Source organism: Rhipicephalus microplus, chromosome 2 (genome assembly GCF_043290135.1).
Source record: "Rhipicephalus microplus isolate Deutch F79 chromosome 2, USDA_Rmic, whole genome shotgun sequence".
NCBI classification, from domain to species: domain Eukaryota; kingdom Metazoa; phylum Arthropoda; class Arachnida; order Ixodida; family Ixodidae; genus Rhipicephalus; species Rhipicephalus microplus.
The window spans coordinates 192,062,730-192,134,818 of NC_134701.1; the positions used below are offsets into that span (position 1 = coordinate 192,062,730).

At 46.2% G+C, this 72,089-nt stretch overlaps 1 protein-coding gene across 1 annotated transcript; it reads left to right on the top strand.

The window, feature by feature from the left end:
* Positions 1-5,164: 5,164 nt before the first annotated feature.
* LOC142761738 (Na(+)/citrate cotransporter-like) lies at positions 5,165-50,619 on the top strand. Its single transcript, XM_075885741.1, has 11 exons — positions 5,165-5,251; positions 8,271-8,420; positions 9,277-9,392; positions 11,901-12,035; positions 19,083-19,199; positions 23,136-23,216; positions 34,843-34,950; positions 36,901-37,081; positions 43,352-43,513; positions 44,213-44,350; positions 50,473-50,619. The coding sequence occupies exons 1-11, from the start codon at positions 5,165-5,167 to the stop codon at positions 50,617-50,619; spliced, it is 1,422 nt and encodes a 473-aa protein (XP_075741856.1).
* The last annotated feature ends 21,470 nt before the right edge of the window (positions 50,620-72,089 follow it).

A 72,089-nucleotide genomic window follows, 5' to 3' on the forward strand; every position in this document is an offset into this window, starting at 1 on the left:
TGGGAATTCTCGCGTTTGCCACCTGCCAGCCCGTCCCTGCTGCCAGCGGGATGACAGTCTTGACGCTGACCGATCGATTGTCAACAGAGGAAACACGCGTATCGCTGACAGCCATCTGATTATCGCCTCTATGCCGGTCGGCAGTCTAGGCCCTGGAGGCGATGTAGTTGCGGACGTCTTCGGCGTTCCGCTTCAGCTTGGCGTAGTTAGTGAACAAGTACGTCAGCACAACCCCGCAGCCCAGAAGGGAGACAGCGAGTACGGAGATGGTGACGTAGAGACCCCTGCGGTTGATGAGCACAACTGGAAGGTTGACGCTCATCTGAGGCTCGGCAATCACGGTTGACTTCGATGACGTCGAGGGGGAGCCGAGAAAAAGATTTACACGCTGCCACTGGGTGAAATTTCGAGTGGTCGTTGTTGTTATTTTTCTTGCTTGCTTCTTGTTCGTATATGCTTTGGCTCGTACGCACTATGGAGGATTGGCCATTAAACCGGTGGTTATTGTAATGGTTAAAATGAATTGTTTTAATTTGAACAAAACAAAATTATTGCGTCATCTAGGTAACATAAAAGAGGATAATCATAAGGTGACTTACGAATAAAGTAGGTAAATAACTAATAATGGAACGGAATAAATGGATAGTAATTTCAAAGAACTTTGAACGACCACTTGAAGATGCGTGTATCGTTACCTTCTTGCACTACCCCTAGTTTGTTACAATGCACCCATGTTAAAATATAGGAGGAGTAAAATCCAGATTCTTTCCATTGTTGAGAAACCAACTCTCATCACTCGGTTCCCGAGACGCACCACCCGAGGTGGTATACCAAAGTGGGAAACGAAACGTGCTGCCGCTATTCCAAAAGCGGTGATTGATTCAAGCTGGTCGCTTGAAGATGAAGAAGAAACGCTGGAGAAGCTCACGCAAGCTGAATGGAATGGAATGAAAAAAACTTTCTTTCAGTCCTGCAGGACGCGCATAGCACGTAGCGGGCGTCGCCACGTAGAGACCGACAGGAAGTACCTGGCGGCCGCTTCGTGGGCCTGCTGCACGGCCCATTGCTGGTCGGCGAGAAGTGAGCTCCTGAGGGACCTCTCCCACTTGCTTGAAGTAGAGTCGAGAGGAGTTGTTCTACACTCCCCGAGCATGTGTGCGAGAGTCGCTGTGTGTCTACATGATGGGCATGTGTCGCTGGGGTATGCATCGGGATAATAAACGTGAAGCGTGGCAAGGTTTAGGTACGTGTGTCTGTAATAGGCGTAGGGTTATTGCCTGCGGTCGGTTAAGTTTCGGATGTGGGGGTGGAAAAATGCGGTGTTCTAGGTAAAAGTGCTTTGTAATTTCATTGTACGTAATTGGTGCATCCCGATTGGTATCTAACTCAGCAAGATGAGGTTGCCCTGTGGCAGTGCGGTCGGTAAGTGCGCGCGCTGCATCATGGGCGATCTCGTTGAGGTTGGACAGGGCACCCGGCACCTGGCCGAGATGGCCTGGGAACCAGATGACAGTGTGGTGCTTCAGGGCACTCGGGTCCGCATTGCGCAGGATACGTAACGCCTGGTCGGAGATGACTCCGCGTTCGAAGGCTTTGATGGCCGGCCTGGAGTCGCTGTAGATGAATTCCCGTTTGCTGTCGAGCATAGCTAGAGCTATAGCTACTTGCTTCGCTACTTCAGGGTTTCGGGTGAGGATTGTGGCTGAGTTAAGAGTCTGCTGCGCGGATGATATCTCGACCGCGGCGAAGGCTTGGTTGTTGCGATAGGCAGCGACGTCCACGAACGAGACGTTGTCCGCTTCCATGTCTATGCGCTTGAGAATGGCAGTCGCCCGCGCAAGGCGCCTGCCTCTGTTGTATTCGGGGTATGGGTATATTTTGTGGTATGGGATGGATCGTGATAAGGTCGTGGATTTCACGGGGAATCAGAGTCAACTCGGGGGGGTCCCTGACCCTCGAGGAGAAGAAGCCGAGCTCGCGCAGAGTATGGCGGCCCGCCTTGATGGTAGTGAGTCGGGTCAATTGCAAACGTTCCTGAGCTTCGGCGATCTCTTCTAGCGTGTTATGTACGCCAAGCTCGAGGAGTTTGTACTTTGGAGTAATGATAGGGAGGCCAAGGGCTCGTTTGACCACCTTGCGAATAAGGGCATTGAGTTGATCGCACTCAGCACGTAGCCATTTGTGTATAGCGGCAACGTAGGTAAAATGGCACAAAACAAACGCGTGCACGAGACGCAGCAGGTTGTCTTCTTTGAGGCCATGGTGCCTGTTGGCTACTCTACGTACGAGTCGTACGGCATTCTCAGTCTTAGTCCTGAGCTTGTGTACTGTATGAGAGTTGGTTCCGCGGGACTCGATGATCATGCCGAGGACCTTGATGGTGTCTACCCTGGGTACAGGACGACCATCTCTGGTGTGGAGGGTGATATTGCGTTCCGCCGGAGGTTTCCAGCCTTTGGGCTCGGCACCCCGGCGTTTTGGCAAATATATCAACAGCTCCGACTTCGCAGGTGAGCACCTGAGACCGGTGTGGTCGAGGTAAGACTCGGCGGTGTCGATAGCCTCTTGCAGGGCGGACTCAATGAAGCCATCTGACCCTGTGGAGCACCATATGGTTACATCATCCGCATAGATAGTATGATTTAGCCCGTCGATTTTTTTGAAAGTCGTTCGGAAAGCCCGATCATCACGAGGTTGAAGAGCGTTGGCGAGAGGATGGATCCCTGAGGAGTGCCCCGCTCTCCGAGCTCCACTTCTTCCGGCACTATAGTGCCGGAAGAAGTGGAGCTCGGAGAGCGGTCTCCTACGCGGAGGACGGCTCTGCGTCGAGTGAGAAAAGAGCGGATAAAGTAGTAAAATCGATGACCTAGGCCGAGGGCTGCGATCGCTTTCAAGATTGACGAGTGCGTTATTGTATCGCAGGCCTTTTCTAAATCGAGACCGAGTATTGCACGAGTGTCCCGAGTGTTTCCGCCATATAGAATTTGATGCTTTAGGAGTAACATGGCGTCTTGAGTGGATAACCCTGGTCGGAAGCCAAACATGTGGTGCGGGATGCCGTCGTTATCTTCGAGGTATCGACCAACCCTCTTGAGGACGACGTGCTCAGCCACTTTGCCCACGCACGACGTGGGATATATGGGGCGTAGGTTATCTAGGCTCGGCGCCTTTCCCGGTTTGGGTATGAGAACCGTGTGAGCTAGTTTCCAAGCATCGGGTATCTCACCCTTTTTCCATATCTCGTTAATAGTGTCGGTGAGGTAAGTGACGAAGGAATCGTCCAGATTGCGTAGGAGCTTGTTGGTGATGCCATAGGGGCCAGGAGCTGAGCGGCCATTGAGCTCATGGAGAGCTCAGCGCACATCTTCAATAGAGAAGTCGGCGTCTAAGTTAGTGTTGTCGCTGCCAGAGTAAGCAGGGTGAGAGGTCACAGGGCCCGTGGGAAGCGGGAGATATTTTCCTACGAGGTTCTTGAAAACATCTTCCAGTGACACTGTCCGTTTAGCCTGCAGTATCTTCACGATCGAATGACGCTGAGAAAGCTTGTATTTACAGACTGTACAAAAGTTACATAAGTACGGACATCAACGCTACAAGAAAAAAACACTTTGGAAATGAGCCGTCTTCTGTAGGGTGACCCTACGGGATTCGACAGAGCCGATAGTGCCTAACACCACAAGCCTGGCTCAGAACACTTGGCACCACTTCAGGGCTTCTTCTTATTCCCTCGATGCTCCGCCCTTACACAACTCTCGGCGAATCGTCGCCTGCTTGTCCTCTGTTAGGACAGTACTTGGTCGATCAAAAACCCCGCCACGAGGACGCCACCATCGGGCACATGCGGGTTCATGCCCCCTCCCCAAATAACACAACTAAACTGTAAATAAAACACAACTAGCAAATGTCATAGAGACAAAGGCCAGCTCAGCGGCGCACAATCATCAAGACAGCGCTACACGTACTGGTGTTTCTGGCCATAGGACCGCTTCTCTGTAACACGTTAACTTGTTGACGACGGGGCAACAAAGCGCCTGTCCCATGTGCGCTGTCAGAGGAACCGCTAGCTGACCACACGTGGTTATACTTACGAGCTAATTTGTCAGGATAAACGTGGAAGCAGTCGAAGACATGCCGATTCAACAATAGGCACCCCAGGCGCCGACCTGTCGCGAGCCCGCCCGCTTCCGATGGCTACCTCACCGGACCGGAACGAAAGGTTCACGGCAATTCCTGTGATATCGCAATGAGCGCCACCAATTTTGCAGGCGCACAAACAGTACACGGTCCATTACCCGAACCGACGATTGGACTCGCCACGGTGAACTGGGCCTCGGAAGAGGCCCATTGATGCGGCGGCTGCCAGCGCCGCGAGGCAATAAGAGAGCCGTCACAATGACGTTGATAATCCTACCCTTTTGTTACCCACGTGGTGGTTGGTTTCATTTTTCTGAGTTAACAGTAACTAGAAACGCTCGACCGTCTCTGGCGCTGCCGAACTACGTGGCGAACCATGCTGGCACCCTACTGTCTGCGTGGTCACGGCAAATCCTGTTGGACATTCTCTGACTGAGTACCATTAAAGCAATGCTGCCTGCCAATGGCTGACCTGCTTCCGCAAGCTGACGGCACAAACAAAAAGCTAACTGCCGCGCAACGAATTCTAACCACAATCCGACAGGAGCAAAGGTCATGAATTTCATCCCCCGAATATTAAACATCAATACTAAACATCTACGTTTCTTCTGGTTAAACAACATTTTAAATTAGTGGTACATAACGACATTTCCATAATGCGACCATTTTGTGTGTAGGAATGAAAGTATTTCAGCGAGGGCGTTGGTAGGAGTGGTGGTGACAATTAGAAATGTAGCGGTCGTAACCTCGGAATATAGCGCAGTGGTATATATGTATCTACAGTGGCTCCACAAAATATTATTCTTAACAATGGAAGCATGAAATGATGTCAAACAAAAAGTCTTCCGGTCACATCAATGTTGGGGTTTAGGAAGTATTCCGAACAAATAGAGTACAGTGGACAGTCCCAGATGAGTTGTGTCAGGTACGCTCTACTCTATTAGTTTGCAATAGTTCCTAAACTTTTATATTGACGTGTTTGGGTTGGCTCTGCAACCAGGTAACGGGCCATTGCCACAATCCCACTAGAATGGCTCCCGACTTCAATCCAGGCATGGGCGCAGCCCGGCTGCAACGCCGGGACGACCGCCAAGGAGCTATGGTGGTCGCTGCTCGGGTAACTGAACTATCTCAAGGCTCCAGTCATAGGCACCCTATTCCGTCTTAGATTCGACAGCCATAATGTTAACTCACCGGACGCTCTTCAGGACAGCAGTTTTTGTGCCCACCTTTTCCTTTCATTTTAGTTTTTTTCTTTTATTTAATTACACCTCTCCCCATACATTTGACGCAGCCCCCCTAGGGCATCAAATATGAATAAGACGTACGAACAACGACCATCCGTACGGCAGTGCATAAAAACCACGAGCGCATCATGGGCGTAGCATGTAATGTTGTTACATGACACGCATCTGATGTTCATCATATTTGCACCAGTAGCATACCTTCGTCATCCATTCACGTCCCGTAATACCAAATGTGGTATAAGTGAAGTTAGCGAAACTGCCACCAGAGCATCATGAGCGTGCCATGTAGTCTTGTGAAAAAACACGCATCTCATGATTATCATAATTGCACCAGTCACATACCATCGCCATCTCTTCACGTACCGTAATAAAAAATTCGGTATATGTGACACTAGCGAAACGCCCGCGAGCGCATCATGAGCTTGGCATGTAGTCATTTTGTTACATGACACGCATGCCATGATTTTCATGTTAGAGTCTGTCGCTTATGTTCACCATGCAATAATGTCATACCATACCAGTTTCGCAACATGCCATGTGAATGCAACCACTGCAGGAGCTTAAGGTTGGTTGGTTGGTTGGTTGGTTCCTCAACACCTTGGCGCAACCAACCTAGGGGGATAGGCCATGAATGGGATCGTGCCTTGCTTTTTAAATAATTCACTTCTTGAAAGAGAGGGTTGGAATAATTAGGTAATATAGGTAATAATAAAAAGGTGTTAAATTGAAAAAAAAAGAACCTTGAAAAGAAAACATATAAACATACAAAAAAGAGGAAAAAAATATACATAAATCAACTGAAGTTACCTCTTTTTAGAATTCCATTCTTTTAGATTCTCGAAATGTATATTATGACAACCATGACATCCATGTCATGATTTTCATGTTATGACTAGTCAAATACGTTTTTCCTACAGTCATGTCATGCCATACAAAACTTGGTATCGATGCCATTATCGAAACGGCCAGGAGAGCTAAAAGTCGTAGGTGGCTATATAGATAGATAGATAGATAGATAGATAGATAGATAGATAGATAGATAGATAGATAGATAGATAGATAGATAGATAGATAGATAGATAGATAGATAGATAGATAGATAGATAGATAGATAGATAGATAGATAGATAGATACGCGCAAAGTCGCCGAAGTTCGCTAAAAATGCTTCGCATTTAAAAAGCCCTGGCTTATCATAATTATCTCATATGCGTCAGTGATCTGCGTCACTGTTGCCCTCTGTAATTATTAATGTTCACCGGCGAAGAAGACAATGTGGCAGGCTCCCACGCGCACGCGCAAGCGCGCAAGGCTCGCAACGCATCACCTCACGCAGATTCTTCTGTGATTTTGCCGCATTCCTTCAATGGGTACCTGAAGGAGTTCCCTATACGTTCATCCCCCGTCCCCCTCGCTCACCTTTATCGGAAAACTCCGCATATAGAGGTAAGACCAGCCTCTCTTTTTGTTTACCAGGGAATCTCCAAGAAAACGCTAGGAACGATGTGATTATCTATAGCGCCTGATTTCGTATGTTGCCTCATCTAGCAACAGTCGCACTAGCGGCATGGCATATTAAATGACATGCAGGCCGTTACGCATTGAACAGATAATACGTGCCTAACCATGATGACATATCGTCACGAACATTGATAAAACAATCATGAGCTCCCTGTGGAAACGTTAAGATTTACGAAACTTCACAAGCATTCAAATGCGTCTCAAAGTCAATAAATCACTTTGTACAACCTAAACCGATTGAGCAGTCTCTTTTGCCAACCATACCATGCTTATCAACCGCTCTTGCAAAGCACGTTAACCAGCGATATTTTTTTGTTTGGAAACGCTTTCTTGAGTGAATGGAAGAGATGGAGCATGCTATATACTGGTTCAGAACATTTGGAGCCGACAGTCAGGACTATTCCGGATTCCCTGGCCTGCTGAAGCTTTAGCATGCTTAATGACTAATAGCTAGTGTGTATATCGCGATGGTTATTCTTAGTGTGTTGGTTGGTGTTAGATACAATTGAAGTCTGGAAACCTCGCCAAAGTGTGCCAAAAAAGCACGAATTTCAACCCAGGTTGACATTCTGCTACATTCTAAAGACTGGCCATGAGTGATTCCAGTCTCGTAGGGACACTCCTCCGCTCGTGGCAGCTTATGTACGTGGTAGCCGTGCCATTGCTGCTGCTACCTCTGCCGTTTTACATGCAGAATAAGGTAAGCCTGACACTACTCGCGAGTACTTTTTATGTTACTAGAGCCTGATCGTAGCATGTACGAGGGTATTTTGCGTGCTATGGCGTTCTTATTGTTTGGCTCGTGTATCTACTCTATAAAATCATGATCACGAAAATAGAAGTTGAAATGTGGAACCACAAACGAAGCCTTCCAGAAACTGTTATTGATCACTGTAGAACTAAACATCTGTAAAGGTACCTTAGCACAAACTTAACAATACGGAGTGTGATAACGTTTATGTATAGCGCACCAGTGAATTGATACAACGGTGAATTGATAAAACGTTTATTTGTCACATGGGTTTACACATAATATGAAGCGTTACAGGCAGAAGTGATTTAGCATGTGGATTCTTTTATTGAATAATGGTCTGTAGTGTGTTCGTTAAGCTGTATCGTGGGACAACACCCATAAGGCACGCGTGCGCCTGATGTGACGCAAGTATCCTGTTCGATCATGTATCCGGCGAGATGACTTTCCTGAAACCAAAAGAACCTGTATATGAAGCACTCTGAACATAAAACATTTTGGCCATGTTGTAACATAATGTATAAAGATATTCATAACGGGTTCGAAGCACAGTTTTCTGTTCAGTGCAGGTACGAGGCAGTCATTGTGCGTGTTCACATCCAATCGCTGTCCTTCACAGGCCGGCCTAAGTGCGTATGCGATGCTCTGGATGGCCTTCCACTGGACGGCGGAACCCATTCCGCTTCCGGTGACGGCGCTCATGCCTCTCGTGCTATTCCCACTCTTCGGTGTGCTCACCACTGCCGAAACTACGAAGATGTATTTTAATGTAAGTGAAGGGGTTGCGCTTGCAGTCAGTTCTTATGTAACACTGTGTCAGAGATGGTTGTGTAAAATACCCTTGCATGCTTCTGTTATGGAGCGCACTCCGGGCCCTTAAAGGTCAGCAAATGAAGCTAAAAGAAACGAAGACCCGAGTCAATGTGCTAAGATAAATTTATATCGGCCATCGGTATCCACAGATAAGCATCATACGCCAAATGTACCATTGATGCATTACCACCTAACCCAACTCTAGTTCAACACCGGCATTGTGATGAGAAACACGATGATGTGATTTTAGCTCCGAAAATCATGTCTGCATTTTGAGTAAAACCCACATTTTAACGTGTCGAAACTTCTAGGGTACACATTTTAATTCATTCAGTACTACTTTGCTTAGTTTAGTAAATGGAAAATTAGCGCCCGAGCATTCTGCTTCCTCCTACTTTTTCTTGATCTGTATTTTTCTACTTTGCACTATTATGTACCCGATTTACTAAATTTAGTATTCGTTCTGTATGAATTAACTTACTAGGTTAAGATGCATTAGTTGATTGATTGATTGATTGATTGATATGTGGGATTTAACGTCCCAAAACCACTATATGAATATGAGAGACGCCGTAGTGGAGGGCTCCGGAAATTTCGACCGCCTGGGGTTCTTTAGCATGCACCCAAATCTGAGTACACGGAACTACAACATTTCCGCCTCCATCGGAAATGTAGCCGTCGCAGCCGGCATTTGATTCCGTGACCTGTAAGATTTATTAGTTACCAACAATAAGCCGACATGCGTAAATGCAAAGGCTTTACAACGCCATCTTCAATTTTCCGCTTCTCTGGCACCCATTATGTGGTTTCAGAACATAGGCTTCGTCATGTTTGGATCGCTGGTGGTGGCAGCTGCTGTGGAAGTGAGCAACTTGCATCGGCGCTTGGCAATCGGGACACTTCTGACCGTCGGCACCAGCAACCACAGGTAGGCAGGGGCAACCGTCAATTTTTTTAAACAACAGACCATTGTTAGTTTCGTTGCTTAACATTGAATAAAATCTGTTCATTTTTTCATCTACATTCAAATTATAACGAATGTTTGTCACAAACATTGAACGTCTTTCCCAGGCTCCTATTTTGTTTCATGCTGGTCGCGATGTTCTTGTCAATGTGGATCCCGAACACAGCGTCTGCCTCCATTATGGTTCCCATTGTCGTGGCTATATTAGATCAGGTACAGGCCCTGACCAAAGAGGCCGAAGGTAACTGATTCTCAATCATATATTTCAATGTTTTCTCTCATGGCATCAGGGAAATGAACGATAATGTTGAGCGACCTGATATACATGACTGCAAACATTCGTTGCTAGTATGTGTGCATGTGATTGCACACATGCTTGATTAGTAGGAAACCTCATGACCTCGTAGGACATAGATAATGTTAACTTTATCGATTTCCTGGCGAGCATGGCGAGAGCGAACGCAGTTTTTTTTCTCTTGATTAGTGATCGGACAAAGGGACTACACAGCAAGCCTTCAGCAATGTATCTCTCGTGACTTAAATGGCAGCTTTAAATCAGAGGAATGTGCTAATTCAGGTTGAGCTCTTCTTCAAATTATAACCCACTTCTTTACTTATTTTTACGACGATGCTAAGCTGCATAAAAGGGAAGCTTCTTTGATACTAAACTACGTTCTGGTTGCATGAACAAAGCTACAGTTAGAACGCAAACAGTTCTTTGTGACTCTATATCATAAAAAAGGATAATTTTGTCCTGCTTTTTATAGAGGATACAATGCTAAATATTACTGAAAAATCTCTTCAGATACCTAACAGCCATAAAATTACTATATTAACTCTAGAAACGCCTGGCAAAGTTTTTTAAAAGAGAACTTCTGTCAAAATCTGTTGTCCATATACTCTTCCATGTACACGTAAAATACTTTGCGTTTGGTGCAACATAGTCTAGATTTTTTTTGCGTGAAGAAAACCGACACAACTACTCGTTTGTCAGTGAGACGTGTGCTAATATTGTGACCTTGTTCCCTTGTGCCTTTTTAGTTTGGTTAGATTATTAAAATTAACATCATTGCTTGGCTACAACTCACCTATGACAATTTTCAAGATATACCTAATTTCAGGCTGTAATGCAAAAAAAATATTGATATCCAAAGTTTCTACACGACCAGTCATTTTCTCGAAACAGTTTTACATGTGTATAGTTTATCTTGTTTGCCATCTTCAGATTCTCATAACTCGACAACGTCGTTAGGATGTCAAATCTTTGTTCTTCAGCCTATATATTTGTCAACTACAGAAAAATTAGTTTGATAGCCCGCTTCAAATGCTCCAGCAGCTAATTTTACCAAACTTTGTCGCCTGTGTACGTCAAGAAAAAGAGTTCATTCTCGCACTACCCTGCACATTAAAATGTAGGTAACTTCCGGCAAAAGTTGAGTGCTTTCCCTGCAGCACAATGAGGTGCCTGAATAACTCTATGTATAACTACGCCGTCATAGGAATCATCGCTAACTACGCCAGAAAAATGTGCTTTGCTGGTCGGCCCTTTTGCGCTCAAGTGCACTGCGTCACCGTTTGATTATTATCGACACTATTTATCAACATTTTGAGTTTATATCCGTGCCTTTCTCCTTCTTTCGTTACACTCAGTAACAGTTGTTTGTCCCGTGAAGTCTCCAGGCCAGCCGGCTTCTGTTCCCGTTGTGGAGGAGGCACTTCAGTAAGCATCCGATTTTGTTCTCACCAAACTGTTTAGTACGCGTATAACTGCAACATCACTGTAAAAAATAAATTCACTCAGAATTTGCTATATTTCTCGAAGTTAGCGGTAGCCTAAACACCTGTCCCAGAAGCCTTGAGCGAAAAATCATGGCATCAACTTAAGTAATGTCTTTTGGCCAAAGCAATAGAGTGACCTAGAGCAGGAAGGTGTGTACAACAAAAATACTGCGCACTCGCAAACACCTAGCTTCGGCTTGACACAGCGATAGAGCTGAAGTTTGGACAAGTGAGAGTTGTGAAGAACATACTTCTCATCGAAACGCTGGTTCAAGTAGCATCTCCTTATTGCACGACGTCGTACTCAGGCTAGAGCTCAACGTGAGAAAGCTACACCAGGTATCTTCCTTAAATCTCATTTCTCTTTATTTGTTGACGGTTCCTTAAGAGTGACAGTTCTTTCTGCATAGAAAGGCGGATGGTTTTCAAACTCGTGGTGTTACTGCACACAACGTCTGCTTGTCATTCATATCTTCATTTCACGTGTGCCTTGACTACAGCATTTAATGATGACCTCGGGATCTCTTATATACCAAGAGACATGGACAAAAAACATTTCACCCCCGTTCCCGCCATCACTGGTGCTGAAACGCCCTTCTCCTTTATGTTTGCTACGTTCTATACCTCCACTTTCTTCCTTTCCAATAAAGTTACGTCTTTCTCTCGAACTTTAATCGGTATTTTCTGTTACAGAGCCGAGAATGAGTTGCACGTGGTCCAGATGCGCAAAGTGATGCTTCTGTCAGTCGCCTATGCCGCGAACATTGGTGGCACGGGATCGGTAATTGGCACTCCACCCAATCTGATTCTACAGGCACTGTACATCAAGTGAGTGAGCTACAAGCCACGCAGCGATAGAATGAACATTAGACAGCTAACAAAAGATTCATGTTATATTTGATATTCTGACACCAACTGATACTCTATTAGATGCGTAGAACAGCCTATACCACGGCAGCTAGAAACCATTCGTTGGAGCCATTCACGATTGACCAGAATATATTGGGCCACAAATGAAGCACATTTCATTAATTTTAAGGTAACGGAGCTAATGTAAATAGCATGTAAGGGGTGGTAGATGAGAACCGTCACTCTGTATCACTACTTCAATGTGCGGTGTAATGATAATTTACCCCAAACGTGATTTTTTTAAGAAAATGCACGAAAGCACCCAAGCTCACAAACGATGTCTGTGCTTTGATGCTTTGGTGACCACTCTGTATCAGTTGTCAAACACAGCCAGAGTTATTCTGGTGTTACATGTAGCTTTGAGCATTCAATGTGATTACACACTGGCACTCATAAGAATATCCGCAGGAGTCTCCTCATCTTCTTGAAGACTGCTCTGCGCAGTCGCAGAAGGTTTACTGCCAAAACAAATTTAATTATTAGTTCAAATAAATCGCTAAATTTAACAAATAGAATCCCCAGGTAGACATCTCGGAAACAATCTGATTAATTTTTTTGATATCACGTTGTCTTCTCACACAAGAGTTTTAAAATGCGAACATTTGCGCAATAGTTACCTTTTCTGTTCACAAAAATTGTGTACTGCAGCGATCGTATAAAAAGCGTGAAATTTATGTAGTCAGAACTGAGTTCTTAGTAAACATAGTGGCAAGTTTATTTTCAGAACTTGCCCAGCCATTTTAGCGGTGAAGCTCCTTATGGCGTGGCTTGTGCTTCCCGTTGTCGTATTACGTAACCTGTAGCAGATACCCGCATAACCGTGGCACCTACCCGCACTAGGGCACATGTACCACGTGTCCACATGTTACAAAACACGTATCACGGCGTTGTTGTTACGCTCTCGTTGTTAACAAAGCGCTGACAGCATAAATGTTGTACACACTCTCGTTGGAATACTTTTTAAGGTGGGGGCGTTTAAAGATTTTTAGATATGTTGATGATTGTTTAATTCTTTTAGACGAAAGGGTGCCCTATAGAGCCCCCCCCCCCCAGTCACTTTATAGGCTTTCAAGAAGATGCTTGTACTTCAATGAGTGTGTGTGCCAAAGAGGTCTCATACAAAGTTGATCGTTCTAATTGGGAGGATGTGCTTAGTGTTTTTAAAGATTATGTACGCGGACTTAGGTTCACTATTGAGGCACCCACAGAGACTTGTCTACAGTTTTTAGACCTCAAGTTACTGTGGGATAGCGAACACTTTTGTTGGTATTACCATCCTCGAATGAAAAAGGGGCTGTTGCCGTATGGTTCCGCGCAGTCTAAAATAGTTAAAAAAGGAATTTCTTCACTTTGCGTGGAATCCTCGTTGAATAAGTCGTGCCCACACCACATGCGTGTTAGTTTTTATGATCAGATAAGCCGACTGACGGCGGCGGGATTCCCTTTGTCGTTCATAAACACAGTCACCGGGTCAGTACTACAGAAGATGAAACGTAGTCCTTGGATTGTCTGCTGGAGGGTGGTACTTGTATATGATGAATATATTGATACGCAACAGCCGGCACAGCCTGTCTGGAAGAAAGAGAAAGACGACGTTGGTGGCTGGTTGTTTATGAACTGTCGCCATCTTGTTCGCCGAGCACAGTGCCTCGTATTTATTTTTTAAATAAGTTACCCGTAACATTATTGGTGGAGGTGGACGACTCCCGTACCTCGATGGAGACGCGCAGCGGTCGCAACACCGGGGACTCTTCGGCTACTTCAACTGCCAGTGCCTCATCCCCACCCGTCTCTCGATCCGAGTCGACAACCTACGTCACCCTGCCACCCCTGCGGGATCCTGGAACTTTCTCCGCTGACGGCACCATCGACGTTGACTCCTGGCTGCACCGGTACGAGCGAGTCAGTGCTACCCACCGCTGGGATCCCACGCTCATGCTCGCCAATGTTGTGTTCTACCTCGACGGCACGCCGCGGACATGGTTAGAAACCAACGAAGCCGAAATAACAAGCTGCGATCTTTTCAAATCGAAGATCCGTGATCTTTTCGGCGATTCATCTGGTCGTCAGCTCGCTGCCAAGAAGACTCTCGCCACTCGCGCCCAGACGTCTACTGAATCGTACGTCTCATACATTCTTGACGTCTTGGCGCTTTGTAGCAAGGTCGACCAGCGCATGTCAGAAGAAGAAAAAGTTAACCATGTCCTCAAAGGGATTGCTGACGATCCCTTCAACCTGCTGGTTTTTAATAATGTCACGAGAATCGACACGATCCTGACAGAGTGCCGCCGTCTAGAACAGGCTAAAGCCCGCCGCGTCACCCACGGCATCACGCGCCTGCCGAACACAGCTGCTACTTCCTCTTGTGATGACTCTGTCCGCCCAGTTCCCCGATGTGACAACCTCACCCGCATCATTCGTCGTGAGGTCGAGGCAGCCCAACCAGTAGCTACTCCATTTCCAACGCCTGATCCTTCACCGACCACGATCTCACTGATACAAGCCGTCGTTCGTCAAGAATTATCGAACGTCGGCCTACACCCCATTCAACCAGTCTACTCTGCCGAGACTTTTTATCGTCGTCCATCCGCTCCTCGATTTGGGTCCAACTACTCTCTACAGCGCAATTTCTCCGAATGGCGTACACCGGACGACAAGCCCATCTGCTTCAACTGCCGACGTGTCGGTCATATTGCTCGCCACTGCCGCAATCACTGGGCTCCGCCGGCACGCTATGGGCCTCCTACCCAAGCCACTTCTGACCACCAGTCGTCCTCAACATTTGATTTTTGTTCCCCTATGCCGACCACATCTTCTGATTCTGCCGCACCTCTGACGAGACCTCGCTACGCCCGCTCACCATCCCCTGCTCGCCGTCAATCTCGTTCGCCCCCACAACGCCGTTTTGCATCTCCGACCTATTCGCAGCACCCCCGACCGGAAAACTAGGCAGTGCAGCTTCTGGAGGTGAAGCTGCATTGACGACGACCTCTGCAAGAAATCCTCGTGTAACATTACCGACGACCCGGAATCTGTTGAACGTTACATTAGACAATGTACCTGTGCGCGCATTGATCGATACCGGCGCGCATGTGTCCATAATGAGTGCTGCTCTTCGTCGCCGCCTAAAGAAAGTTGTCACACCCGCATTGAACCGAGCCGTTCGAGTCGCCGACGGGGGAACTGCCGCGATTATTGGCATGTGCTCTGCCCGTGTGACTATCGCCGACAGAAGCACTGCTGTTCTTTTCACCGTTATAGAAAATTGCCCTCATGAAGTAATTCTAGGCATGGATTTTCTAATCGCTCACTCGGCCCGTATAGATTGTTCAGCCGGCTGTCTTGACCTTGAAATGCCTCTACTTGCTGATCTGACCAACCCACCCCAAAGTCGCTTTTGCTGCATTGATTTCGCACGCCTTCCGCCTAACTGTGTCAAACATATCGACCTCTTCTCTACACCACCTGTACCTGACGGCGATTACATGGTGGCACCAATTCATGCCGTGATGCTTACGCATGGCGTCGCTGTTCCGCACACCATTTTGACAATCGTTGGAAACCGCACATGCCTTCCTATTGTCAATTTTGCCCTCACTGCCCAAATTCTTCCACAAGGTATCTCCCTGGCCGAAATTACTGCTCTACAAGACCATACGGTTGAACCCTTCAGAGTGGATGATTGCTGCACCTCAGACAATGAACCAACTCTAACACGTTCATCGGGCGTCGACGTTGACCACATGGTACCATCAGACCTCGCTCCTGATCAAGCCGAAGCCCTTCGTCACGTCCTGGAGTCCTATAGTGACATTTTCGACTTCGCCAGCACGGCTTTAAGCCGAACGAGTGTTGTTACTCATCGCATCAATACCGGTGACGCGAGTCCCATTCACCGACGTCCATACCGTGTTTCCACGTCCGAGCGCACTGTCATACAACAGGAAGTCGAAAAGATGCTTGCAAAGGACATAATCGAACCCTCTTGTAGCCCATGGGCTTCTCCTGTCGTCCTGATTAGAAAGAAGGATGGAACATGGCGCTTTTGTGTAGATTATAGGCATCTCAACAAAATTACGAAGAAAGATGTTTATCCGTTGCCTAGAATTGACGATGCCTTAGACTGCCTTTACGGTGCTAAGTATTTTTCCACTATCGACCTTCGATCTGGCTATTGGCAGATCGCTGTGGATGAGATGGACCGTGAGAAGACCGCCTTCGTCACTCCTGACAGGCTTTATCACTTCAAAGTTATGCCCTTTGGTCTCTGTAATGCGCCGGCCACATTCGAAAGAATGATGGACTCGTTGCTCCAAGGGTTTAAATGGTCAACCTGCTTATGTTATTTAGACGACGTTATCGTTTTCTCGCCCACATACGACTCCCATCTCAAGCGTTTATCGGCGATTCTTGAAGTTTTTCGTCGAGCCGGACTTCAACTGAACTCGTCGAAATGCCACTTTGCTCGTCGTCAAATAACCGTACTTGGCCACATCGTCGATGCCGCAGGAGTCCGCCCGGATCCCGAGAAAATTCGCGCCGTCACGGACTTTCCTGTTCCGAAGTCAACAAAGGACGTTCGCAGTTTTGTGGGCTTGTGCTCCTACTTTAGACGGTTTGTTAAGGACTTCGCCATAATTGCACGCCCACTCACAAACCTCCTGAAGAAGGACACCCCGTTTTTCTGGGGCGCTGATCAAACCTCATCTTTTTCCCAGCTCAGGACGCTTCTTACAACACCGCCGATTTTAGCCCATTTTGATCCATCAGCTCCAACCGAGGTTCGCACTGACGCTAGTGGGCATGGCATCGGGGCAATACTAATGCAACATAAACGCGGACATGACCGTGTTATAGCATATGCAAGCCGCCTACTATCTACAGCCGAGCGCAACTATTCAATCACGGAACGTGAGTGTCTCGCTCTCGTGTGGGCAGTCGCCAAGTTTCGCCCATACTTATACGGGCGTCCATTCCGGGTAGTCACCGACCATCACGCACTCTGCTGGCTGGCCTCACTCAAGGATCCCACAGGACGCCTCGCTCGTTGGTCCCTACGATTACAAGAATACACGTTCACCGTAACGTACAAAACAGGGCGGTCACACCAAGATGCTGATTGTTTATCACGCTACCCCGTGGAAGAGGCTGCCCATACTGACACCTTTCCAGACCTTCTGTCTGTGACGCAGCTACTCAACCTTGGGCCCGAACAACGCCTGGATGCTTCCTTGCGAACCATCATTGACAAACTTAAGTCAAGGCCTCGCGACGCATCTCTACAAATGTTCCTGGTAAAAGACGGCATCCTGTATCGCCGTAACCTCGATCCATATGGCCATGACTTGCTCCCCGTCATACCAGCACATCTTCGTGCGACTATTCTCAACCAACTTCATGACGCTCCTTTGGCGGGCCACTTGGGCGTCTCTCGCACATACGACCGTGTACGTCGTCGTTTCGTTTGGCCTGGTCTTGCCCGCTCTCTTCGACGCTACGTCGCCGCTTGTGAACCCTGCCAGCGCCGCAAAAAGCCATCTTCCCTACCAGCTGGATTCCTTCAGCCAATCGACATTCCCATCGAACCTTTTTTTCGAGTTGGCCTCGACCTGCTTGGCCCATTCCCGATCTCCAGCTCAGGCAACAAATGGATCGCTGTCGCCACTGACTATGCGACACGGTACGCTATCGCACGAGCCTTTCCGACGAGTTGCGCAACCGATGTGGCGGACTTTCTGGTATATGATATTATTTTAGTACACGGAGCTCCACGCCAACTTCTCACTGACCGGGGCCGCACCTTCCTATCAGCTGTCGTTGATGAAATCCTGCGCTCTTGCTCTGCCAAGCACAAGTTTGCCACTTCGTACCATCCACAAACGAACGGTCTTACGGAGCGCCTCAACCGCACCATAACCGACATGCTTTCTAAATACGTAGCGGCCGCCCACCGGGACTGGGACGTTCATTTGCCATTTGTGACGTTCGCATATAATTCGTCACGTCACGACACTGCCGGCTATTCACCATTCCATCTTCTATACGGCCGAGAACCCGCCCTACCAGTTGACACCTTGCTGCCCTCGGTCACTGAGTATGTCGGCGAAGCCATCGCGCGAGCCGACCACGCACGCCAACTCGCCCGCAGCCGCCTGCAGGCTTCACAGGAGCGCCAAAGACAGCTCTATGATTCCCATCATCGAAACGTGCACTTTTCACCGGGTTCCCTTGTCCTCCTCTGGTCCCCCACTCGGCGTGTAGGGCTTTCTGAGAAACTGCTGTCACGCTACACTGGACCATACCGCGTCGTTCGCCAGGTGACTGACGTTACATACGAGATCGTTCCAGCCGATTCAACGTCATCATTGTCACCTTCGAGTGACATCGTGCACATAGCTCGACTCAAGCCCTATCACCCTCCTTCTACCGCATCCGAGTCGCTCAAGCACCGAGACGGTGCTTCTACCACCGGGGGGTTATGATACGCAACAGCCGGCACAGCCTGTCTGGAAGAAAGAGAAAGACGACGTTGGTGGCTGGTTGTTTACGAACTGTCGCCATCTTGTTCGCCGAGCACAGTGCCTCGTATTTAATTTATTAAATAAGTTACCCGTAACAATATGATAAAAAGAAGCAATATGGCGGTAATTGAAGTGTTCACTAGATTAACAGACGCACGCACGGACGGACGCATGAACGGACAGACAGGCTGACGGACTGAAGGACGCATGAATGGGTGCACATTTGGATGGACGGACGCACAGATGCACGGACGGATGGACGCACGAACGCGCGCACGTATGGACGCATAGACGCAAGGTTGGAAGCACGGTCGGATTGATGAATGCTCCGCTCCACTCATTATCATTCAATCCGTGGATATGCTGCAATTTTTGTTAGCTATCGTTTTTCTAAAACTGATTAATAACTGCGATGCTTAGCACAACAGCATGTTCACGCTCGCAGGCAGTTCAGTCAAGACGACCTCACCTTCCTCGCGTGGATGCTGTACAACGTGCCACCGATGCTGGTCTGCACTTCTCTGGCGTGGCTCTACACACAGTGGATCGTGGCCAAGCTGACGTAAGCAAACATTGCCGAGTTCTTATATCGTGAAATGGGGACTCACTTCAATGAATACGTCCGCCTGTAAAAATCTCGATGAAATATTTCATCACGACTTCTTCATTGAGAAGCGAAGCTCTATATTGCTGCCTGACAGCGCTATTACTGCCTCATTTCTACGGAATAATTTTCAGTACGTATTTTTCGCAAGAATAGGCCAAGTGAGCGAAACGGCCGCGATCACGCTTTGATAGTGGTATATTGTCATGTTCTTAAATGACACGCACGTCACGATCATTATGTTTGCACAAGTCATATATCTCGTCATCGATTGACGTCATGTAAAACCAAATTTGGTTAACGTAGAGCAAGCCAAACGGCTGCGAGCGCATCATGAAGGGCCCAATATACTCCGATGTAGCGTTGACGCGCACGCGCGCTAGGCACAGCGACGCTACGTTAGCAAAACGCGAGCACTCAATATTCTGACACCAGACGCTACCAGCGTCCGTTGGCGTGGCCCGACGGCAACTGGCGCAAAATGCGACATGCTGCATTTCGCGCCGATGCGTTACCCAGACAACACTGCGTCTCCCCCTTTCATGACAGAGGAACGCTGGACGCGCTGAAATGCGCATGCGTCAAGGGAACGCAGCGCGGCGCGCGCCTGCGAGTATGTAGAAGAACCGGCGTGACGCGACGAAATGAACGCTAGCGAGCACGCGCACTGCGTCACGTCGAAATGTATTGGCGCCTTAGCTGTGACATGTAGTCAAGACACATGACATGCATTTCAGGATTATCATGTTTGCACCAGTCGCATACCTTCGTCATCGATTGGCGTCACGTACTACCAAATATCGCATATGGGAAGCCAGTGAAACGGCCACGAGAGCATCATCAGTGTGGCATGTAGTCATGTTGTTACATGACACACATGTCGTGATTATCATGTTTAGATCTGTCATTTACCTATGTCGTCTGTTCGCGTCACGTAATACCCAGCTTGGTACATGTGAAGGTAGGGAAACGGCAGCGAGCGCATCATGAGCGTAGCATGTAGTCATGCTGTTATTTGACACGCATCTCATGATTACCATGTTTGCACCAGTCACATACCTTTGTTATCCATTCACGTCCCGTAATACCAAATTTGTTATAAGTGAAGCTAGAAACGGCCGCGAGCTCATCATGAGCGTGGCATGTAATCATTATGTTACATGACGCGCATATCAAGATTTTCATGTTAGGGTCTGTCGCTTGTGTTCACCATGCAATCATGCCCATACTATACCAGTTTTGCTACATATCATGTGAACGAAACAACAGCAAGAGCTGCAGGACCATGAAATGTAAATCATGACAATCATGACGTGAATGTCACGATTTTGATGTTATGACTAGTCAAGTATGTTTTTCATACAGTCATGTTGTGTCGTGCCAAGTTTGGTATTGCTACCATTATGGAAACAAGCAGGAGAGCTAAAAGTCGTAGGCGGCGAGATAGATAGATAGATAGATAGATAGATAGATAGATAGATAGATAGATAGATAGATAGATAGATAGATAGATAGATAGATAGATAGATAGATACGCTAAAAGTCGCCGAAGTTCTCCAAGAAATGCTTCGCATTTTAAAAAGGCAAGCGGGTGTGGAAAGACAGAAAGTTAGGTGGGCTGATCAATCGGGAAGTTTGCGGGTATGAAGAGGCAGCAGCAAGCGCAGGACCCGAGTTGACTGGCGGAACATGGGAGTAGACGTAATCAGGCTGCTGCTGCTGCTGCTGCTGCTGCTGCTGCTGCTGCTGCTGCTGCTGATGATGATGATGATGATGATGATGATTATGATGACGACGACGACGACGATGACGACGAACTAGCTGTGCGGAGTGCTTAGGCGAAAATATTTTTCACTGAGTGATAATACTTCAAAACAACGTGTACGAAAATACTCACGAAAAAATTAACCTGAGCTAAGCGTTTTTCAGGGATGTTGTTTATGCTTTCCGAAAAAAATTCGTTAAATGTTTTCGTCTCATATATCACACGTCCAAATACACGCAGTTCATGTTGATTGCTGCTCCGTTGTCGTGGGATGCCTAAATATGCAGTACTCAATCGTTCAATGTAACAAACAGTTCACACTATTGCGTGCTGTATTTGTCGCTCTCTAAGAATACCCTATCTTTTTCTCTACTGACGCTCTTTAGCGCATACGTGATGTGCCTGGTCGACGATTTCGGCCTAGAAACTTGAAAAAGTATTGGCACGAAAGTTTTCAGTTTTTCTGCGTCAAATGAAAAGTTGAGCTTTCAAGGGTCTAAGAAGTCTGCTGCTAGCTTTGAGTGTATCCTAATAGGGTAAATAAGATATGTTTTTAAAGGCTAGTTGTTGTTGTTGCTGTACTATGATGTCGCAACAAGGCAGGAGCTTGACGTCGCGTGGTCACGCAAGATGGCGTGGCATTTTCACAGCAGTTTTGTAGCAGGTTTGTGATGTAGAAGCAGCCATTTTAAATATTTCGCTGACGCCCAAGCAGCCATCGTGGATGTTTTGGCACCTGGGGTCCTCAGAAGTGAGCAGCATGCTGCGTGAAGTCACCATTTTAAATACTGTCGCGAAACGTCAAGCTAGTGCCAATGTCGCTGGATGCACCACAGCAAAAATGGCCTAATATCATAATAAGGCATGTTATCAACCTTATTTTCAGGTTTATACTTACTCAGAGCCATATTCACTTACAGTATAATTCTATGGCACAGTAAACTCACCTCCGAAAAATGGTGTGTGCCCCCCTTAACCTTAAGGCTTTTTGGTGCACCCCAATTGAAGGGACGTAGTCACTACGTTATCAATATATTGTGATGGGGACTGAGTACTTACAAATTTTCCTCCTTGTAATATTAACCAATTACACATATGAGTGCTAATGTTAGGGGGGGGGGGGGTATATGTGATATGGAACATAACACGTGCTGTTGCCTAGTGATATCGTCAAAAAGGCAGAAAAAGGCATGCAAAAATTTTTCTTTCATCATTACATGCGGCTCGCTCTAACTGGTAACAGTGAGCTAAAATTGTATGAATACGCGCTAATGTTTCAAATAGTAGTTGGTTAATATTTATTCTAAAAGACGGGGCTTGCGCATGCAGTTAAGTTTTCGTGACTACTTTCTTTTTCGCCGTTGTGGACCCATGTTGTTGTTAGTGACCATTTGTGCTGTCTTGAATTCTCTTTCGCGTCAGCGTCTGCGCTTTCAGTCTTTTAGAATGATGACGCACAACTCCATGGAAGTAGGCGTTAACGTCGTTACTTTGACGACTCTCAAGTGATAATATTGTGATAAGAACACGCTGTACGCAACTGTTTGAAATTCGATACCATATACGAAAATACGTATGACACCATGATTTGCCTGCCTCGAAATTAGCGGCGCATGGCTCAACCTGGCCATTGAAAATATCAGATACAGCTGTGGAACTCTGGCATTGTTGCCTCGAGCGTAGGCCAACAGATCATTTGCGCAATGTCGCTCAAGTCGAAAGATTTTGTTATTCTAATGCTGTACTGTAGTAAACATTGATCGAAATTCCTCCATCGAATGTACACCACCGGAACTTTAAAGTAAACAACGCAGTGCCAATGAACGATATGTCGAAACAACCTGCACGCGTACAAAGTGATAGTGCGGGCCATAAGACACGTACGACAAGTTATGCAGGCAGCCATTTGCTTGCTCTTACCGGGCACTTGACCTTAGTATATGTCAAGAAATAACAATTGACTGCACTTTGAAGTGTTTCTACATCCGTGCTTGTATTCTGCTCGCAATGCAATATTGATTCATTAGGTCTACAAGGTAAAGTCGTATTGAGCTTCCGTAATGTCACATTTGGTTGTACACTAAGTAAGCTTTCTATTTCGTGTGCTCTTCTCATTTACTTCAATCCAGACCAAAAGGCACGGAAAGGGAAAGTCGCGAGAAGATCAAGCTGGAACTCGAACGCCGCTACAGCAGCCTTGGACCAATGAAGTGAGCTGAAGAATATTTGTATTTCGTTGTTCTGGAGAAGAGACACATTTTCCAAACAACGCCTGCATTGCGCGAAAACCGACCCCTGCGTGGTGTATTCATGTGACCGACACGATCTCGTGCGCATTCGCGGGGCCGTCGCGGCATCGTAGAAGTAAATTGGATATATTGATTGATTGATTGATTGAACGATCGACCAATTACTCAGTTAGAACATTACTCAGGTTCAGTAAGAGTGGTCTAATCCTGCCCATGCATGTTTGTAACTTACACAGAAAAAACATCGAACATGAACACAAAACGTGATACCCTTGCTTATATTGCTAGTGGCAAGTTTACTTGTTAGCGAAAAGGCTTCTGTGCTATTTGCGCAATTTATAAGGAGTTAAATATGAAATACGTGAATAATGGGTGGAAATCTGATATATTCGTTAGTGTGTATGGCTCCTCCAGACAGTATTTAATGAGTTAAGAGCCGCAATTTGAAATAAAAGGAATTATTCGGGAAATAAAAAAATGGGTTTGTAAAGGTGATCACTTTCAAACTTGCTTCCTTTGCTAGACAACGTTAAAATGATGTTTCACACTTGTACATATTGTACAGACTACGGTTGAAAATGAGGAATAAACATTTGCTCTGAGTTATTCTATTATAAAACTTAATTTATAGAAGTGAGTTGGTGTTATTGGTATCGTGCTCGCAAATGCATTTAGCCGAAATTCAAGCAAAAAGGGTAAGATGGTGGTGGAAAAAGTGTTTAACGAATCTGGATACTTTGTGCTCTACTATGAGCACCGTGACTATAGGAGAGCAGGAGCAATTCTAGCGTATAATTGGGGGGAGGGTAGAAAAAGTGGGTAAGGATTTATAGTACTTGGTACTCTACCATGGGAGAGCTTAAAGCCGTCCCGTGGGGCTCAATGCAACACTCCCGGACTTAATGGTGATTAGACGAACCAAGGCGAAATCATCGATGGTGACCGATACATTGCACGCCAAGGGACTCGGTGCAGCGGATTTGTACAGCTGGCCATCGAAGGTGCTCAGGTTGCATGCGCATTTGTAACATCCCGTTTTTCCTTATTTTACGCTTTTTGGTCATGGGTTTGTGGTGTTCTGCCATTGGTGATTTGGTAATGTGATACTACATTGAGGTAATTTGTCATTTCACCTTGCCACCTCCAATGGAGGCCTGGATATGAATGCACGACCGCTGTTGTTGACTGTAGGAGCAGAAGCGTTGCACCGCTAAGCTCGTGGGCGAATGTCTGATACCCGGCCTAGAGAAAGCATTGTGCCATGCGCATGATAGAAGGAAACATAGAGAAAGAAAGAAAGAAAATGAAGGAAGGAAAGAAAGGAAGAAATAGACAGAGAAAGAAAGAAAGGAAGAAAGAAAGAAAGAAAGGAAGAAAGAAGGAAGGAAGGAAGGAAGGAAGGAAGGAAGGAAGGAAGGAAGGAAGGAAGGAAGGAAGAAAGGAAGAAAGGAAGAAAGGAAGGAAGGAAGGAAGGAAGGAAGGAAAGAAAGAAAGAAACAAATAAACAAAAGAAAGACATGCCAAGCTTAGGCCCTAACATCGAAAATTCACCGGCACTGGGTATAGGACGCCAAAGCATACGCATAAGCAGGACGAACTCACAGTAATGATTTATTGAAGACACACGACCTTGCCTCCTTGCAAAACGCTTGCGCGAAATAGGTCATGGCAGCATGACGATAGCGAACCACCCATCAAGGCCCTTTATATCTACTCAAAAAATGTCGAGACCTTTATTAAAGAGACATACGCATGATTCCCTGACGTGTCTATATGGACCACGTCAAGCTATCCTTGAGCAACGCTTGATTTCACGTGCACTTTGCACCTTCACTCGCCCTGACACTGTCATCCCGGCAAAAATCGGCTTGCCGTTCTTGGCACATGTCCTCAAATAAATTGGTGTTTCGGACTGTCCAGGGCAACCAATTACCTAGTGGGAGAATGGCTTATATTGTTAATTTATAATGGCTCAAACAAATAGCGCATTTTCTCTTGATGTAGCATAACCATGGTGATGTTCAGAACTTCTTGGCTACGGTGGAAAATTCGGCTCTTGAGCTCAGTGTAGTTCGTAATGCAGATTTGCTATATACTAAATATTTATAGATAGTTTATGCATAGTTATTCGTATTTGAACTGTAGTAATTGCTGCCTCCATCACAAAATAAAACTAGGTAGTTTTAATTAAGATTCTTAGAACAACAAATATTGAACTTCATTCATGAATTGCAGACATATACTGTAGCACGGTTCTCAAAGACACGGAACGCACGCCTCTCGCTCGAGCCCCGTGGCCTTGTCATCGCCTCATATTTTTATTCATTTTTAGGGGCGAAGCTCCTTATAGCGACACTCGTTTGTCCCTCGTAGTCGTAGTAGTAGTAGTGTGTAACAAGTCTTACATTTTCACCTCCAAGGTGGTGCAGGTGAGAGATTTTTTCTGTGCGTTGTTGAACAATAAAACGTCGCAGCGTGCGCGTTAACTAAAAGCCGAATTCTCCTGTCTTTCATTGCCCCTTAGCAGCCATTGGCAACTACATTGAGCACTATCTGACAAGAAAGGGTTGCTACGTTGTACTCGCTGGGCATAACCTCCTTGGTTTTAGAAAGGTTTAGTGAGTGTTGGGCCGCAGTGCCATGAATACAGTGAACTAGTATGTACTATGAACTCGAGGTGGTTAAAGGTGGAAAGTAGACGCGAAGCGCAAGCCGTAAGAAAGTGTGCGTGTGCCACCTCTCGTTTAGTCCTTGGAATGTCCGCGGGTGCTTCTATATGAAGAATATATGATGAAAAGAAGCGGAGATGGTGGTACTTGAAGTGTTGAATAGATGGACGAACGGACACGCAGACAGATGCATGGAGGGACTCACAGATGGCTCCACCAATGGATGAACGCGTGGACGGACGCAGGGGCGGATACATGGACGAACGCACGGACGGGCGGACAGATGCACGTGTGGACGCACGAATTGACGCACGCACGGACGGTCACACAGACGAACGAATGGACAGGCGGAAGCAAGAACGAATGGACGGATGGATGCTTCGCCCCACTCTCCATCATTCACTTCGTGGATATGCTGCCATTTTTTATAAAAGTATACTCGCGAGCTACGAAGATGTGATTGCTCTGAAGCATTGCTTTAGTGTGTTAGCCCTCAAACAACCGTGAAACAAAAACTCCACACTTTTAAAAAAAGGTTACTAAGTTCGGTTTACTAGCTGCTTGTCACATAGGTTACTGACTGGTTAGTAAATGAGGTTAGTAACTGTTACTACCTCCAACTTTACTACACAGTTGGTAATGGTTACTAACGTAAGTAGCCATGGTTGCTAACAAAAAATGTACTCGACGTGATCCTTTTGCCTCAGGAATCACCGGTTCTATAGCGGTCTTATTCGCGAGCATCAACATTTCGATGTATCGCTGAGTATTTGCGCATATAATGTAATAAAGGAGAACAGCACACATAGACAAGTCCGCACGAGAAGTACAGTGTCTAAGCAGTTCCAGGAGTACTTATAATGTGGGAGTTCAGTATACCAATCCTCTTCATCTGTACATTATCATCATTATCATATGTTGCTCATGTACCCTCATCGTTATCGCGTAGGATCATCATCTTGGTTCATTCATCGTAGCTGTCGGGTGCCGGTTCCTCGGGCCTAATAAAGGTCTTCCAAACAAAGACTTCATTAGTGGAAGAGAGTGCTGTTCGATTTCCCGTCGTCATCTTGACTGCTTTACCCCCTGGAGCTACGTTCAGGTTGCCGCTTGGGCCAGGTGTCCGGAAATATGTCTCAGCAAGATCAGGTTAATGCTGCAGCCGTTCCCACTCCACTCCCGCGTGCCATGTCTTCTCACGTCATTAACAGCGTCAAGCATGAGCCCCATTCCTTCGCTGGTATGCGCGGGAAAGATGTGGAGGAATAGCTGGACGATTTCGAACGTCTCGGCGCTGATAACCGGTGGGATAACACCTACAAACTCTCTCACGTCTCGTTCTACCTCACGGGTGTCGCGAAGATTCAACCACCTCATCAACATCCCCGACTGGCCAGCCTGCAAAGATCAGCTTCGCCATGCCTTTGGCACAGCGACTGTTTATACGGGTCTCGCAAAGAAAGCTCTCACAACTCAGAAACAGCACATCGGGGAGTCGTATACATCCTACATGGAAGATGTTCTTTCACTTTGCCGCCGGCTGGATACATTGATGACAGAGTCAGACAAGGTACTCCAGCTTCTTAAGGGGAGTTCACCTGTCGCATTCAATGCCCTTGCAATCCAGAATCTGGCTAACATTGGTGACGTTGCGACAACCTGTCAGCACCTCGACAAACTTGAGTCTATGCGCCTACAACCAGACAGTGACGCAGCCCATATTACCGCGGATCCGAACCCACGAGACATGATAAGGGTGATTATACGTGAAGAAATACAATCAATGGGATTATAACTACCTTCAATGTGTCCCATTAAGTATTCTTCAGCGTCATTGCGGGATGTCATCAGACAGGAGCTCACGTCCATGACCCACATGGCCCACCTGCTGCCCACTCCCACTCGCACTCTCCCATCATTCTCGCATGGCGCCACCACGCCATCAGGCACCGTCCGCTCTACGTCGCTGCCACGAACCTACGCGTCGGTTGCTGCCGCACCTCCCACGAGCTCTCCCACGAGCTTTCCATCACCACCACCTGAGCTCTCATCTGTCCATCTCATTGCTCTCTCTTCCGGTGTGTTAACGCAAGCTACTACGCTCCCTGGCAATCGACTCGCCCTACGTGCTATTATTGCGGCTATCGCGGCCACATTTCACGCTTTTGCCGCAAGCGCCAGCAAGAAGAGCGTCGAGGGTACAACATACGCGAACAGGACTATACCTGAAGAGCCTTGCACCAGGACTGCCATAATTCGTCAACGCTGCGTCGGTCTCTATCTTCGCCAGCATCAGGTGAACTGCACAGTAGTCATCGATCAACCCGACGCCGTTAACTGTCGCCCTACCGTCGCTCGTCTTCTCCGTTTCAGCCTGCCTCCCTCGCTTCAGAACGCCGTCCGGAAAACTAAGCGATGCAGTTTTTGGAGAACAAACTGCATTCCAACACAGGACCGAATACCGGGACTACCACCGCCGTTTTCCTCCGCCATGCAAAGTACTCAGGATGGCAGACGAGAGAATTCTTCTCCGGCTATTTATCAATACTTTACAGTTCCCGGCAGTGCTTAAACACTTTGACTCTTACTTTTCCGGCCTCTGCCAGTACTGTGCGGAAGTGGCTGACACCTACCACATGGTATGGTCATGCCAGCTCAATACGTCTTTACTCGCGAACCCAAATCTGACAAGAGAGAACTGGGAGGCGGCCCTGCTGGGTTGCCAAGACCTTGCGGCCCAACGAGCCATGGTCCAGCGTGCCAGACGGGCGGCCACGACCGATGGGGTCTCTGACTGAAGACTCCACCTAGTACTGCAGGGAGGCTGAGCCACTAGAGGCTTGTCTCCCTGGCAATATCTGTTTTTTTAATGCTTACTACTACTACTACTCCAGCACGACCTTACAATATGATTTCAGTCACAGTTGAGGAAGCGGACATTGATGCTTTGGTGGACACACGGTCTACGTTTTCTGTCATTCGTGCTTATTTGTGTACTCGTCTTTGAAACGTCACGATGCCTTATGATGTATCAACACTGGTTACAGCCCACGAAACAACGATTCACCCTTCCGCTCTCTGCACTGCCTGTGTGCTGATGAACGACATTCTTCACCATATAGAATTTGCTGTGATATCCCCGTGCTCCCGCCAACTGATTTTAGGCTGGGACGTTCTTCTGCTTCCACGGCTATTTGTTGTGCAGAACGTGTCGTTCATTTCAGTGACACAGACCACTTGCTCAGCGACGAAACCTACAGGCCACTTTGACTGATCGCTACTGAGACATCGAGCTAGTACAACACGAACAGCAATTAGCCTCCGTTTTGTTCAGAGCCCTCGACACTTGTGACATTTTGGTCACCCCGTCGCCCCGTTGCCTTAATAAAGGCATCAGGTGTGGCTCACTTCATCAATGAATCAGCTGTCCTCGCTGCTACAAACACCACACCAGAAAAAGTTTGCTGCCGCAAGGCACTACTCTCGCCTGCGATGCCGATTTGGAGCCTGTGTGCGTCGTGTCTCTTACCCCTGTCTCCTCTAAAGGCCATTCTGCTGATCATGCTGCTTCCTCGGCCTTTACAGCACCCATCAGCAGAATCTCGAAAGGCTCATATAAGCAGCGTCTGCTTGATTAGTTGGAAAAGCATGCAAACTCTTTTGACGTCTATTCATCCATCGCTACACCACGTCATATTCAGACCGACGGAACATTCATTGTGCACCACCGTCCATACCGCGCCTCTTTAGCCTAACAAAAATTACAGAGGAAAACATAGACGATATGCTGAAACGGGAGGTAACCCAACCTTTAACCAGTCCTTCGTCATCTCTCATCGTTCTGGTGCGTAAAAAAGACGGTTCAGTACGATTCTGCGTCAATTACCGGGCACTCAATAAGATCACTGTTACGAAGCGCACCTCCGACAACGTTACGAAGGGCGCTGCGAATCTCACCGCTGCAACCACTGTTTACGAAGCGCGCCTCCGACGACGTTACGAAGGGCGCCATGAAATCTCACCGCTGCAACCACTGTTTTGAAAGACGGCGACGCCAACACGGTCCCGAAGGCGCCACTGCTCGGATCTCCGCCGACACGGTCACCAGATGTTTGGTAGCATAGGTTTCTCAGCTCGCGACTGCTTCTGCGCAGAGCTGATAGACGAGCGGACGAGACGACGGTGAGTTAAACAAGGTTTATGTACAGCATATATACAGAGGCGTTACAAATTCGGCACGGGGCCGACAGCTTAGAGACCCGAAGAACCGAGCTCTCCTCTTTAACACATAGGTCTGCTCTCAAATGGGTCTGCTAACACATAGCTTAACTCCCTGACACACAGCTCAACTGCGACACACATGTTTGCTCTCACGTAGGACTGCTGCTAACACACAGCTCAACTGCGACACACATGTCGGCTCTCACATAGGACTGCTAACACATAGCTCAACTGCGGCACACATGTCTGCTCTCACATAGGACTGCTAACACATAGCTCAAGTGTGACAGACAGCTCAACTCTCTATCACATAGCTCTCTTCTCTGACACATATGTCTGCTAACACATAGCTCAACTGCGACACATATGTAGGCTCTCACATAGGACTGCTAACACATAGCTCAACTGCGACACATATGTCTGCTCTCACATAGGAGTGCTAACACATAGCTCAACTCTGACACACAGCTCAACTGCCACACACATGTCTGCTCTCACATAGGACTGCTGCTCGCGACGCGCCACAGGGCTTCTTTTATACGCAGCGGGTGGATTCTTTGAATAACAAAATATCCAACCAGAAGCGCCGCTGGTCATGAGGTCAGACTCCTCCAACGGGGTCGCCGCTGGGTCGCGTCATTTTTTATCATCGAATCTGGAGAGGCTGCACTGCAGGTGGCTGCACCCAAGGATGAGTGACGAGTAACGTCGCCAGGCATTGCGTCAGACCCGCCAGACCGGAAGGCGCCGGTTGTTTACTCGATGGGCTCGCGGGCTGAGGTGACTCACTGCACGTGCGCGCCAGAAAGGCGCCGTCGCGTGATGACGCCGTTGAGTTGTTGATCGCGTCAGGCAGGCTCGCATGCTGGCCTTGACACAGATTCCCTTTTTCCGAGGCATGGACGTTCGCTGCGGACTCGCAGGCATAACATCACTAGAAAGGACGTATACCACATGCCACGCATCTACGACGCCCTCAATTCCTTACAAGGTGCTGAATTCTTTTCGAGACTGAACTTGTGTGCCGTCTATTGGCAATTTCCCATGCACGAAGATGATAAAGAAAAAGCTACGTTTGCAACCCTGGGCGGCCTATACGAATTCAATGTTATGCCATTCGGTCTATGCAATGCGCCTACGACTTTTGAGCGCATGATTGACACCATGCTGCGTGGCCTGAAATAGAAGACTTGTCCATCTTAACTCGATGATATTGTCTTTTCATCGACGTTTTCTCAACGTCTGCAACTTTTGACGAGATCCTGACTTGGTGTGGGCGCTGGACTTCAAATGAACACCAAGGAGTGTCATGTAACCAGCAGATCTATCAAGGTGCTCGGTCATGTCGTGAGCAAGGACGGGATTTGTCCAGACCATAATAAAACTGTTGCGGTGCATTGCTTCCTTCGCTCTTACAAGCCGAAAGATTTGCGATATTTTTTTGTCTCGCCTCTTACTTTCGGAGATTCATAACAAAACTTTGCCTTCATAGCCGCACCACTTCATAAGCTACTTGCTTCCGGTATGCCCTTTGAGTGGTCTCAGGAATATGAATCGGCTTTGGACATGTTGAAGAGTGCCTTCACGACCGATCCTGTACTTTCCTATTTTCACGATGATGCACCAACCTTTCTGCAAACAGACGCTAGCAGCCGCGGTTAAAGGGCCGTGCTTCTGCAAAGCGACAACTCTTCGTGAGAGCGAGTCATTGCATACGCCAGCCGTGTCCTCTCCGCAGCCAGGAAGAACTACATGATCACTGAGCAGGAGCGCCTCGCCATTGTTTGGTCGGTGCACAAATTTCGTCCCTATCTGCACGGCCTGCATTTCGCCATTGTGACTGACCATCGCGCTTTATGTTGGCTTTCGACACTCAAGAACTCGTCGGGACGCCTCGGCCGCTGGAGTCTACGCCTCCAAGAGTATGATTTTGACATCATATACAAGTGTGGCAGAAAGCATAGTGACGCCGACGCTCTTTCTCGCTGCCAACGACTAGCGGCTCCCCTCGGAGTTTCCGCAATCACTTTGCACAACAAATCCTTGGAGTCCACGTCTACGGCGGTTCCCTGTCTCACCTTTGTAGACCAGCCGCCTTCGGATGACCACCACGATTTTCCTTCTCGACAGCTGGCTGACCCATACTGTCGGTGTTTTATAGGCTACCTGACTGGCAATTCCCGTCCACCTAATGCGAGGTGCCGTCGCCAACTCTCGCAGGACAACTCGGTGCTGTACCGCCTTACTTATCATCCTGATGGTCTGCGCTGGATTCCCGTTCTATCCCGATCACTTCAGTCTGAATTCCTCAGAGCGCTTCAGGATGACTCGACTGCTGGTCACCTTGGTTTTCATAAAATCTACGATCGCCTTTGAAGTCGCTTTTATTGGCCAGGCGTTACCACTAGCGTAGCTCGGTATGTCGGGTCCTGCACATACCTGCCAATGTAGGAAACTACCATCTTCTCCCGCCGGTACACTACAGCCTCTTCCGTGCTCAGCCACACCATTCTAAGTCGCAGATGTCAATTTTTAGGACCCCTTCTAGTCAGTGCTGCTAGAAACCGGTGAATAGTAACACCCGTTGATCATTTGACGTGCTACGCCGAGACGTCATCCGTTACTATACCGGTTCAACTTCTGAAATTGCCGATTTCATCCTCCGAGCCATTATACTGCGTCATGGTGCTCCACGTGTATTGCTCAATGACCGTGAAAGGGCCTTCCTTTCACAACTAGTGAACGAACTTCTTCACGCCTCCGGCACAACTCACAAGACTGCCCCTAGTTATCATCCCCAGACAAATGGCCTCACTGAGCGATTCCACCGCACTTTTGCTGACATGATCGCTGCCTATGTTCGACCATACTACGAGAACTGTGAAGTTGTTCTACCATTTGTCACTTTCGCCTACAATACGGCCATTCAGCGGACAACCGTCTACTCACAATTTTACCTAGCTTACTGGTGCTCCCTTACTTCCTTTCTGGACGTCTCTTTCTTTACCTCCCACATGAATTCATATAATCCACTTCAGAAGAATCCGTTTTACTACTCGCCCAGTGTCGCCAACGTGCTCGTATAAATACTTAAGCAAGACAGCAAGCGAGAAAGCTAGTTTACAATGAATCGCATCGTGCTGTAACCTTTCAACCTGACCACGAAGTGCTACTCTTGACGCCTATTCGCATACCTGGTTTGTGCGACAAATTTCAACCATGGTTTATCGGGCCGTACAAAGTTCTCGAAGAAACTTCGCCAGGGAATATCGCGTGACACCACTTGTAGCCCCAACAGATCAACGTTATCGAACTACTGAGGTCGACCATGTCTCATGTATGAAGCCCTTCATGCGACGTTCTTTGTCCCTTTGACTTGCCGCGGCCAGGCTGGCCGCTTTCACGTGTGGTGAATTAGTGTGGGCATTTAGTATACCCATCCTATTCATCTGTACATTATCATCACTATCATGTGTTGCTCGTACACCCTCATCGTTGTCGCGTAGAATTATCATCTTGGTTCGTTCATCATGTGTTTAGTTTATCGTAGCTGTCGGTGCCCAGTTCCTCGAGCCTTATAACGTTCTTGCAATCCAAGACTTCATAACAGTCCTAACTTTGAGGAATGCAGCTGATGCTGGTGGGCAGTAATGCTGTAGAATGTATAATTTTAGTTAGTCGCCTTTATTTGTACAACATACAGTTTTTTTCAGGTCAGGAAGGTAACGTAGCGTAGGACTTTTCTTCAAGCATATTAGAAAAAACAATTAGTTATGTCCATTTTGCATATTACCGCCTCAACACGGCCTAATATGCAAGACATAAGCCTGGGTAGTAAGCTCACATTTATTGCCTCAATGAACTTCAAAGCATGCATCCCCGTGCTACTAAATAGGCTGTAAGACGCTCATAGTAATAACTGTGTGTTTAGAGAAAGTAGTTAACAAGTTAGAGTATTAGGTACCGTAAGCAGCTGTTCAACTGCTTCACACAAAAGCGAAAATAATTAAGAAACCACTATACTCCAAAGTTTGTTTAACAAGTTCATTAAATACGTGCATGTCGAAAAGTTACCAACAGTGTGCGAAATGTAGTGACCGCTGCAATTTTCAGGCGTTTGCTGACGTGGGTAGTAAACTTGTCGTAAAAAGTTAGTAGTGGCCGAAGAAGGTTAGTAACAGCTGCTGTAGCTAATATTTTGCTCGTAGTTACTAGCTTTTTACTAACTTAATTTTAAGAGTGCATTTCAGAATTGGCGTCCAGGTATATCACTCGGAAATCGGTATGAACAATTTGTTGGAATTTTAACACCAAGTGTCCTTCGGAGATAATCTGTATATGAGTTATGGGAAAATTTTTCTTTCGAATCACGACGTTTGTCAACAGTTTGTCCATACAAACACTCCTCCTCCTCATTTATCCCCCCCCCCCCCATGCTATTAAGTTTTACAATAAACAGCCGACGCGAGATTAAACTGCGTAACGGCGGTACCTATACGCCTGCCACCGGCCATATAATAGGCTTAACGAACTTTACATACTTGCTGCGTTGTAAAAATGATCGCGTAAAATTTTCATGTGAAAAAAAAACACGTTTTGAAATTTTGTCGCGCACCGTTTCTCGCACCAAATCAGCCTCGTTCTATGTGACGTCTTCAGCGTCGTTTCCTGCGCAATATATTTTTTTGTTTCGCCAGGTTTCAAGAGGCAGCTGTGCTGTTCCTCACGTGTATGCTGATCATTCTCTGGCTCACCCAGAACCCCCGCATCATTCCTGGTTGGGCTGCTCTGTTCCCGTACGGCAGGTATGTCGTGCTTTTTTTCACCACACCTGTTTCAGTCTACCCGTCACCGACATCGTCGTCGTTGTAGAAGCAGTAATACTGAAGTGCATTGTAAAAGTAGTAGTAGTAGTAGTAGTAGTAGTAGTAGTAGTAGTAGCAGTAGCAGTAGCAGTAGCAGCAGCAGTAGCAGCAGCAGTAGTAGTAGTATTAGTAGTACTCATCATCAGTAGCAGTATTAGTAGTACTATTAATAGTAGTAGTAGTAGTAGTAGTAGTAGTAGTAGTAGTAGTAGTAGTAGTAGTAGTAGTAGTAGTAGTAGTATTGTTAGTAGTTGAAGCAGCGGCAGGAGTACGCAGGTCACGTGAGCAGAGAGAAAGGAAAATAAGCAAAAACACAAATTATAATTACGATGATACTAATGATGGCTCTTCCGTAAATAACGGCAATGAAATGGTAGTGGTGACGCTTGAAGTAATTACTCGCGGTGGCTTCACGAAACGCCGTGATCTCGCCAGCAAATCACCATCCCGCACCTGTCACTTCCCTGTCCGGCAGTGCTTACAGCGTGGAACCAGTTGAATTTTTTTTTTTGAAATAGTTCTGGTCGGCCTCCAAGAGGCGAAGTTATTTACCCTAATCAAGCGAAATTTCCCGGTCGGGCAACTTTCAGGCCCGTGTCCCTTATTCGCGTTGCGTGTGATGAGGCGCTTCGTTTATAACCGAGTGCACTGCAATCAACGCTGGCCCTGGCAACTATACAGTCTTCGAGAAAAGTTGTTACAGGACAGAGTTTTTCTGGCTCTGAAATAGTGCTATAATCGTGAATCTATATTTAATACATTTTAAAAACGTGCCAATTTGTGCTTATCTGTACATATATATTCACATTAACAAATAACGGCGATACAATGAAGTCCAGTTTGTTTTTTCTCGTATTCACTTTGTTGTGGTGCTTTGCGCTATGTTCAATTCATCAATTTGTCTAATTATTGTTTTGTTGTTCAAGTACCCCTATTGCGTACTTAACTCACATTCTTCTTTATTATACACGCAGTGGTCATCAATATATCGAAACAGACTTTTGAAGTAGTTCGTTGTCCACGGACGCGAATAGAGTAAGCGTTAACAATTGATAAGCATAAACAAAGAGATCAGACAAAGAACATAAGACCAGTCCTATGTTTGCTCTTGTCTTTTGTGGCCGTTCATTTTTAGCACCTATTCAATTGTTTAGTTGATGTGAGCACGCTTGCAGGATTGTTAGGTGATTATTGCTATATGGTGGGGCATTAATAAAAGCGACACTAACTCAATATATCGTTTATTACCGTCTACTTCAAAAGCACCACAGCCGTTTCAGTCGACCAGGATGAAGCTCGGGCCAAATTATGCAATCAGCAACATTTGCCCACCCACTGGTGGATACCATGCATATTAAAATTTCCTGATGCCTAGCCACTTCCTCTTAAGTTTTCTCATAACATTTATTAGTAATAATAAACATAACGTTACAGAGCCAACGTTATCAGAGCATAGCGTTACTCACAAGTATAGAGGTCTGAAAATTGTGCGAAATTCAATGTGGCAGAAATAAATAACTTTTAAGGTGTTACGCGCCACACGCTGAAAAGCACAATAATATCATCGGGCATGCAATAGCGGGGAGCTCATTATTTTCACCAGCCACTGTTCAATAACCTGCGCTTAATCATAGCGTTTTTTTCCCATTTCGTGCCCCTTGAAGCGTGACGTCTGTTACCGAGAAATAACCAGGGTCGAAATTTTAGCCGACTTAGCAGCACAAGGCGTTACATGCCAAGCTACCATGGTGGTACGTGTGCAGAAACAAGATTCGGTATTATCTCACAACATAGAAATATAGCATATTTCGAAGCAATCTTTCTCCAATAAAAAGTACCTACTGCGGATTCACTGCAGTAGGAAAAACATTATTTTCTTCTCTGGGACAGGAACCTCACGTCGTGCGTTCCCGCGGTGCTTGTCACCGTACTGATGTTTGTGGTGCCCAAGGACCCACCACGTGGCTCCGAAAGTCTGGGCCTGCTCACCTGGGAAGAGGCCAATTCCAAAGTTCATTGGGGCGTCGTGCTCATCATCTGTGGTGGCATGACGTTCGCCGAGGCTTCGAAAGTGAGCGCTCTAACCTCTACAATGTCAATTTAACTTGAAAAGCCGGATGTGTCTCGAATGGCGTCAAGCGAATATACGATACTGGAGTCTCTGTGTGTGATGCTTCACTCCACGCTGTACACTTGGCCATGAACTTGATTGATCTAGCCGAACAAGACATATCGCTGAACCAATAGTTTCAGTGTAGCCAATGTTTTCACAAAGGTCCGGATGAATGTATACATGAAAATGGCATTCAATCTCCGTTATTCTTGAACTACCCTGCCCAGCATTATAGTTGTTTGAGAATAGCACTACATTTTGTAGTAATATGTGTTTACTTCTGCTCTCCATCCGCACTAAAATCAGCAAATCAGCTCTGGTTTTCAAGGATAATTATGAAGTGTATATATATTGACGCAAGGTAGGCTGGCAACTATAGTAGCCAGCCTCTGAAGAGGACAACGAAGTAGTTCTGTGTGCGCGTGCTCTGGTGTTCGCGTTTCTGGCCCTTGGGTTGCGAAAGTAAGCGCCCTATTTTGTACCTGCGTGCCTGTGTCTTTGTGACATTTTCTGGTGGAAGTGCTGGGTACGGTAGATGATACGGTCCCCTGAGAGCACCCCTGACGCAAGTCCATCGAGTATCTCAGCCGAGCTTACCCCTGTGCACGTACGTTCCAGCCATCGTCTCCAGGGACTCGAGCCACAGCACGGTTTGCTGCCTGAACGTCAGAGGACTATGAATCAAACACCGCCTAACGTCACCGCGCCAGCACCAGCGCACCTGGTTATCAACCAGCCCAAGACGCCGAAGACATTTCATGGAGCTGCTTTTGAAGATGCCGACGACTGGCTCGAGCATTTCAACCGGGTCGCCGTCATCAACGATTGGACCCCAGAGCGTAAGCTACGCTATGTGTACTGCTTCCTGGAGGACTCCGCGAAAACGTGGTTTGAGAACCATGAAGCAGCGCTTACGTCATGGGATGAGTTTCAACAGCAGTTCCTCAAGGCATTTGCCCGAGAGGACAGGAAAGAGACAGCGGAGCGTGCTATAGAGGCAAGGGTTCGAGGCCCTAACAAAAGGGTGACGACCTACGTAGAGGACATGGATCGGCTTTTCCAACGTGCGGAGCCCTCTATGTCCGAATCCAAGAAAGTTCGCCACCTAATGCGTGGTGTTAAAGAAGAGATTTTTGCCGGCCTGATTCGAAACCCGCCTGCGACACTTGCGGAGTTCCAAGAGGAAGCCACTGCCATGAAGAGGGCCCTTCAACAGCGTGCCAGACAGTATAACCGTGGTGTAAACCCAAGTGAGGTCACTTCTATCACTCTCGGCAATGACATCCGCGCGTTGCGAGAGCTTATCAGAGCTCTCATTAAGGAAGAGCTACAAAAGATGCAGGTGACTGCTTCACCTGCAGAGCAGCTCTCCATTGCGGAGATGGTACGCGCCGAGCTACGGCAAGCCGTTCACGCTCCCCAACCATCCGAGGCGCCACAACAGAGGCACTGCGTCGAGATGAGCTACGCGGAAGCAGTGCGACGTCCTCCATCGTGCAGTTCAACCAGCGTATTTTACCCCAATGAGCGACACGCTCAGCAAATGGAGGTAGGCTTCCGCCCTCGCAGCTCACCGTTGATCGCCGAAGCAAGACCGAGAAAGAGTGACATCTGGCGTACACCCGACCACAGGCCCCTTTGCTTCCACTGCGGGGAAGCCGGACACGTCTACCGAACATGTCCATACCGTCGTGTGGGTCTCCGTGGATTTTCGCCTAATGCCCCTCGTCCACGACCTGGCGAGCGACCACAGGAAATAGAGAGTTTCATCTCTCGTCGCAGTATCGAACATCGGTCACAAGAGCCTCGCTCTTCGTCGCCTGCTCACTACAGGTCACCGAGCCCAGCCTATTCACGCGGCGCTCCAAGACGACGTTCACCCAGTCCTGCAAGTCGGGAAAACTGAGTTCAGCGACCTCCGGAGGTGAGGCCGCTGACGCTGACTCTACGGAAGATCCTCCACTACGACGACAGCGACAACAGCAAAAAGATGTACAGACGCAGTCAAACGTGATGCGAAGAGTGGTTACATCAAACATGGCGGTAACTGTGGACGACGAAGAAGTAATGGCGCTAATTGACACTGGAGCAGACACTTCTGTTATGAGCATGGGTCTTGCCTGCAGGCTGAAGAAGGTTTCTACCCAGTGGACGGGGTCGCAGATACGTACGGCAGGAGGCCATCTTCTTACTCCGGTGGGGCGGTGCACAGCGCGAGTCAGTATTCACGGATTTACGTATCTCGGAGATTTTGTAATACTGCCGAGTTGCTCGAGGAACCTAATTCTCGGACTGGACTTTCTGCGTGATAATGGAGCCGTGATTGATTTGCAACAGTCGCAAGTGACGTTTTCTACGGCACACGCTTTAGCGCGCAACCCTCACGGCAGTTACGCCAATGCTTTGAGAATTGTTGACGATGACGTCACGTTACCGCCGAAGAGTAGCGTGTTCACCTTGGTAGCCTGCGACGTTTTTGACGAATTCAACGACTATGAAGGTATTGCTGAGACAAATATCCCGCTGCTATTCAAACGAAACATATGCATAGCCCGATGCCTTGTTCGGTTAGAGAATAAACGCTCTCGAGTTCTGCTGACCAACTTCAGCAATGAGTTTCAGCACGTTCCTAGAGGGACTACTGTCGCTTTCCTCAGTGAAATCGCCGACTTTTTCGATATCGGCACATTGGATACGACTTCACCGCATGCAAAAGCTTTTGCTGACCTGGGAAGCCGCATTCACGTTAATCCAGACTTGCCAGATTCACGAAAAGAGCGGCTGCTAAACCTTGTGAGGGAATTCTCGGACTGCTTCTCCACAGCATCGAAAGTTCAGCGTACCACCGTTACAAAACACCGCATTGTTACCGAGGAGTCGGCACGGCCTCTTCGCCAACATCCATACCGTGTGTCCCCGAAGGAAAGAGAGGTGATTAAGCGTCAAGTTCAAGAAATGCTGAATGATGACGTCATCCAATCCTCGACAAGTCCGTGGGCGTCACCTGTTGTCTTAGTAAAGAAAAAAGACAACACACTACGCTTCTGCGTCGACTATCGACGGCTTAACAAAGTCACGAAACGCGACGTTTACCCTCCTGCCACGGATTGATGACGCCTTAGACCGTCTACGCCACGCCCAGTTCTTCACATCACTAGATCTCAAGTCAGGCTACTGGCAAATTGAAGTTGACGAGGGCGACAGTGAGAAAACCGCGTTCGTGACGCCTGACGGGCTGTACGAATTTAAAGTGCTGCCTTTCGGTCTCTCTTCCGCTCCCGCCACGTTTCAACGCATGATGGATACTGTACTAGCTGGACTAAAGTGGCAGACATGTCTTGTATACTTGGATGATGTCGTTGTGTTTTCAACCACATTTTACGAGCATCTTTCAAGGCTAAAAAGTGTCCTCACTGCAATAAGGAGAGCGAACCTTACCATCAAGCCCGAAAAGTGCTACTTCGGCTATCAGGAACTCAAGTTTCTCGGCCACGTGGTTAGTCCGGGGGGTGTTCGACCAGATCCGGAGAAGTTGGCTGCCGTTGCCGATTTCCCTCGTCCTGGAGACAAAAAGGCTGTTCAGCGATTCCTCGGACTCTGTGCGTACTACCGCCGTTTTGTCGAAGGATTTTCGAAAATTGCGGAACCTCTTACAAGACTGACACGGCCAGATGTACCTTTCGTATGGACGGAAGAACAACAACAAGCCTTCGTAGAGCTCCGCAATCGACTTCAGACAGCTCCAGTGCTGGCACATTTCGACGACACTGCCGACACCGAGATCCACACAGACGCCAGCAACGTGGGAATCGGAGCCATTCTAGTTCAATGGCAGAACGGCGCAGAGCGTGTGATCGCTTACGCGAGCCGCAGTCTCACCAAAGCAGAGGCTAATTACTCTACCACCGAAAAAGAGTGTCTAGATCGTTTGGGCCATTAGCAAGTTTCGACCCTACCTATACGGCCAGCCATTTCGAGCGGTCAGTGACCACCATTCGCTCTGTTGGCTTGCCAATTTACGGGATCCATCAGGCCGCCTCGCCCGCTGGAGCCTCCGCCTTCAAGAGTACGACATAAAGGTGGTCTACCAATCGGGACATAAGCATACAGATGCTGACTGCCTGTCTCGTGCTCCTATTTCCCCGACGTCATCTGACACTGAACAAGATTTACCGTTTCTTGGCATCGTCGATGTGGTGCGGATGGCTGAGCTTCAACGTTAGGACACTGAGCTACTTCCTGTCATCCAGCATCTTCAAGGAGAAGACGTTATCGTCCCACGCCGACTCTCGCGTGGTTTGACTACGTATTGCCTGCGGAACAATGTTCTCTACAAGAGAAATCTTGAGAACAGCCAGGAAACTTTGCTCCTCGCCGTTCCAATAGCACTGCGTGAGGAAGTTTTGCAGGCGTGCCACGACGATCCTTCAACCGGTCACTTAGGCTTTGCTAGGACATTAGCGCGCATCCGACAGAAGTACTACTGGCCACAGCTGTATTCGTCCGTTCAGCGCTATGTCCGCACCTGCCGTGACTGTCAGAGGCGTAAAGTTCCACCCGCAAAGCCCGCCGGTTTCCTCCAACCTTTAGATCCACCTCGAGCACCATTACAGCAAGTAGGAATGGATCTTCTTGGTCCCTTCCCTACGTCATCCTCAGAAAATAAGTGGATAATTGTCGCGACCGACTCTCTGACTTGCTATGCAGAAACCAAAGCTGTGCCTAAGGGAACTGCAGTTTAAGTCGCCAGATTCTTTGTCCACGACATTGTTTTGCGCCATGGTGCACCTGCTGTTCTCATAACCGATCGCAGAGCAGCATTTACGGCAGAGTTATTGCAACAAGTCACCAAGCTGACGCACACCAACCACCGGAAAACAACAGCTTATCATCCCCAAACAAACGGCTTGACGGAGAGGTTAAACAAAACATTGGTCGACATGCTATCTATGTATGTTGATATAGAGCACAAAACGTGGGATGAAATTTTGCCGTACGTCACGTTCGCCTATAACACCGCTGTACAAGAGACCACAGACCTAACACCATTCGAGCTTGTTTATGGCCGTCGCGTCACAACACCGTTAGACGCTATGCTCCCCGTAGACCAGGACAACAGCGGAAATGACAGCGTTGACGACTTCGTTGAGAGAGCCGAGGGAGCCCGCCAGCTTGCACGGAACCGCATTCGCGCGCAGCAAGATATCGACGCTCGCCGTTACAACCAAGGCAGAAGGAGCGTCCACTATCAACCAGGTGACTATGTATGGGTGTGGACACCAGTTCGACATCGTGGGCTTTCGGAGAAGCTATTGCGGCGCTACTTTGGCCCTTACGAAGTTGTGCGCTGCCTCAGTGACGTGAATTACGAGGTAGTTCCCCAAAGCTCCGACACCATTTTAAACCGAAGACGTCTACGTCCAGAAGTAGTCCATGTAGTACGGATGAAACCGTACCACGCCCGTAACTTATGAACACTTCGAACCTTTTCCCTATTATCCACAACAGCATGGGCTTTTTTTTTTCATTGACATGATCATTTTTTTTCATTTCATGGCCATCTCTAGCATCTCAGTCAATCGACCGGGACGGTCTCTCTTGAAAGGGGGGAATTGACGCAAGGTAGGCTGGCAACTATAGTAGCCAGCCTCTGAAGAGGACAACGAAGTAGTTCTGTGTGCGCGTGCTCTGGAGTTCGCGTTTCTGGCCCTTGGGTTGCGAAAGTAAACGCCCTATTTTGTACCTGCGTGCCTGTGTCTTTGTGACAATATATATTAACACACTGCGGAACACTATCTCAAAAGCGTGCTGTCGAAAGAGTGAACATCTACCTTCAACGGTGACTTCGAAGTTTGTACAAAACATAGACAGAAGCCACAATAGTTACACGGTCGCGCGAGCGGCCTTAAGCGTTAGTGAAGATCTGAGCCTCAATTTATCATGGTATATTGCATAGCATCTGTAAATAAGCTGACAGTAGAGTGCGACCACTAATATTGCCAACATTTGTAGGGAGAGATGAACTGATTTCCCGATGATTTTGCTGCTGAATGTGAGTAACTATAAAGAAGACAAAATTGACATAGCGGAAAGTGAGCGCTGCCTTTTATAGCGAGAACATTGTGCCATTCGCGAATTCACGAGACTATCGTAGACGCCCCATCTCGTCATATTTCTTACACCACCAAAAGATCTTGACAAACTGAGATATACATGTGTCGTATACAGGTGTCAGGCCTGTCTGCGATTCTGGTGGACCACCTGCGCGCCCTGAATGTGATGCCGAGCTACGTCGTGGTGTCCATACTGTGTTTCTCTGCGTCTATGCTTACCGAATTCACGAGCAACACGGCAATCAGCGCCATTATGCTGCCCATCGTATTCGAAATGGTAAGTGGTCCTGCTTTTGACCATCTCGTAAGCAACAATCCTTCGTTTTTTTTTACCTTCAAATAACAGATTGACGCCTAAATTTCTATAAATATTGCAGTCATTCAATACCACATTGTCTTCACTACCAGCGACGCCTGACATCAGTCAACAAATACCGCAATTTAAAAATACTCTTAACTGACAACCGTATTCAGAAATATAAATGGGTCCTATACTCTACCAAAATCTCTAAGACGAAATACTTGCGCTGCTACCTGCAACATATACATTCAACATACGCTCGTGAATGAGTAAGGGTGTGTGTTTGATTGTGTGTGCGTTTGAAATAGCTTCGGCATAGATCACAGTTCCGAATAATTTTAGCGTGAGTAATCCTAAACAATATTCAGGCACGTCTATTTTTTTTTCTTTTTGCTTTACACTGACTCTCAGATTTAGCCGGCTGCTGCTTGTGGTAGGGGATAACATGAGACGCTGCCACGATCATAAACCCTATTCGATAAATTATGCATAAGCTATTCATGGTGCCGAGGTGCATGGTGTCACACGCTTTTGTTTAGCGTATCGATGCACCTTTCGATACCACATGTGTGCAGATAGTAAATGTACAGACAAAAAGTTGAAAGTGTGTGTGCCTCAGTTCTGTTTCCCACCATTTATGTTCTGATTGCGCCAGGTCGACTTGACTGTGCGCAGGCCGTGGCGCTCGAAGTGCACCCGCTGTATTTCGCCATACCGGTGACCATCTCCTGTTCGTTCTCGTTCATGCTTCCGGCGGCCACACCACCCAATGCCATCGTCTTCGAGATGGGCAACTTCAAAATCTCAGACATGGTGGGTGTGCGTCACGGGACGCCAAGAAGCTAGTATGAGAGAAGTGATAATTAGAGCCGATCTCGGTGCTCAACTTAAGTATCGAGACAAAGCTGCAAGTCAATTACAAAAGTAGTTCAAGATCGGAATACGACTCTTCACATGTTTCAACGTATGAGCTGGGCGCCGGCCAGGAAGCTGGGGCACGCACCTTGAGTGGGCCAAAAGGCGCTCTCATGCATGAATAAATCAGAGCTAAATGAGTGTATTTAGAACCAACGTGCGACAATATACAGTACTATGTGCTCTACTATGGGAGAGAATAGAGCTGTCCCGGTCGAAAATATATCATATTTGCCTATCATAAGAAGCATGTGTGTTCAGAAAAAATGTTCAACGTTTTCAAGCAGCATGTTTAAAAAAATGGCAGCGTATCCACGAAGTGAATGATGGAGAGCGAGGCGAAGCATCCGTCCGTCCATTCGTTCTTGCTTCCGTCCGTCCATGCGTGCGTCTGTGTCGCCGCCCATGCGTCCATCCGCCCGTCCGTGCGTGCGTCTGTTCGTGCGTCCACACGTCCATCTGTGCGTCCGTCATGCATCCGCTCCTGCGTCCGTCCATGCGTCCATCCGTCCGTGCAGCCATCCGTGCGTCCGTCCATGCATCTGTCTGTGTGTCCATTCGTCCACCTATTCAACACTCCAAGTACTACCATCTCACATTTTTTCATCATATATTCCCAATATAGAAGCACCGCCATTCAGCGGACATTCCAAGAAGTAAACGAGAGGTGGCACACGCACACTTTCTTACGGCTTGCGCTTCAGGACTACTTCCCACCTTTAACCACCTCGAGTTCATGGTATATACTAGTTCACTGCATTCGTGGCACTGCGGCATAACGCTCGCTAAACCTTTCTAAAACCAGGGAGGTTACTCCCAGCGAGTATGACGTAGCAACCCTTTCTTGTGAGATAGTGTTCAATGTACATGCCAATGACTGCTAATGGGGAATGAGAGGCAGGAGGATTCGGGTTTAGTTAACGTGCACGCTGTGATTTTTTTATTGTCCAACAACGCACAGGAGAAATCTCCCACCGGCACCACCTTGCAGGTCAAAGCGTAAGACATGTTATGCACTACTACGAAGTACGAACGGGTGCTGCTTTAAGGAGCTTCACCCCTATAGAAGGAATCAAGTATTTAGAGTACTTCGTGCTATACCATGGGAGAGCTGAAAGCTGTCCCGTTGAAATAAAATACTGTGTTTAGAAAAAGCGAAGTGTTTAACGACTTCGAGCACTTCATACTCGGCTACTGGACATCAGTGAGCAGTCTCTATGTGGCCCTCATACGGCATATGTTAAGAAAATGTGGTTAATGATTTAGAGTAATTGGTACTCTACTATGGGAGAGCATAAAGCCGTCCCGTCAGAAAACAACACACAGTCACCATCAGTGGCATAGTGCAACCAGACTTACGTCGACACTGTTAACGTATGCCATCCTTCAATGCCTTTGTCGTGTCATAAGTCAGATTAAAGATAACGTCGTTATGTATTGTTATACTTTCTAGTACTTCTTGTGTGATTTCCCTTGCCCAAGAATTTTTTTCATTGCTTGTATGCTATCGTTTTTCAACACAACAGGAATATTGAAGTTTTGCGCTTCTCCTGTTCTAGTAAGTGGTCGCTACTTAGATTCCAAAACACCATGGTGCGATGCTTACGACTGGTATGAATAAGGAAAATTAAGCATTTACACTGGTCAAACTTCCGTGCACGAAGGCTTGTCAAGCAGCACAGTCGGATTTTTCAAACTGATAGGCATTTGTTTATGTGATTCTTATGTGATTCTTAAAGAGAAAACAAGAGAAAAGTGAGCCCCATAACCGTCGGCATCAGAGTGTGACGCCTCAACAGTAGATCACGAGAGATGGGCGTAAGGAGGGATCGAAAAAAGAGGATTAAAGGTATATCGCTAGAGGGGGGGGGAGAGAGGAGAGATCGTGGCGCAGGGATAGTGATACCCAGAAGCAAGGAGAAGATAGGAAAGATGGACACGGTCACAGGAGTCTGAAGACGAGGCACCACTCAGCGAGAGCTCTTGTCGGCGGCAGGAGATGGCGTAGGGTGAACCAGTCGGCCAGAGCTGCGCGGTCGTCGGCGATCGTGGGGGCCCGACCGGGAGCGAGTCTCAATAGACGTTTGCTGCACTGGTTTCATGCGAAGCCATACATATTTCCTATCTGCTCTCCCAGTCAAATTTATTCCTCAGTCTTTCCTTTTTCTTCTCGTTTTACGTGTCTCTATTTTTTTCTTTATTAAGGTTCTTTCTTTTTCTATTTCTTTGTATTTCTATTTCTATTTCTTTTCTATTTTTGTCTTCTCATTCTTACTCTGGCTGAGCCACATACGCTTTTTCGCGCAGATTTTTTGGTGGTCAACTGTTAACTACAGTGCAATTTAGTCCGACTCGCATGACGCATATTCGCTCTAAAGTGTGTTAGGCTTCCTGGAAAAAAAAATGATCTCGACCTTGAACAGCCTCACCGCTATACCATGCAGAGGCCACAGGGCGGATGTCGCGTTGCATTTATCGTTTCGCGCTCGTGTACACCTTACACTTTTTCCTCTGTTTCCTGTCTCGGGTGGAACGAACTTGCCCGCTTAGAGAAGCTTGGCGTACTTATCACCTGTCAGTGCAGCCAGCGCACGGACCACCGACTTTGTAGCGTAACGAACTCACAGAAACCAACTTTAGCAGCAAGCACGCAATCAGGAAAGGCCACACGCTGTAGTGGTTTTTTGGCACATGGTTTTCTGCAACATTTATTATATGTATGTTCGGCTCTTCGATCATTCGGCGATCATGGGAATGATGCGCAATACGCGGATTTGCTTCGTGCTTAGTCTTACTGTTTGTAACGCACTTTTCGTTTATTGTTGTGTTTCGGCTTTCATGTGAAATGAAATTTTGACATTTGTGAAAATCAAAATGTTTGAATTAGCGAGTCTAATGTCATCAAAGTAGTAAAGTGCGATAGCAACCCTTTGTAAACTTCACCTTGTGACAAAGCCACCATATGGCGCCCAGAGCCAACTGAAGCAGAAAAAAAAAGCAGTTTGGAGCAAATGCGTGCAGTAGTCCCCACTCACATGCTGGATTAGCCGTCCTGCGTTGCAGCTCGTGAAGACAAGCCAAATGTTCCTGCAGTTCTTCATTACGAAACTTTATAATTTATTTTACGTTACCCTCATCTCATGGCTAAAGATGACTGCGCCCTATGAAACTTCTGCTCTACAAGTTTACGCCTCCAGTTTATTCGATTATGACTCACCTCCATCTAGCTGGAAGTTTTCTCGAAGGAACGTTATTTTGCATTATATATATTTTGACTCTGCCCATAGTTTTGCTGTCGTGCCAAATAAATATCGAGATTGTAAACGCGGCAATAAAAAATTGGTAAGTCTGTGCATACTTGGGGCTGATGGCATGCATGTTAGCCTGTTGTATTAAACCTGTATTGAACCTTCAAGAGTGCATTCAGTGGCAGAGCGTGTGGAAGTAGGTATACATTGCGCAGGTTGATGATATGATGATTTTTGGGGTTTAACGTCCCAAAACCCCCCTATGATTATGAGAGACGCCGTAGTGGAGGGCTCCGGAAATTTCGACCACCTGGGCTTCTTTAACGTGCACACAAATCTGAGCACACGGGCTTACAGCATTTCCACCTCCATCGGAAATGCAGCCGCCACAGCCGGGATTTGATCCCGCGAGCTGCGGGTCAGCAGCCAAGTACCTTAACCACTAGACCACCGTGGCGGGGCGTTTTTTTCATTAATCAACAGCGTTTTGAACAAAAAAAATTTATTGTTTAATCACGCACAGGAGAAAGCTCACCAGGCACTATCTTGGAGGTATACAATGGCTGCTACTGGGAATCAGAGACAGTAGAAGTCGGCCTTTACCACTTCTACTAACGTTTCCTACTGGAACATGCCAATGGCTGCTAATGGGGAATGAGAGACAGGAGAATTCGGCTTTTAGTTAACGCGCACGCTGCGATTTTTTTTATTGTTCGACAACGCACAGGAGAAATCTCCCACCGGCACCACCCTGGAGGTCAAAACGTAACACCGGTTACACACTACGACTACGACTACGAGGGACGAACGGGTGCCGCTATAAGGATCTTCGCCCCTAAAAAGCTACCGTTTAGCGTTCATCGCATCAAATGCTTGACACTCACACCGGCACCATCACAGTCCTGAGTTGAACTCGGGCCTTCTCAGAATGAACGAGTTTTTATCCGAGTGCACGCGTCAATCAGTTTGAGTGACAGACGCCTGCGGTGGAGATCGGGTACGCCCACCACGTTTGTTCTTTCCCAGGAGCAGTACTCACGCCCAGCGGCACGCTTTATTTATCAGCTTTATCGCGCAGACTATGCACACACACACACGCAGAAGTATAAGTGATACCATCACGTGGTTCCTATGTTTCGCATTCAATTCCCCGCACTCATGACGTTTCGAATCACAGCCGCGTTGCCATGATGATGCGAGCACCCCTGGTGGCCAGCCGTCTTTTAGGGCTGAAGTTTCTTAGAGCAGCACCTGTTGGTCCCTCGTAGTCGTAGTAGGAGTGTGTAACCAGTCTTACATTTTGACCTCCAAGTTGGTGCTTGTGGGAGATTTCTTCTGTTCGTTGTTGAACAATAAAAATTCGCAGCGTGTGCGTTAACTAAAAGCTGAATTCTCCTGTCTCTCATTCCCTCTTAGCAGCCATTGGCATGTACATTGAGCACTATCTGACAAGAAAGGGTTGCTACGTTATACTCGCTGGGCGTAACCTCCTTGGGTTTAGAAAGGTTTAGCGAGCGTTGGGCCGCAGTGCCATGAATACAGTGAACTAGTATATACCATGAGTTCGAGGTGGTTAAAGGTGAGAAGGGAAGTAGACACGAAGTGTAAGCCGTAAAAAAGTGTGTGTGTGTGTGCCACCTCTCGTTTAGTCCTTGGAATGTCTGCTGGATGGTGGTGCTTCTATATGCGGAATATATAATGAAAAGATGCGAGGTGGTAGTACTTGGAGTGTTGAATAGGTGGACGAATGGACACACAGACAGATGCATGGACGGACGCACGGATGGCTGCATGGACGGATGGACGCATGTACGGACGAAGGAGCGGATGCATGGACGAACGCAGAGACGGACGCACAGATGGACGTGTGGACGCACGATCAGACGCACGCATGGACGGGCGGATAGACGCACGGGCGGCCTCACAGACGTACGCACGAACGGACGGAAGCAAGAACGAGTGGATGGACGGATGCTTCGCCCCACTCTCCATCATGCACCCCGTGGATATGCTGCCATTTTTTTTATTTATCTGCGATATTTGTTACAAGTGAAACGAGCAGCTCAAGAGTGCTGCGTGTGCACCCTTGTTGCCTTTGTGAGAGGAAGTTTCCTGTTCGAAAGAAGACAAACGCCCACGAACACGCCTATGGGGGGCACGTGTTCAGTTGACAAAAAGATAGCGCGGCTATCACACCGACGTCGCTGCACTGTTAAAATGTTAACTGAGTGGCGACGCTGACGTGTTCGCACACGCTGTTTCTTTGATAACCGCCGCAAATGTCCCACATGCGTTTCCAACACCACGTGCGTTCTTGTAGCCATTTTTATCAACGCTGCTATTCACGCGCTTCGCACTGTCTTCATGCTATGGCCACTGCAGAGCAAAGCTCGGAGCAAACTCGTCTGCCGAGAAGCTCGGGCCATCCTGCATCGCACCCCGGAAATGCACTCCACATAATACGTAATAGCCGTACGTCAGGCTCTATCATGATAGCTGTGAGAGACGGCTGTGTGGGACATCTTCACTATATCTTTATGATAGGGGCTTTTATTGCGTAATAGGACTTATACACAAATTCTATGTTATCTTTGAAGAAAGGGTTAATTTAAAGAGTTGCCTACTGACCACGTGGTTTAAGATTATCAAACTTAGTCGGTGTTAATGCATACACACCCACATTGCACGTCTCTCAAATCTTCTCTGAGGAATGCACGACAGGACTGGTGCTTAATTGCGTTCGTTCGCACTCGCGTGGGCTTTCATTCGCAGGCGTCTCCGGGCTTCCTCATGAACATGGTGTGCGTCACCGTGGAGCTCATCAGCATCCACACGCTGGGGCCGCTCGTATTTGGAGTGCACGATTTCCCGGCGTGGGCAGCGCAGAATAACACTGAGACGCCGGCTTATTCCGGATGAGCTGAGCACTCATTAACGACCACACGCGGTTTATCGCGTGATTTCACGCTATACTTTGCAATTAGGATCATAATTGTATTTCGTCATTTGACTTCGGGGGGTATCTCACTTTGTTCTTTCTTTGTTTCTTTTTTTCCGCGTCTTCTAGATGTTATGGATGTAGCTTAACTTCTAGCCTGTCAGCGCAATTTCTCGTTCTTTTGAGTCACATTATAGCGCAGTACTTCAAGAATGAAACGAATGTGATTCGTTTTGCGTGAATGTGCAATAATAAAAAAATGGAGTGAAGCAATCTCTGACTTGCTATAAACCCCACTCTGCACTTGACATTTCAAAAGAGGTGTAAGAACTTAATAATGAATTTCTTGGTTTATCTCGAATTCATTTACTCAATATATGAAGCTGACATCCATGCAACTGACAGATGCAAGGCGGCTGTCAGAAATAAAAAAAGCATGCGAATTTGAAAGTTTTTTGTCTTATGAGCCCCAATACATTTTGAGTAAAGGAGTATCTTATTACGCGAATTATTTATAAACTTGGGCGAAGAGGCTGTGTCTGTATAGCCGCTCTAATAGGGAAATTTAGCTGACCGCTTTTGCGCTTCCTTCCCCGTTCTGGTCATACGCTCAACGTTACCAGAGCGCGACGCATGGCCAAGCGTAATTCGTTCAACGCAATCGCGATGCCACCGCTGCATGAAAGTTGGTGTAAAGTAAAGTAAACATAGTTCCTATCTTGCAGCAAGATAGAAAATCGCACATTGATTACTTCGAAGCCTTCAAGACAGCCCTAGCACGTTTCAAACGCCCTGCCCTAAGGGAGCGCGTTCACCGCGTTGCACTGTGGCAAATCAAACTAAAAACCTATTTTTAATAAGTTGAAGAGTGGCTGCTGGTAAATACTGAATTGTTACTATTGTTACATAAAATCACTTACTATCGAAGATTTGCGAAGTCACTTTGACGGAATTACCAAAGAAGCACCTCGAGACGCTCCTTTATGGTCCCAAGTGTCAGCTCTAGATTATTTCATAGAACTTCACCCCCAATTCGCGGATTCATGAAGGGATGGACTGCGACGCCTCCGCTGAGAAGGCAGATCTTTGAGTGTCTTGAAGTGTCGTCGTTGCTTGCATGTTTTCCGAACAACCACTGCGTTTCCCGAGCAGGGCGGACTCGTGGCACAGGAGGCTGCCATTTTGGTCGCTTCTCTTCACATCACGTGATCTTTCACTCGCTACGATGGTCCGATGACACGCTCAGCTCCTGACCGTATAGCGCATGCGCAATGGCGTAGCAACCGGCATAATGAGCGGAGCGTGAGGCAAAATACAGTCGGCTAAAAGTCCCTAATAACATCGAGGTCGTGGTAGTCTTTCACAAGTGTCAACTATGACCCTTAGGTCCGGCATCTTCTCTACCATTGGTTCGCGTTGCTGGAAAAACTAGCTTTCGCTATTACCATCTGGGACAGCGTTCTACTCTTCCATGGCGGACAGTATGAACGAGTAAACAAACAAAGACAAATTCGATCCACTTAGCATACTCGAATTACACCGCCCGTCGAATGTTTGTTCGCGCAGAGAGGCGTCGAAGACAAATATCGCACGCAGGGTCGTCGTTGTTCCCAGCGGCTCTTATCCATCGCAAAAAACGCCGCCCGGGCGGTGACAATGTACACCAAATAGGGATTATTGATGATGCCCTCGGTGACTGCTCACGCAGAAGCGGCACGCTCTATACGAGCCTATATACTACGCACTTCTATTGGCCAGTGCATACGACGGTGTTTTTCGGCAAACAATAGGGAAGACGGAGACTTCATTAGTGACCTTCAGTCTCCTGAACATACTTTGTGTGCGCGTGAGCCAATGCCGTCGATGCCACCAGAGTCCTTTGACTGGCTGCTGCGGCGTGATAAAGAGCATGCTCGCTGGCACCCGCGCACATCACCCGACGAGCTTCACACAAACAAGTATCAGAGGCGTGATGGAGTAAATTAGGAAGGGAATGAATAACTAATACTAAAGCGTGAGCACTCGCTGCGATAGAAATCATGCGGGTGGCCTTTCAGGCTTTGTGCACGTTTGAAGACATCACCCCACGCCTGGAGAACTTCCAACGTTGAAAGCCAGCATGTTGTAGCATTGCTTGCCAAATACTATCACACTAATTCGGAGGTAATAATTTCTCTGGTGGGAGATAGCGAGCGCTGCTTTCGTTATCAGAAACATCAACTAAGCGAACATTTCACTCAATCAATCAATCAGTCCATCAATGAATTAATCAATCCATTCATTTAGCATTCAGTAAAGCTTCAACATCATGACGAATGCAAGGAGAAAAACAGACCTAGTCTTGCCGCCAGGGTGAAGCAATGAGTGCGACAGCGACAAGTTGGTGTGTGATACGAAGAAATGCTAGCTTCTCATGTCTTTAGCAAAGGCGGCCGCTGCTGAGAGCAAATTTACTTTCATAGGGTTTCAATCAGTTGGTGAAGTAATAACTATTACTAAAAGCTTTTAGTGTAGGCGCCAAAAGTACACAATACCGTTTTCATACCCCCTCTCCTAAGCACTTATTATGACAAAAAAAACATGCAAGCTATGACAATAGGAATGCAACTTAGTGAAAGCGCGCAGCTTTTCGCTGCTCTGTGTATGTTACGTAATTTTATAGCTTAAAAACTTAAAACACCCACTTCTCGAGACACAATTAACAGCTATATAAATGATAGCTGCGATAGGTTGCGAAAGACTGAAAGCTGTAGAAGAGTATCCATATTTGGGATAGTTGGTAATCGAGGAGAGAAGAGGAAGTTAGATGGGCAGATGAGATTAAGACGTTTGCGGGCTCGACATGGAAGGAGCAGCACAGGACCAGGTTTATTGGCAAAACAAGGAAGAAGCATTCGCCCGGCAGTGGGCGCAGTCATACTGACGATGATGACAATGACAGTTTATAAGCACATGAAGATGAGTTAGCTCTTTGTTCGCTCGTTCCTGTAGATTATCATTTACTATACAATACCAGCATTACACAACACACTACATCGATGCTACCAAACTAAATCGAACTTCAGCGATGTCCTTCAGCATTTCGCGTGATGAATTTATCTAACTTCAATAGCTGTGCAGCATGTATTTCAGGACAGGAGACTATTGCCAAGTTTTCCTGAAGACATTTATCAACGCTATCTTCGTAATCTCTTTTCATGTGATTGCTTTTGCCTTCAAAATTATTTGGATTTTTTTCTTTTGACGCAGTCAGCAGGCTCGTGTTTTTCTTCAAATTTCTATGTATTTTATGCGAAGTTTTTTTTTTCAATTTACAATTACATGTTGTGAGTTTCACATGCTTGTACACTTTCGAAAAGCACGAGAAAAGCCCCGACAAACTACGTACCAGGAAGTAACGGTGTTGAAAAGTCAAGGTCGCACGGGAAACCTCAATGATCAAGCCCGAATGTTCCCTCAAACAACAGCACATGTCAATACTTCTTACGGAGCAATGACGAGCACAATCAATACATCAACGTTCATCCTTAGCGCACATATGAAACAAAAGAGCAGGTTGTTTTAGCGGTTGAACGGGGGTAACAATGCGAAGGCACGAGTTTGTTCAGTGGGAATCAAAAACTAGTCGATTCTATTTTTCTACACCGAGCAGTCAGGATGAAAGTCAGAATCAGGCCTGCTGTGGCTGAGCTTCCTAAAATTTCTCTCTCTATTCGTTCTAGGTTGTCTTTCTACCTCGAAGAGGGAAAAAGGGTGTACTGAATGGCTGGGGAAGATTCGCCTCGCGTCCCTATTCAATCTGAAATGGAACTTGTAACAAGCAGCGCGAACGTCGAAGTCTAGAGAGAAGCTACGCGAGAAAATTGGGCCTGAAGCGCAGTAAAGAATGCATAATTTATGGAGAAATTCTCATTAATTCAAGGAAAAGGCACATTAATAAAAACGAATTAATAGGATTCTCTTTCTCAGCGCCATGGGCATGCTGCATGAATCGTTTTGTGTGTCTACTTGAAATGAACTTGGAAAAAATCTTTCATTTTGACACGCACAAAGGAAGGCCAAAAGTATTTTCATTCTCCTAACAAGCTGTTTCAGTTTGTAGTGGTTTTCAGGTTACAAAATTGAGATTGAAAAGGAGGTGCAAGACACGGATAATTCGTATCTCTTGTTAGTTTGCTAAACGGGAACCATAAGATATTTGATATTGATTATAAATATATATATATATATATATATATATATATATATAAATATATATATATATATATATATATATATATATATATATATATATATATATATATATATATATATATATATATTGGAAAGAAGTTTATACCTAAGGACTCGTTTTTCCGTGTTTTCACACAATATTAATGAGACCCAACAGACAATAATACCAAGAAATAAGGGAAGTTATTAGAACCAATGTAATGTAAAAAGAAAGAAAAATGGGTGAAAGAATAACTTGCAGTGAGCAGGAGTCGAGCCTACGACCTTCGAATTACGCGTTCGATTCTCTACCACTGAGCAATCACGGCGGCGATTCCCCCAGCCACTTTATTGAGTTTATATGTGAATTTAAACGTGGGAGTGTCAGTCAGCGCCATCTCTAGCCATGGTGGCATGCGTGGAACACTCTTTTTATGAGCCTGTGTGGCGTCACGTAGCACGTGAACTTATTACGAGGTGGCAGCTGACCAATAGTCTCTCGTATACAACCTAATGGCACCAAGTCTGCCACTACGAGACCCTCGTTAATGAATGAGAGAAAGAAGTGTATACCTATGAATTTTGACACAATATTTATGAGATCTAACAGACAATTATGCCAAAGAATGTATAGGGAAAGTTGTTAGAACCTATGTAGTATAAATAAGAAGAAAGAAAAGTGGGTGAAGAAATAACTACAGAATCGAACCTACGAGCTTCGAATTACGCGTTCGATGCTTGCGGCCATAGGTATACAGTTCTTTCCCATATATATATATATATATATATATATATATATATATATATATATATATATATATATATATATATATATATATATATATATATATATATATATATATATATATATATATATATATATATATATACCGGTTAGTATAATGATAACGGAATGAGGAGTTCGGAAACTTCCTGTTCCAAATGTGTACCCGTGTTGTCAATCTATATAGTGGCACTTCTTTTCGGCTTCCTCTTCTTCCTCCTATAATGCCTCTCAGCAATCTATACAGATTACCTATCAGTTTTCCTCAGTTTTCCTTCACCTCTTCGTTGAATGAAAAACTGGTGATTTCCATCATCCCCTTATAGGTATTATATGATTTGGGAATTGGCCAAGTGCGAAGCCCATAACCATCTGCACTTAGGAGAAATTTAATGTATAGGCTTCGGCACATACATCAACGAATTTGGGAAGCAAGCACGTCTAGTCTTGCTTCATTCTCTGCAGACATTCTAAAAGGAAGGCATTCGTTTCACGATCAAGATAGGGCCTCCGAAGAACATCTTAATCTAGGGGAGTCAAGGGGCGACTAATCAAGAAATCAAAGAGGAATTCATGGCTATCCTCCCTTTACACCACTTTAGTTATTATTGTGATAGCAATTATATGGACACTCTCGGCTGCGTTTCGCCGCCGGCATCGGCGTGGGCGTCGGCGTGGGCGTCGGCGTCAATGTCATGCACTGTATACTAGGTGTCCCACATAACTTGAGCCAAGAATTTGAAAATGAAAGATAGTGGTGAAGTGAACCAATGGTGTACTACTCGCGCTAGCCTGTAGGTACTCCAGCAATTTTTTTATTTCTCTCCATACTATAATTGACAATTTTTAATTACCCATTTTTTAAAATATGGGCTGGAATCTTAAAATATGAACACTGAGATGTAGAACACTTTCAGAAACCACCGGCAAAAGTGTTTCCTTAAATATGCATCTAGCGCTGTTACTTTTTCTGGGTGGTAAAGAAAGCCTATAGAAGCACTATCGCAATGTGCTCACGGTCCGTCATACGGCTTCTTTTCACGTTTGGCGGGCTTTCTCTACAACTTTGAAAAAATAACAGCGCGAGACGTATCGTACAGGAAACAATTTAGTTGGTGGTTTCTGAAAGTGCTCTACATCTCAGTGTTCATAAATTGGGTTTGCTGCCCAATATTAAAACATTAGGTAAATAACAAATAATACCTGTTTATTATGGGGAGAAATTAAAAATAGCGTGAGCACCTACAGACCAGTGCGAGTAGTATGCGTTTTTCAAATTGCCTCCTAAGTGCCTTTCACTTTCAAATTCTTGGCTCAAGTTATGGGGGACACACTGGCTCGCGGCCGTTTTGCTGGATGATGATGAGTAGTTTTTAGTGGCGCAAGGGCTATTTGATGGCCAAAGAGCGCCATTTCAATTGACTACAGATATGAACAATGATATGGTGCGTGGCTGTAAAGGGGCCTTAAAATACCTCTCTCTAACGCGGGTTAAAACATGAAAGTAATAAAATCATGACAGTGTCGTGACATATGTGTGGTGATGCCTGATGGCAAAATGTCATGATAATAAAACCATGATGAAGATATAGTCACCGCAGCCACGACCACTCTATAGATGTCGTGCTACGGATGACCTCGAAATACCGGGTGAAAGCTTTGCACTTCTTTTAAAAACTTAAAAAGTGTTTGCAGTTTAAAAAGCGGATCCCTACCGATGAGCATCCCAGGGTGTAGAGGGAGCTGCTGTCAGTAGGGCAGTAAAAAGTGCTTTTTTCTTAGAGCATCTAGCTCACTGCACTGGACGAGAATGTGGAGAACCGTAAGGGGTTCTCCACATCTCTCACAATATGGTGGATCACCGGTAGACAGAAGAAATGAATGTATTGAATGTGTGTGTCCTGTTCTAAGCCTTGTTAGTATTACTTCTGTGTGTCGTGATTTTGATAGTGGCAGCCAATAACCTAGTTGCGGCTTTATAGCATGGAGTTTATTATCTGGGTGTTTATCCCACATGCTCTGCCAATGCCCCCTGAGCTTTCGTTTTATAAAAGGTTTTAAGTCAAGTGCAGGGACTGGTGTAGATGCATTGGCAGTAGTGACATTGGCGCAAGCAGCCAGATTGTCGGCCAAAACGTTCCCTTGTATTTCACGGTGCCCTGAAACCCAGCAGACAACGACGTGCTGTTTTGATGTGTAGAGAGTGCACAGAAGTGAGTAGAGTGACACCAGCACGGGGTTCTTGTGTTTTTTAGGAGTTTTCAGGGCTTTGACCAGGCTTAGGAAATCTGTGTATATTACCGCCTTTTGTAATTTTATCTGTTTAATGTGTTTTACGACCGCCAGTATTGCGTAAGCTTCTCCTGTGAAGATGCTTGCATTAGGATGAAGAACGTCGTACTCGGTAAAGGATTGGCCTACCGCTGCATATGACACAGAAGTGTTTGACTTTGACGCATCAGTGAAGAACTCAGGGCATGTGTATTGATGTTGTAGTTCTAAAAAGTATGTATGTATGTGTGCAAATGGTGCGTGCTTTGTGACATAAACAAAAGAAACATCACAGTCTATAAGCTGCCACTGCCACGGTGGCAGATATGTTGCAGGAGCCATCAAACTGGGTTCAAGAAGAGGCACATCTGTTTCTTCGGCCAGGCTCCTTACACGCAGCGCGTAGGGCTGCCTAAACGAAGGACGGTTCTCGAACAAGCGAGACCAAGACAAATCATTATTGTGAAATGGGAGGGATGTTTCTTGTCTGCCTTCACCTTCAAAAAGTACAAAAATGACAAGGAACATCTTTGTAGGTGGAGCGACCATTCATTCGAATCCACGTACAGGCTCTCCACAGGGCTGGTGCGGAAAGCACCCGTAGAGAGGCGAATGCCTAGATGGTGGACAGGGTCGAGAATTTTCAAGGTTGATGGTGTTGCCGACTGATAGATTATAGCACCGTAATCTAGGCGTGTGCGTACGAGGCTTTTATATAAGTTAATTAAACATTTCCTGTCACTACCCCATGTACTGTGTGACAACACTTTCAAAATGTTCATTGTTTTTAAGCACCTGTCCCTTAAATACTTGATGTGTGGGGTGAAGGTTAGCTTAGTGTCTAATATGAGACCAAGAAACTTGTGCTCGGTCTTCACTGACAGAGGTTGACCATGCAGGTCAATGTCGGGGTCAGGATGGAGGCCCCTCTTTCGGCTGAACAAAACACAAGTGCTCTTTTGCGCGTTGAGTATAAAACCATTCTCGTTTGCCCCTTGAGATACCTTGTTCAACCCTAGTTGAACTTGACGTTGGCACATTGAGATGTTGCACGATTTGTAACCAATCTGCACATCATCGACATATATGCAGTAAAAAATATTTCGTGGGAGAGACAGGTGCAAGGAATTCATTTTAACTATGAAAAGTGTGCAGCTCAATACACCTTCTTGAGGCCCACCTGTTTCTTGGACAAATACTCGAGATAAGACAGTGCCAACTTGGACACGGAATGTACGGTTGGACAGGTAGCTTTCGATAACTGTCAGCATTCTACCCCGCACACCTAAATGTGAGAAGTCTCGCAATATGCCGAAGCGCCATGCAGTGTCATAAGCCTTTTCCATATCGAGGAACACAGAAAGAAAAAATTGCTTATGAACAAAAGCGTTGCGAATTTGTGCTTCAATACGGACAAGGTGGTCAGTGGTGGACCAAGCCTCTCGAAACCCACACTGGTATGGGTCAAGTAGGCCACTAATTTCAAGAAAGTGCATCAGGCGCCTATTAATCATTTTTTCAAAGACTTTGCAAATACAGCTGGTTAAAGCTATTGGCCTGTAGCTGGAAACTGAGGCCGCGTCCTTGCCTTGTTTTAGGATTGGGATAATGATAGCTTCCTTCCAGGCTGAGGGTAGCTCGCCAGAAGACCATATCGCAATATACAGAGAGAGGAGAGCTTTCTGGGTTTCAGTGGGCAGGTGTTTTAACACTTCATATGCCACACGGTCCGGGCCTGGGGCAGATTTATTGCAGCAGGCAAGTGAGGCCTGCAGTTCAGCCAAACAGAAAGGTTCGTTGTATGCCTCATGTGTTCTGGGCTTGCGCTCTAATCTGTTTTTCTATTGCGGTCTTGTATCGTCCAAACGCTTCACTATAGTGTGTTGACCTGAAGACCTGTTCAAAGTGTGCTCCGAGAGTGTTTGCCTGGTCTTCCAAACTCTCCCCTTGTGTGTTCACTAGAGGAAGCGAACGTGCTCCTCGTCCTGGCACCTTACCAACCATGCTCCAGACTCTCGACTCATCTGTGTATGAGTTATTGCCCGACACAAATTTGTGCCAACTTTCTCTTCTCGCCGGTCGGCGCGTTCTCTTTGCTTGCGACTTGACGTTCTTAAAGTTTACAAGATTCTCGGCTGTGGGCGAGTCTCTAAGCAACCTCCATGCCTTATTTAGTTTTTTCCGAGCCTCACGGCACTCATTATTCCACCATGATACTCGTCGTTTGCTTGACGGTACACATGTTTGGGGAATACATTTTGTTGCTGCATCAACCAGGAAAGCTGTAAAGTAGCATACAGCATCCTCTATGCTCAATGCCGCCATGTCAGTCCAAGATAATAAAGTCATTTTTTGAAACTTTTCCCAATCAGCTTTGTCGGTGAGCCATTTGGGAACTTGTGCAGGACATGTATTTGTTATTGATGTGCTAATAACGATAGGAAATGGTCACTACCATATGGATCATTAATGACTTCCCATTTAAGTAGAGGCAGGAGTGATGGGGATATTATGCTGAGGTCTATTGCTGAGTACGTACTGTTAGCGATGTTGGAATATGTTGGCTCTTTCCGATTCAGCAGGCACGCACCGGAAGAAAAAAGGAGCTGTTCAATCAGGCGACCTCGAGCATCGCAGCGAGAGTCACCCCATAGATTGCTATGTGCATTGAAATCTCCAAAAAGGATATAAGGTTCTGGAAGTTCCTCTATGAGGGACTCGAATTCATGCTTTTCAAGACGGTGTTGTGGAGGTATGTAGAGAGAGCAGATGGTGACGAGCTTATTCAAAAGAACTGCTCTAACAGCCACTGCCTCAAGGGATGTTTGTAGTGGTACGTGTGTGCATGCAATCCCTTGATTGACTCTAATGGCAACACCACCGGATGGCACAATGACATCATTCCGGTTTTTCCGAAAGATAATGTAATGTTGTAAAAAGTTGGTGTGTTTAGGTTTCAGGTGTGTCTCTTGTACGCACAGCACCTTAGGTGTATGTCTGTGTAAAAGTTCATGGATATCGTCGAGGTTTCTCAACAGTCCTCTGTCGTTCCACTGTAGAAGTTGTGTCATTTTGATGTAGTCTGGTGCTGTGTGTACAGAGGTGTTGCGTTAGTTTACAGGGCCTTTTGAGGGCCCCGTGATTCGAGGTTTTTCTTTTTTGGCGCGCTCCAAGGAGTTGCGCCTATCCTTCGGCGTCTGAGGCGCCGGAGGAGTGGGACTTGTATCCATCACCTCTTGTGAGGTGGTGGATGGTGCCTGCTGGGCAGGCACATTCACTGAACTTTTCGACCTAACTGCGCCTGCAGTGGTCCCAGGTTCGGCAGACACCGGGGTCTGCCGGCCCTGTTTGTCAGATGGCGGAGCAGTACAGGCTGCTCCAGCCGGGGGCGCTGGCGGCACGGCCGCGGCCACACACTGTGCGACATTCGCGGGTGCCGAGGCATGTGGCGCGGCGCCCCGGCGCGTCACATCTGCAAAGGAGGGATAAGATGGGTTGTGTATTGCGAAACGTTGGCGTGCCTCTTGGAACGTGAGATTGAATTTAACCTTGAGTTCTACTATTTGTTTCTCTTATTTCCATGCGGGGCATGATCGTGAGTAGGCAGCGTGATCTCTTTCACAGTTCGAACAATGATTTGTTTCTGAGGTACAGTTGTCCGATAAGTGTTGAATGGATGCGCACTTTGCGCAAGTGGCACGCCCTCTGCAACTCTGCGATCCATGACCGAAACGTTGGCACTTGAAACATCGACGAGGGTTGGGAATGTATGGTCTTACACGAAGCTTACAATAGCCGGTTTCGATTGATTCTGGTAGATCACTTGTTTCGAAGGTAATTATTACGTGTTTTGTAGGGGTCAGTTTGTTGTTGCGCCTTATTGTTATTCGTTGGACTTTGACCACGTTCTGGTCCTGCCAACCTTCGAGCAGCTCACTTTCAGAAAGCTCAGTAAGATCATCATCAGAAACTACGCCACGGACAGTGTTCATGGACCTGTGTGGGCCCACCAAAACAGGGGTTTCCCCAAAGGCTACAAGCTTAGACAGCTTTTAATACTGAGCTTTGTCACGAACCTACAAAAGAAGATCGCCACTTCCCATCTTTGTCACTTTATAACCTGGGCCTATTGCTTCTGTGAGAGTTTTGGAAACGAGGAAAGGTGAAATGGCTCGGACTGTCTTGTTTTCGTTTTGACTGTGGATTACATGGTACTTTGGGAATGACGGCTTTGGTGTGTTAAGCAGGAAAGTATCATCGGTGCGCCACCTTTTTAGGGAGCGATCAGGAAGGAGGGGAAAAGCTTTTGCCATAAAAATACTATAAAGTTCGGTGGCGATGGTGGCCACCCACCACAGAGCCCAACAAGGGGACGCTACAAAGTTGATTCACAAACACTTGGAGACGCCAGCCATGCATCGCCGCTATAACCTAATATAACTACCCAAGGTTGGGTAACTACACAGGGTTAACCCTCGCCGCCAGGAAATTCGGAAGTAAACGGAAAAGAGAAGATGACAGGACAGATAAAAAAAGAGAGATAGAGACGAAGATGTAGGAAGAGAGTGATAGGAAAAGGCGACTGCCGATTTCCCCTGGGTGGGTCAGCCCAGGGGTGCCGTCTACGTGAAGTCGGGGCCAAAGGGGTGTGTTGCCTCTGCCGGGGGGCCTTAAAGGTCCAATCACCCAGCATCAGCTCAACCCCCAGGATCTCTTTTTCCCCGGGCACGGCAAAGCCACGCACGGCTAGGCGTGGGAGGGAGTAGAAACTCCCCCGTTAGCTCGGGTCCGTGGTGTCGCTACACACCAAACGCCTACTTGCGCAGGCGCCCCTGCGGGGTGTTTTGCTGGCCCCACATATACCAAATTTGGTGTTACGTGACGTCAATGGATGACGAACGTCTATGACTGGTGCAAACATGATAATCCTGACACGCGTGTCATGTAAGAACATGACAACATACCACGCTCATAGCGTGCTCGTGGGCGTTTCGCTAGCGCCACATATACTGAATTTGGTATCACGTGACGTGAACAGATGACCAGGGTAAGCGATACATTCAAACATAATATTCTTGACATGGAAGTGATGTATGGCATCATTTACCTCCACCTCATAACGTTGTGCTGATTTTAAAGTGACATATCAACCTTCGAAGCACTTGAAGTTGTGAGAGACTATGTCTACTTAGGGCAGGTGATAACCCTGGAGCCGAACCACGAGATTGAAGTAACTGAAAGAATAAGAATGGGGTGGAGCACATTTGGCAAGCACTCTCAAATTATGACAGGTAGATTGCCGCTATTCCTCAAGTGGAAAGTATATAACAGCTGCATCTTGCCGGTACTTAGCTATGGAGGAGAAACCTGTAGACTTACAAAGGGGGTACAGCTTAAATTGAGGACGACGCTGCGAGCAAAGGAAAGAAAAATGGTAGGTGTAACCTTAAGAGACAAGAAAAAAGCAGAGTGGATTAGGGAACAAACAGGGGTTAAGGATATCATAGTCGAAATCAAGAAGAGAAAATGGACATGGGCTGCGCATGTAGCGCGTAGACAGGATAACTACTGGTCATTAAGGGTAACTAACTGGATTCCCAGAGAAGGCAAGCGGGTTAGGGGGAGACAGAAAGTTAGGTGGGCAGATGAGATTAAAAAGTTTGCGGAACATGGGAGACATTGGGAGAACATGGACGGAACATGGTATAGTTGACTGGCGGAGCATGGGAGAGGCCTATGTCTTGCAGTGGACGTAGTCAGGCTGATGATGATGATGATGATGATGATAACGATTAAGCTTTGTTATTCGTGCTTCGCATATCATCGATTCCCACTGTGCGTGAGATCTGCCAATTCTTTAAATCAGAACCTCGAAGAATTCTGATGTCACTATTTCGTGGGCATGAAGTGAAATTTTCCCTGCCAAGTAGCGGGCGGAGGCTCCACGAGTATTAGTAACGAATACTTCATAAGAGGTGGGTGAGAGAGCTGGCGCTAATGTGGCCTCCTCTACCTGTGATAAGTTGCAGGCCGCAAGAAAAAAGCATCCACCTGCGTTTCCTTTAGGAATACTGCAGACACGTAGTGTCCCTTCGTTACCGGTGCGGTAACGTCCGTGAAGTGTCTGCACCAAGTTTCTGCAACATGTTTCTGCACAATATTTTTGCACTGTTTCTGGAGCCCGAAACATGCGCTTCCCGTCTGCAACGATGCTGCTCGTAGTGCAAGCTTTCGGTGGAGGCTATACAAAAAATGATTGTTTCCACAGCTCCGGTACCCTGAGCGTGCTTCTATTTCATATTTATGTCGTGTATTGAGGCGGTGTGCGAGAAGGAGCCTATCAGAAGGCATTTTGGCAGAGCGAGTGTACTGGTTTACGGGATGGGCTTTCGTAAGCCGTAGTTAGGGAACGGATCACAGGTCGTTGCTAGTGTCAACTACCTCAAAAAGTCGAAGCGCATTGCTACCTTAGTTTTCACACTTATTTCATTCGTGTTGAATCATCCACCTTATTGTTTCACTGGGCTAATCTCAAAAGCTAATCAAAGCCTTTCAGTTCTTTAAATGAAGAATGACTTAACTCACAGCGCAGCCAAATGCACGTGTCTTTTCCTATTGCTCTTTTATTGTATTTGCACACCATCAACATCAGTGTTGTGGAGCTGCCCCTCCCAAACATAAATGACTCTGGAATGATTCCACATTTTAGCCACACCGAAGTGGAATGGGGACAACACTTGGAGGAATTGACTGGGAATACAATCAAGCGTATTTGCAGGCGATGGAAAGGTAATGGAACTACGTCTTCGTAAAATTTTAAAAAGAACCGAACGTTTATCTCATGGTAGAGTACGGCTCTCGGCCACAGTTTGGAAATGGGTGGGGAAGGTATTGTTGGTTGTACAGCGAACACGAACTATGGTAGTTTAATATAAACTAGCATCAGTTCATGTGCACCCATTCTCCGTAGAGGATCGATGGTGTCGCTCTCCCACGTTGTGGTCGACCTCTTCAACACCACTCGCAACAGGCCACATAGAAGAGGCGTAGCCGAAGAAGAAGGGGGGGGGGGGAGTTAAACTTTCTCAAGAAAATGTTTTATTTTCTTGCGTACATACATATATATATATATATATATATATATATATATATATATATATATATATATATATATATATATATATACACGCGCGCATACTACATAAAATATGGTTGAACATACCCTACATGAACTAGTTTAGGTTGCAAGTGCTTTTTGGGCTTCATCTTTGAATTGTAGAGCACAACGCGTAAGCTTCTTATGCCATCGCGTGGCAAATGTTAGGAGTGTGTCCTTCCTCGCGAGAAATCAGAGCAAATTCAGATGAAGTGGTGTAATTTTTGACAATGTGGGCTTTTAGGAGCATTGTTTGCAACTCTTTGTCTGGCTCCAATTCATTTGTCAAGTACATGAGCTATTAATGCTGCATTGGTAATAAAATTGTTCAGAAATATTTCTTGCTGGCGAGTAATTTCGCCTTTGTCGCTTAACGTAGGTGCTAGTGAAAACTGTAATAGCCTTCGTCTACAGTCTCTTTTCAATTTCACACAATTAAAATACATACATTCTCTAATAGAGCCTTCACGTAACATTTTTAAAGCATGTTTTCGTCTAGGCGCTGTTTTTTAAACTTCATAAATTGGTAACTAGATTAAGGGTGCCAAATTTAACAATAAAGCAGTATTTTTGAAGAAGATAGTCTTTCTTGGGGACCTTTGACGCAAAAATTTTGGTCTGTTTGTTCGTCTGTGCATTTGTCTGTTTGTACACCTTTAACGGTATCGGGTACTTTGAACAGCACCAGCTGATACCCCCAAACGGCCGACCCCATCCGTAGCGTCCACCAATGTTGCTCAAGATTCAGCATTAATACTTGTGCGATTGTCAATAAAAATAAATTTTTGCGCATATCTGAGGCACCATAACAACACGTCAAAATTCTGTGTATTTTACTAGAAAAGGCATACATAAGTAGTTCTTAGGACCATAGCGTTTATCACGCTGCGCTGACCATGCAACGCTTGCACGAAAAGGCAAGTATTTTCAACGCTTTGCTAAGACGACATGGTGGTGGCACTTAACCGTCGCTTTGCGTTCTACACCTTATCACCTCCAAGACAGGGGTGCACGCGGCACGCTTCGTTTGCCAAGATAACTGCCAGATGGCGCTCGTGCCTAACGTGCCCTGATGCGCTTGTGCGCCTCCGTTACACGCTCAAGGCCCTCTAACGCAGCGCCTCCAGAAAGCCATTCACTGATTTACTTGCGCAGAACATCAAATAAACGTTTTGTTCACTCTCTCTAGACTTTTCGACGACATTTGCAGTGTAACAGGCAGATACGGGGCCAACTCTTTTCAATGGCTTAGCTGAATGTAAGCACGGGACTTATATAGTGTGATTTGCTCCGAAGTTAGTCCCTATTCTTCGCGTAACCACGGTCCTATCTGATGTGTGGAATGTCGGCAATGGTACCTCACCTCATACTCTCCCTTTATCAAATACTGCACCCCCCCTCTATAGACACACGAGCGTCTTTGCCAAAAACTGCAGAACATATGGCCCACGCTACTATTCCTTTATCTTGGTAACGTGTTTGGCGTATTTTTGCAGTTATGAGTGCATCTGATTAAGAGTGCAACGTCAGGTTTATGGTGAGTTCAATCTTAACTCGATAAAATTGGCAAAATGCCTTTTCTGTGTACGCTGAGTAATTGCAGGAATTGGGCGTCCCGGTCCTTTCTGGAGTGGGAATGTGCTAGGGTTTTTTCTTTCATTCCGAGGAATCGATAAGAATGTGATTGTGGCAGGTTCTGATTCCCCGGAATATAATTGTATTGAAATGGCAGCGCCCAATCTGCAACACTGCTCCGCATTCACAACTACTCTCCCTTTTATTGAACCAATGGTAAGTAGTAGGTACTGCCCCAATTTTTGTCTCACACGCTGAGAATGTTATCGTGCACAGGATGGAAGACTTTTCATTTAACCTAGTTGTATACGGCTGTGCTATAAAAAAACATATATATTTTAAAGTTTGGCCATGAGAATTATATAAATCGGTAACGAGAAAAATATATCGACTAGAACACCAGCTAGTCTTGAAAAAGGTGTAGCTTGATTGCAGTCAACAGTGCGTCGTGACATAAAAAACATAATTTGTTCATATTGCCTATCTCTTGGATAATGTAGGCTGTGCTTCCTCATAATGACGTAAAAAATTAATATGAACAACTTATCATCGCCGTAAATAATCAAATGCCCCGTGGATTGCCACAGTTGCCCTAATAAGAAAATTTGTGTCCAGTTTATCGAACACGATAGTTCCATATAACATTCCCTTTGTCTTATTTGTAACGCACCTTCGTGGCTAAAGTACAATCAAGATCCCAAAACTGCCCCGCGTAAGCCACTCATTCTTTCTGTTCTACATAAAAAATAGCAGCAATCTTCCTTTCCAAAAACTTATAGATAACGTTTTTGGTAAGAAATAAGTAAGGACAGAAACTTGGTGTGACAGCTGAGGCACGAAAACATCAAAGTCCCCCAGCAACAACGTAAGAAGCATTCGGAAAATTGGCACTCAGGCATTTTGGTTTTTTTTAGAAGTAACATCTGTGCGTAACTACCATAACCAAGGCTGCTAAGCAAGGAGACACTGCAGGCAAAAAAACACACCCAAACGTGGTGGCCAAAGGATACGTCCGGAGGAAGAGGCGCATGCAATCTCCAATAAGAACTGCTGGCCAATTACTCCTCTGGTAGAAAGTGGACGACGCTTCCTTACCATCGTGGTATTTCATTTCATAGTATACTGCTCTGTCCTCGCAAAGCTGGGAAACGGAGGCTTAATACAATACTTGTCACTTGCGAAGTGGTTAGGAGGAACTGTACTCAATATTGATTAACGGGTACAGAAAGCACGCTGACGAAGTAAGAAAAGGTCGATTTTTCTATATTCCTCCGTATTTAGAAGAAGAATATTTGTCGAACTGAAGGCTGTGTGCACGCTGGTTTGATGAAAACAGAAACCCTTTTTTTATCATAAAGCACGCTCACTCACACAGGTAATGATACCTCAGATCGCAAGGCTATTTCGAATTAATGACAGGATGTCATTGAGTAACGCTCACAAATAATGGAATAAACATTATGTCAGAAAAATATTTTGTAATATTGCACACTATCTTGAAATGTTTTTGAGTTGTTACAACAGTTGTTTAAATCAATTCATTGTTCATTTTCATAAACCATTCGTATTTCATTCACGAGAAAATTTTAGACTGCCATCAAGGACATCACATTGACTGGTATTGTTCAGCCATGTGACATGAACAAATATTTTTTCCAAGAAAAGCATGCAAAGAGCGTCTTATAGCTGTTCTGTTAACTGTAGCCATTAGGCGATAAAGAGCAATGAAGTCTTATCTCCGCGTATGGCTGCCTACCCACACAACCTCCGCCCTTGTACAACCAACTTGTTATCCTGCCATAAATGGCACGACCACTTGCGTTGCACAATTATGGATACACCTTCATTTATTATCAGGGATGATATAACGCGCACCGACTAAAACATTCCGGTATTGCATAGTTTGCGTTCAAGTAATACAAATCTGCATAATTTCATAATGCACTTCTTTTCAAGTTACTATGGCAAGGCATACTTAATAACATGACTTTTCCGACATGAAAGTAGCCTCTTTCTATACCATCACTAAGAAAAAATACTTTCCAATCATTCGCATTGCAGTAACAGCTTGGCGTTTGGTTTGTTTTAGTTTAGACACCACGTACAAGATATTAGAAGTTCCCGCGCACTGCAGCTTGTTCATTTTTTCCTCATTTGCAGTGTTGCTCGTATATTAGTTCTCTCCTGACCAGACTTTCAGCAACGGTGGCAGGCGAAAACATACTTGCCAAAACTTGTTTCCCCGAGACTGGAGTTTGCCGGCAACTAGACTGAACAAGTAAGTCGACGGCCTATCATTTGATGTGGGGCCGATAGTGATAGCGCGAAACAGCCAATATGCCCGACAGGCTCAGAGTTGCATTTGTACTCCCATCGATGTAGATGCGGCCTAGTTCCTCGCTCGAGGCAGCTGATGGTGAAGCCGAGGTCAAACAAATTTGTCCTGGTCAGCCCATGCTATAGCGGTAGATGTCTTCTAGCTTGGGTAGCTTTCTTCCACATCACTAGATTCATATTATTCCTCTTTTAGAGAGAAATATGCCTCCGTTATTTCTGTTACAGAAATAGGTGAAACAGCTTATGTTGCTTTCCTGGTGTACTTGCAATGTAACACTCTTCCCTTCATTTATATTGTACAGACACAATCTAAAGTACAAGTTATGTAATATGACTGTTTATAGCGTTCGAACTTATTTTGTGAACAAGAAAATTGGCCTTGAAAACTACATCTATTTGTATAATAAGTAGCTGCCCTCAAATTTATTTTTGAGAGAAAAAAATAAAAATATATTTGAAAGGTGGCAAGACTGCTTTTTAGGAGTATCCCTTGTGTAATATTTATTGAAAGAAAAAATTGTTATTCTCTAATTCACAGCCTTAAAAATTTATTTACATGCCTCATCAAAGGGGAAAATATCACCAGAACGCCCAGCATAGTCACACGGAAAGCTAGAAGAGCAGCCTGTCAGGGCCGCTAAACACTATTTAGGTTACTGCTAGAAGCACACTTACAGGTACCGACTAACACATAAATCATCATAATTTTTCTGCGGGAATTGATTATATCTTCCTTCGTCATTCTTCGGTGAAGCGCGGTACTCGCTACACACTTCCGAGAAATTTGGCGCAATTTTTTGATGCTGTGGCTGACGATGATAAAGAATTATGCAAAACGCTATCGTAATTAGGTTGTACCATTCGTTACGCATTTTGCATTCTGTGACGCCTCGCCGTTCCTTTGCAGTTCTAAACGTTTTATTACACACATTAATCCGATTCCTTCCCTGACATGAAGTCTGTCTTGGGTCAGTTTGTCACGGAGTTCCAGCACCGGCGTAGGTAAGTAGTATAATACTGGGCTGGTGCTCCAGGGAGCCGCGTTTGAATCCCATTGTTTTATATAATTTTTTTCTCGCATTGCACGATAGCGGTTACGGACACCGGAGGCGGCGGACAACTACGGCGCAAGCGACCTGTCTTTTGATTTCATAATAGCTCCCGCTGTGAGACTGAGCATCGTCGGCATCTGCGCGAATGATGAAAAAAAAATCACAGATGATTGCGATACCGTTAAAGGGGAATCCTAAGCGCCGCTCTTTTTGTCTTTTATTTTTCGTTTCGCGATAACTGTAATAAACACGCATGTGTAAATGACGAGATGCAACACGAGATGGGGCCCAAAAGAATCTTCGTTTTTCAAAAAGGAGAGAGAAGACAAAAAGAGCATCTGTACCTCACTCTGAAATGTATATGAACGAAAATAGTTCTGTAACGCATATAATGTGGAAAAATCGGGGGATCTTTAAACTTTGCCTCTAAGAGCTGGACACGATGGCGATATCCTGTCCCCATTGTGGGTACTTCAACCACTAAGTGAGTAATTTTTTATTGTATGATGTTACTAGAGAATTTCAAGTTGCGGATTACTGCGATGCAATCAGTATAACCACTGGTCATTAAGGGTAACTGACTGGATTCCCAGAGAAGACAAGTGGCTTAGGGGGAGACAGAAGGTTAGGTGGGCAGATGAGATAAAGAAGTTTGCAGGTATGAATTGGCAGCAGAAATCAGAGGACCGGGTTAGCTGGCGGAACATGGCAGAGGCCTTTGTTCTGCAGTGGACGTGGTCAGGCTGATGATGATGATGATGATGATGACAATGCAATCAATAAAGCTGGGATTGTGTTGTGTCAGTGAGGCTTTTGCATATGTCTGCGTTCTGGGTGATGGGTCACATGATTTAAACCACGAGCAAGTACGCGAGCGAAGTTTTTTTCGAGCTTGCTGTTTACCCAGTCCTGGGTTTTAAAGAGTCACTCACCTGGCTCCCAAAATACAATAAAAGGTGCGCAATATTCTTTCCTAATATCTCTTGTTCTTGTTGGGACACTACTGTAACTTAGACAGTAGTTCCCATGACGTCTGCGGCGTATATGCTCTGATTCGTTGATATGCGTGAAAAATAACACGTGATTTGTCTCCTTCCCTACTTTGCCAAGAACCGCCCATCCATTCTTATTTGTCTCACATGAATATCGTGCACAATCAACCGATCAAACTTCATAATTTTGTGTTTACAACTGCGCAAGCGGCGATAATAACGTGCAGCCGAGAAGCGCGAAATCCTGATAGGCTCTAGCGCTTAGTGCTGATATTGTTCACGTGCATTCAAGAACAAAGGGGCGAGGAGGATGCATCATGCGTATGAAGGAGAGGAGAAAATCATTCCCTCGTCTTCATACGTGGGGTGGTGAGTGGACCTTTAAGAATATGCGCGTATTAACGTGTGTGCTTTTTGTGATGGGTGGCCTGCTTCAAACCACGAAGTCATTAATGATAATCAGATATTCCAACGCTTTACAGCATAGAACGATTGTACCACGCAATATTACTGCGATAATACATTTGTATTGCGCGCCTTTTTTTACAGCTACGACTTGTGAGTTTGTAAAGCAGGGAAGATATTTTCACTGCATTTCCAAGCATATAAGATTATTCTCACTATAGTTCTAAGCGGATGCGCGGCTGTGTATAGAACACCTGCTTGCCACGCAAACGTCTTTGGTTCGATCTTCCCCTCAACCCGGCTGTATTGGTATCTTTCATCCGACTTTTAGGTCACAGACAAGATGATTGTTCACTCGCAATCAATTATGCCGAGAACAACACTAACGCCAGGATTTCTGCAAAACGAGCTCTTTAACGCTGTCACGTTAAACATAAATGAAGAAAGCGTAAAATTCGTGTTCGGCTGGTACTGTTTTTCAATAAGTCCGTCTCTTTCAATTTTAGCATGTGTGAGTATACGTGTTGCTAACGATGACAAATTTGATAAGACGTCCGCCGCAGTGGTGTAGCGGTTACCATGCTTAGCTGCTGACACAAAGGTCACGATCCGACCTTTGCCACTGCAGCCACATTTCTATGAAGATAAAATGGTAGAGGCTCGTGTA

Bases quoted from the DNA above. Each gene is read 5' to 3' on its own strand.
- LOC142761738 (XM_075885741.1), top strand. From the start codon at position 5,165: ATGGCTCCCGACTTCAATCCAGGCATGGGCGCAGCCCGGCTGCAACGC. The intron at 5,252-8,270 runs GTAACTGAACTA...TGTCCTTCACAG, and splicing joins CTATGGTGGTCGCTGCTCGG to GCCGGCCTAAGTGCGTATGC. The intron at 23,217-34,842 runs GTGAGCTGAAGA...TTGTTTCGCCAG, and splicing joins AGCAGCCTTGGACCAATGAA to GTTTCAAGAGGCAGCTGTGC.